Here is a 71,929-nt window from a genome sequence, read left to right on the forward strand (position 1 = left end):
GTGCTCAGGTCAGTATATTGTTGTGATTCCTGTGGCCGGACCCGCTTGTTTGTCATCTGAGAAAACATGCTGAAACCGCAACTAAGTTTTGGTTCTGTGTGGACACGGGATGAGATATTTTTGCAAATGAGTTTTGTCATGACATAGGAATCATACCCCTTCAAAATAAGCATTTATTTCATGTGGAAAGCTCAATTTAAACTGTGCCTAAATATAGGAAATGCTCCTATCAGCAGAGGTAGATTCATAACACATTAATACACGGCTCAGGGACTGTGGTGACTCTGAAGCTTCACATTTGTGTAGATAAATACGGATGTGGATATAAGCCTGTTTGGATGTGTATATGTTATCTATCTCATTGAAGAGACAACAATTAGACAACAAATACACTCTCCTCTCCCTCACTCCAACAGACATTCTCCCCTCTTTCCTACTTCTACTGTAAAACAGCCCTTGGGATCATCCATGGATATGTTTTATAAAAACCCGCCAGCTCTCTCTGCAGAGGGAAAGCCAGCCCTACAACATGTTTATTGATTCAGGACGTTAAGTACCTGACCGACAAGGTTTTGCTTATAATAAAGACACTTTTTGTGCAAATTTTATGGAATGCAGCGTTCTGAAGTTTAAAGGAAAATGGGAGATTGTCATGGTAACAGCACATGGGGGCTGCAATTTGGAGAGGTCCCTCTGGGAACCACAACACCGGCAGAATTTTAAGCATTTGAATCCCTTATTATTTTTTAATTAATTCATAGCTGTGCCAAAAAAATAAAATAAAATCTTAGAGGAGGGAAAAAAAGAAAACAGGAAAATACCACAGTATTCTTCACTGGCTTGCAAATAAACATCTGTTCTTACCACTTAAAAACTGCAAGAGGGGAAAAATGTTAGAAGAAAATATTCCTTTCAAAATGCCACGTTTTAGGAGCAACTCTGTCAATACTGCAGGAGTCAAAACAGGTTAAAAAGATGCTCGGCGGATAGCTGCAGCTAGCTGAGGCCGTGAGTCTGGAAAGCATTAATGCTTACGCCAGTGCTTTACGCACGGCGAGCCTGATCCTGCAGCGAGCTATTCGTGTGCTCCCTTTTATCCACCCTGAGTAGCCCAGGGAAGGTCCCTGGGGCATGGGGACAGCAGCACGAACCCCAGAAAGGTTTCTGCCACCCCTAGGAATGCAGCTCACAGGGTGCTCGGTGCAGGATGAGGTGGGACCCCAAGGAAAGCAAGGCTCCAACACGTCTCCACCAAGTCAAAGATGAAGAAACAACCACTCAAGGGAGCAGAGCTGCTTGAAAAATACGGCTTCTGCGAGGGAAATGCCAGTCATGTTTCCCACTTTAATTGCTAGTGTAAGCCGATTCACTAAAATAAAGTAAAATAAAACAGAATCGAACGTACCTGCCAAATGCTGAATTTATAGCAAACCGAAAATGTTTAATGAAAATGGGCGTTACTTTAGTTTGTAACAGATGGCATTCTCTGATTCTGTGTTCCTAATTTTGGAGCCAAAATGGGTGAAACAAAACAAAACAAAGGAAAACAAAACAAAACACAACATACCTTTTCCCACAGAAAAACTCATTCTGTTAAAGAAAAAAATATACTTTTAAAAAATGATTAAAAACTGAACAACCACTTCTAACAGCAACTGGAGATGTTACAAAGTTTAATCATGCACTAACACAGGCTCTGGCTCTGCCTTTATCATTCCCTAAATTGCCTAGAGCAGTCAGAGACTGCAGAGCCCATCTGCTCTGGCAGACAGAAAGGTGACTTTACAACATCTGTCCAGAAGCAAAGTTCTACTGGAGGAAATTCCGTTTCACAGTCACGGCCATACATGCTGTGTATTTCTTCCATGTAAATGCTTAGTGTCAGGGGTGGAAGAAAACTTATGTCAAGCAATGAGATATTGCTAAGATCTGCTTTGAGAAGAAGAAATATTCTGTGCTGTTGTTGTTATTTTTTTATTTTTTTTTTTTAATTAAGAGATATATTGCATATTATAGGCTGATAACTTGAAATCAATTACAGATATCACTGTGCAATACAATAGATCCATTTATATACCTGACTTTGAAAATAGCTGCAGGTGTTTATGAGTTTGTTCCACCTTTCACATAGTTGTGCTTATTTCTGGTGATCTATTTATGTGCAACAGGTATCTAAACATGCCCCTTTACGAACATGTTACGGAGGCTCCCGGGGCGCTTTGAAAAGGAGGTAGCACCTCCAGGCTGCGAGCATCAGAGCTTCTCGACTCGCATCCATCCCCATGGTATGTGTCTCAGCACGGAGCCGGCGGCACCTTCACACACTGTGCTCCAAGCCAGATCCTTGCCTGGTGGAAATCCGAGCAGCTGTGCTGAAGGCGAGGAACATGCCATCCGCTCATCGGCTGTAAAGCAGGCGTGCAGTGCTGCTCCGCAGAGGCACAGCTGCAGAACGGACCCTTCCTGCTCACTTTTTTTTTTTCTTTTTTTTTTAAACACACCAGCACTTTTTTTTTTTTTTTTTTTTTTAAATAAAGGTAGGATTTTCTGGAGTGCTTGGTGTTGAGCCCAGTGATGTTAGCAAGATTTCAACCAGTGGTCTCAAAAGGAGAAGAAACAGCCCAGTGTAAAACATTTTAAAACTCCTGCTGTCCTAACACCTGCAAAATCCCAAGGTCTTACACAGAGTAGAACTGAAACCGGCAGGGACTTTCAAATATCATTAAAATAGGGGATGGGCAAAAGAATGAAAGCAACTCCTCGTTACACTAGATCCTTCTTTCAGCAAAGTCCTTTAATCTCAAGAGGAGACAGAAGCTGATAGCCCCTGTCCTGCAGCACTCTGAAGCACCCCCTTGAAAATTACCATTCCCTGTTGCCAAAAAATGTTGTTGCACTGGGAGCCGTGAGCTCTCCAAGATGTGACATGCATGACAATAAAGATGTGAGGAACAGCAGCAGAGCCAGAGATGGCTGGGATATATTTCAGCAGCGTTTTCAAGAGAAGAGCACGGTTAGTTCAGAAATTGGGACTACAGGGCTGCTGTCACCAGTTCATTATGGTGGGAGCCAAAACGGCCTTTGGTAAGCTCTGAAGCACCCGCACCACTCCTGCCTCTGATCTGTTCAGCAAGTAGCTGGAATCACGTGGAAGAATATGGCAGGTAAAAGTCATTTCTGAGCCTTGAAAATTCATGGAAACTATAATAAATTAAGCATCAGAGGAGATGGTATTGTCACGTCCTCCACATGCTCACAGGAGAACATCACAGGAACGTCACTGTGAAACACTGAATCGAATTCATCTGCATCAGGATCATGACTGTGAAAGCTCATGGATCAATTCCTGATAAGGTTTTGCTAGTCATTTCTAGCTTCAACCACTCCCCCCCCCCCCCCCCCCCCGCCCCCCAATTTCCTCCCCTTCTGGGAAGTGTTCACTTTCTGAAACATTTTTTTTTAATTGTTGGCAGTGCCCTTTGTTACTCACCTGGTTGATCACCATCATTTCTATATCAAAGCAGAAAACCAAAAGAGAAAGTGAAAACAAGAAATAAAAAGTGTTTAAATACAGAAAAAAAATAAAAAAGAGTTAATCAAATGTATTTGTGAAAATTCTGATTTTAAAAGCTGTCTTGTGAGAAAAGAAAATGTATAACTTATTTTGGTAGACTACAAGAGGAACTCAAACAGGAGCAAGAGCAAATCCTTCTGTGTTTTTCCTAGATGCTTCAGCAAAAGTTTTGGAAAGCCTTTATTTTGGGGGTTGGTGGTCGACACTCCCATTCCATCCCCTTCACCCTCTACCCCCTCCCCCCCAAAAAAAAAGAAAAAGAAAAATCCCATAAAGAATAAATATTGTTTGAGTTAACTCAAACATTTTTTTTTCTTTTATCCACTAAACCAGAAAACAGTAGGGAAAAAATGCTCAGATCAAACATGACATTTCATTGTATCTGAAACAAAATGTTTCAGTTTTGGCTTGGGGTGAACTTTGCACTATTTAAAAACACAACATTTAACCAAATTTAGTCTCATAATATCTTGTTGAAATCAAAACATTTCCCTTCTAAAATTTCAGTAAAAAAACAACTTTAATTAGGAGAAACCCACCCTTTTCAGTTAAATCGAACTTATATTCAACACCAACTCACAAATAGCTTTTGTCAACATAAAAAATGCACTATTTGGCACATCAGTTAAATGTCTGGTACTCTGGAGCCCTGATGTGCACTTGGGTACTTGATTGTTGCTACACTTTGAACATCTCTGGCACATCCATCCTGAAATTGAGAGCAATGCTGCTTTGTACTAGGTGCTCTAGGAAGACTGAGAAAAAAGTGCTTGAATCTACATTATTATTGTTATTAAAGCTTGGGTACCACTGGCTTGTACATGCCTCCACCAAAAAATGAAGGAAACAAAATGCACCTTCTCTTTTATTTTTGTCTTTGGATGAAGCTATCGTTTCTTCCTGGCATTTCTGTTCCTTGATGTCTTAGCAGCTCATGCTACACTTAAAAGGTTTAACTTTGCTCAGTGTTATCAATAGCTGAGAACAGCAGAAAGAGATGATCATCAACACAAGATTATAATATCTGCTCTGGCTCTTCAGTGGCTCTGAAAACGTGCAACTATGGTTGGGGAGATGGAAAATAATATGAAACACTCACTAACAGCATGTAGCGTAGAAACTTAGAAAACCACTGTAGTCATTGACTCACAGATGGTCAAATGAACAACATGTTTCTATTCCTGTATTTAATTAAATCTTAATTATGCCACCAACAGGGTTCAAAACAGCATTATGAAACAGCTTGCATGAATACCAAAATACGATTGGCTGACGAGACTTTGAACTCGTGTAATTATCTTCCCCCAAAAGTGTACACGTTGGGTCTATAAAGCCTCTTCGCCAAACAGCCCATTGCACCACAGTACATGATTAAAAATAAATCCATGTAAAATACACTCAGTTAAAGACAGTGAGATGATAAATTTAGAGGTGGATTGTGAATTATCGATCAACCCAGTTGAAAGATGCCGGGAGTTGGAGGGGGTCTTTCCAAACCTCCAGCATGCCCTGGATCAGGCCCTTCACGGAAGTTTTGCCTTTTACCTTTGCTGGTCTGTGGATAAAATGGACCCATAATAAAATCAGGCAACTCTAATTTAATTCTTCCACCAGCTGATCACGTGAGTTAATTAAAAACAGCCATTTGAAATATTCCTTTGAATTGTCTTTTTGTTGTTGAAAGAAGGCTCTTTATTGAAAAGAAATATTCTGGAGGATATTTTTTTTCTTTCATTTTTAATATGTCAGCTAAAACAACAACAACAACAACTTGTAGATGTGTTTTCCCAAGCAGCTTAGTTTTTGTGGTTCCCAGAGTAGGGGGCTGCGAAGGAGGTCAGGAGTTCCCTCCTAAATTCAGCTCCCAGACCCTTCTTCCACATTTTAAAGACATTTCAATCGGCTTTTCTAAACTGTCCATGACATTTCTCTTTGGTGTCAGCTCCTTTAACAGAAAACCTAGCCACACTGATGCCGCTTCACTTTCAAACTTGACATTCAGAGCAGGAGTCCTGTAGCTCTTTCCTACTTACAAGGACTGCATGGAAGGGCTGCATATCTGACAGCAAAAGAGCAGTGTCCAAGATGCCTCCACCCTACAAGCCACGTGTTCAAGAAAAAGAGATGTTAAAAAAAATAAAAGCAAAAAAAATTCTACATCTATGAAATGTTTTCTACATTGCCAGACTTTTTTTTTATTTTTGGTGAACACACACAACACCTGGCAAACAACCCTTCAATCTCCCACCCTTGATCTGAAAAGACACTTCTGTGCAGAACAGTTTAGGTAGAGAGAAAAAAAAAAAAAAAAAAAAAAAAAAAAAAAGGAAAAAGGTCATTGAATTTTTTTTTTTTTTCAATGAGAAACCAAAATTATGCCATTCTGTTATTATTCATTAGGAAAAACAATGTGATGCATTTTATGATTGAGTACATGAACTCTCTACTATGTTTTACAGAGATGATCAGAGCAAATAAGACAGAGAGCAAAGTTCTATATGGATTTGCAATGAAAAAGTAAAAGTAAAAAGCCACAACTGACTCAGTCAAAATTTTCAACTCAAGATCTATATTTTCTTTAACATTCGATTTTCAGTGAAAATTATGTTTGCAATTACTTTAATAATAATATTTAAAAAAAAAAAAAAAAAAAAAAAAAAAAAAAAAAAAAAAAGATCTCCCATCCAACCTTTTGTGATACTTTTAATGTTGAACTCAGGATTTTCTCAGGAAAACAAACCCTTTCCAGAAAATTTTTTGTTAGTGCAAAATGTCAGTTTGGTGGGGAAATGATTTCACTAGGAAGCTTTAATACATTTCAACCTTTTACTTGGATCTCCTGCATTCAAAGAAAAATCTTCCTTGAAAATACAAAGGGTCTTAAGGAACATGGAGCATAGAAAGCACTCGGGATGGAAGAAATCCTGGCCGGGGACACCTTGATGCCTGTCTCGGAGAGGCAACAGATCATCGGATGCCTGTGCCCCTTGGAACAAAGTCCCCCAAATGTCCCCGCTCACGGGCATTCCCTTTTGGATTGTGCACACCCGGGGATGGAAGCTACCTCTGCCGACACCTTACTAAGCTAACTAAAGTACTGGGAAGTGTGTATGGAAGATTTCACTCCCTTGAATTTTCATTTTGAAATGAAATATGACACAGACACACACTCAGTAGACAGCTGGCAGAGTTCCCATTTCCTATAAAAGCCCACCAGATCTGTGGATAGAGATTGTCTTTTCACACCCTTTACTAGCACATTTTGATTTTTGACCTAATTTGATTACTGATTCATCTTAAAGGAGAGCAGTGTTTTTCTCGGGCTTTCCTTTTTCCCCAGTGAGGCCTCACGCTCCCTGAAATACCCAAAATCGCTGACACAGTGTGCTCCTCCAGGAATCCAGAGTCTTTCCCACTGAGTTACAAGCTGCCAAGGAGGCTATATTATAACAAAAGAAGTTTTTATATCCTCCTGTAGGCAGAGTACTGAAAACTACCATGAAATGTGCATTATCTGAATGGTATTTGTTGATGGTTAGAGTCAACTTATTTAGGAAATTTCCAGCTGATATGTAAACACGCAATGGAGAAGGACGGAGACAGCAACTGTGAGGCAGGCAGTGTCTGAACTCTCTTGGCCCCGCTCCTGGGACTTAATATCTTAAAAACTTGTCCTTATGAGTCACTGCAGCAAAGGAGCCAGAATTGCTTTTGTCACATTTGGTAAGTGGACTGAAATACAGCCATGGACCGTGCAGTGACTCAAAATGGGGCTGGATGAAACATCTCCATCACAGCAGAAATGCCATCGTTTGCAAGAGAACTTGCAGGGACGTTGAAATGTGACCGAACCATCACTGGCGACAGATTTATCAACCCAAAACTACTTCATGAACCAAAGAAGCATTGATGAATGATCTCCAGACTGAAATAGCATCACATTAACATCCTAGCTGTCCTCTCTGCCTTCACCACCACAGTGACAAGTGATTCCCAAAACCCCACTGCTCTTGGACAGCCAAGAGTCCTGTACCAGTAGCTTTACAGGGTGAAAGCACCCCATAGACATCCCATCTGTGAAATGAGAATAAAATGTGCTCTTCTAAGGGTAACCAGACCGCTAGAAGAAATAGCAGACTTGGCAATTCTCAAAATCTCCGAACCAAGATCGGTTGCCTCACTCCAGCACTTTTCCCTCTCTTCCTGCTGCAAAGGGCATAGGAAGAGATAAATTCAGGGATGGTGGTTTTGCTTTTTATTCTACTTTTTATCCTACTTTCTTTTTGCGGGAGGACAGTATTGTTTAAAGGGTTGAGCTAAAATAGCACAGGGAAATGTGTAAAGTTTAAAAGAGATAAAAGAAATAGGTAGGGACTAAAAAAATTTAGGCAAGCACATCAGTGGTCTCTAAACAGGTGTAAGCGGCTAAAGCACTCTAACCTACCATAAACAAGAGGCCGAAGTGATCAAACAAAGCATTTTGGCTTTAAGCTTTTGAACATGTGATTAAAGCAGTGAGGAGCATTAATGGCTCCCAGGAGGCCTGCCTGAATTTTCAACACATCACGGCGATTTGGTCCAGCCCGTGTTTTGAACCTCAGTTTTTCTCCAAAGGGCCTTATAAAATTTCTGCACCCACAATTTCTGCCTTTTGGTTGTTCCCACAGTAGACCCTAATGTGTAAAATGAAATGGAAGCAGCAAATACTGGCAGATAATTTTATTATTGAACAGTCCGATTGATCTGTCTGGAGCCTAAAAGTCGGGATGATTGATGCCTCTGAAAGTCTTTGACTTCAGTGACGAGCTAATTGATGGCACCAAGGAAGAGCAAATCTGGGAGTAAACAGCTGCTGGTTTAATTGCCAGCAAGCAGCTTTCTTCTGGGGAAAGGCAATGCTTTTTACGTACAGGTTTAGCAAGGTAAAGCCAAACTCTGACAGTGACTTTGTAGTCGGCAAAGTGCTTGTAAAAACAGCATCTTCTGAGTCATTGGCTCTGATCCTCATGCACATTCACAGCCAACTCCAGCAACAAAAGCAGCGTTAGTGCCCTTACTTGTGTAGGGGCTGCAGATTCGGGATAGCTCTGAGAGAGGGAGCTACATCTCCCTCTGGCTCCCGTCTTCCCAGGACACGTTAACCGAAATCCTCCCGCAGAGGCCGATTCCTGGCACAGATGTGGGAACAGGAAGGAGCCCTGCGAGATGTTCAGGTCTCAGCCCACATTCTGCAAAGAGAAACTAAGACTACCCAGACATGCAAGCAGATTTTCCCACCCCCCAAAATCCGTTGCGTGGTGTTTTCATTTGAAATTCCTCATGAGTTCAATTTCATTTCCAAGAGGTGGGGACGAGAGGTGGGGATCTGTCACGCATGAGTGGTCCCCACTGTTTATCTCACTGATTCCTCCTTGTTCTCAATGGGGAATAAAAAAAAAAAAAAAAAAAAAAAAAAAAAAAAGTGGAAAAGAAGAAAGAACTCCTTGAAGAAATGTTAATAATAAAAAAAATGACTCTCCACACCCTGATTTCCTCTGCTCTATTCTTCTTCTTCTGACAGGGAGACCCTTCCAAACAAAAAAGCAGGAGTGAAATAAAATAATTTGTCTGTAGAAATATTGCTCTTACTTTCTTCTAAACTTAGGAGGCTTTTATTTAAGCATTTCAAAATTGAGGGCAATGCTCCTTATCTAAAATGCTGAGGAATTGGGTGGGGTTCCTCTCTTTTCAAAATGTAAGAAATCATATAAGAAGGAAAAAATCTTTCACTTTTCAAATGTAATTGTTCCTCTTTTGGGGGGGAATCTGAAAGAACGTATAAGTTTTACATCAATTTCCAAATTAAAAATGTGGATAAATCAACATTTCATTACTTCCTCCTCATTTTGAGACACCAATGGGAAAATATTGAAAACTCTAACTTGCAAAAAATTACAACCAGAATTTTTGCCTGAGATGTATTTATCCAGCAAAAAGAAAACAAAGCAAAACAAATCTTATCGGTGACATGTTTTGATCCCCGCTATCCAACAGCCTCTTTATTTTTAACCCAAGAGATTTGTATCTGGGTCAAGCGTATGACCAATTGGCCTCCTCCCACAGCGCAAGATTCAGCCTATCATTTCTCAGGTTAGAAATGCATTTTGCAAACTCTCTTTGGGTCAGCGATTAGACAAAGTTTAAGGCCAATTCATATTCCATATGAATTGGTTGGGCCATTCCTAGTGACAACAGCCAGAATATCAAATATACAACAAAACTGGCCTACTTAATGATATTTAAAACATATGGCACAACAATATTCTGCACATTTCCATAGCTTCACGTGTGTGTGTTACTGATACGCCTTGCATTATAACAAAAATATTAGTACACGTTGGATTGCCATCTCCCTCCCCCTTCCCCTTCCCTCCACATGGAAGGATTTCGTCATATGTCTGCTCCAGTCTGATTTTGTTATTCATCTCTGCTGAGTGCCTGACAGATGTTTGCTTGCAAATTTCTAAATCAGTCTGCACTGGCCTCACTTTGCTCCCACTGCATGCACGAGGAGTTTTACCCCATGTGTGTTGGGAGCAATGCAGTCTGCCTATTCCTGTCTGCAGCTAAATAAATCAGCAAAACAGTGAAATCTTAATAGCGTGTTATGCTTCTCTGCCCCTTTTCCAAAGCAAAACTCACCTTGAAAAGTTTCATTTCAAAATCTCCTTGCATCCACATCCCCATTAGTATTTTTGTACAGAGAAGAAAGACTGTACTAAAATAGCAGTCACACTTTGGGGTTTTCAGAATTATTTTATCAATCTGTGAGGATTCATCTTTTGCAATACTAGCAGTAAGCACTGATGCCTGTGGCCTCCTGCTTTCCCCCAACAAAATTTCTCATGCTTCTGAAAACTTCCTTTAGGAAATCCTCAACTTCCTTGAAAACAAGTTGTTTATTTTCAACCAACTATTTTTTTTCCCCCATTTTGTTTTCCAAATCAGTTTTTCATCAAGACTAGCATATGCTACCATCAAAAAATCAGATCCCACTGAAAAACAGAAACAAAAACCATGGAGCAACTCTACTTACAAAATATCACTGAGCTCTGGTTGCACAACATGTAGTGAGACGCTGACTCTTTTAGCTTTTAATTTAGGCTTCGCCTCGTAAGCTAGAAGGTATGTGTCCCACCAACCCCGCCAAATGTTCAGAAAGTGCTGCTTGTGCTTTTGATGGAGTAGATCCACTTTCATTGTGGATCTGTGCTTTCCCCAGCACAGAAGGAAGATAGAAGACAAACAAGCAGGTTGGGAGGAGCAGAGTTGTGGAGCGACTGCCCAGAAGAATGAATCCTCAAAGAATCCTTACCAAATTCAGAGCCTCTCGAGCCATCTGGATGGGAGATTTCACCTGTGCCCAGTTGCCGGATGCCTAGGTGCAGTCTCCAGACATCACTCTTGAGCAGACATTCCTCACCATGCTGCTGATAAAGGATGGGAAGGGGACCTAGTAACCTGGGGATCCCCAAGGCCATTCAGCAGTTTATGGGCCAGTTGTCCTGCTTGGATGTGAGAGTGGTTCCTCCCCAAACAGGCTGCATTTCCCACTCTGTTCTCTACCATCCTCAAGAAAATGGCTTATCATACTGTTTCACCCTTCCCTTTCAATCAGCTGAGCAATTCTAGGAGCCTTCAATGGTATTCTTATCCCAGCCCTGAAATAACGATGTACTGATCACAATAAAACTGCAATAAATCCCATCAGACCCATCTCTTGTCAGAGCTTGTGGCAATTTGTACTGTGAGGCCCCTCTATTGATAATTCTTGCTAAATGAAAGGCTGCCTAGCAGCACTCAAAAAATTGAAGCTTTGATGCCAGCACACAGCTCCCCCACCTATTATTGCTTTTTCAGATATGCTCCACTACATCAAAATTATACAGATGGTTCTGTCACGAGTGTAAAAGCAATGGTTTCAGTGTCTTCCCCACATAAGAATCATAAGCCAGCTTATACAAAGGATCTTCCAGTTATATTTCCTCCATGTGTTATTTTTATGTATCTTCCAGGGATATGCAACTGGAGAATTTGAATTTAATAAGTGCGGGATATGGGGCACTATTAAGTCTTCAAAGCACAATCAGGCAACAGTGATGGATCAAAGGCCTACAAAAATATTGCAAGAAATTATTGGCCCTTTAGGAGATGGAGACACGACAAATGCCTACTGGATTCATACTTCAGCCCCCTTGGGAGAGCAGAATTATTAAAGGTCGCTGTAAAGCCTGCTGAGAGCAACATAAAGTTTTCTGCTGACTTTGCAAGTTGTGGATCACATTCTGGGTCACCTGATAGAGAATATAGTGGAACCGACAGTAAACTTTATCTTTGCCAAAAGTGCAAAATAGAAGGAAATGAAACATCACAGTAGTATTGATGCCAGGAAAAAAAAAAAAAAATAATCACAAAGCTCAATTGATAATGAAAAAGCTTCAGGAGGTTCAGGCTGAGGACAGGTATATTTTATAGCTCTCCTCCTTCAACAATTAAATGCAAGTTAAAAGAACTCTTGAGGAAAAATACAGAAAAATGTAATACTTTGCAATCCACTATAGGCTGTGGTGCTCTTCCTCATAGCAAAGACGTCTACTATTCAGTGTTATTGTTTTAATTCGGGGATTGGATACCATGGAGGCTAGATGACATCCTGAGACTGCAATGCTGCCCATGTCTCCTGAACAGGGGCTGCTCCTGGGGAGGATTTGAGTACATGTATTACCCCCTTAACTTCAATATATATATATATATATACACACATAAATATTAACTTCATATAATGCCTTATATACTTGAAGTTGACCACATACCACAGAGACTGAAATGTGACTCACCATGAAGACTGTACTGGTGCATCCAGCCCTGTAATGTGTCTTATAGCCTCACCAAAAGGAGTATTTCCCAAAGCCACTTCTCATCTGCGATGCTGAAGGTAGAACACAAGGTGCAATATAATATCCAGTGAGTCACCCTTGCCCAGCAAAGAACACCAGGGATGCAATGGAGATAGCCATTGATGGGAGCGAGGGAGTGGGAAGGATACTCTGACTCCTGAATGCAGCAGGCCTGGGGTTTAAAATATCTGCTACCTCACCCAAACATGCATCCTCCCTGACACCACACATGCAATTCACAGATGCTTTGCAGGAATGCTCTTCCTGTACCTTTCAGGGTGCAGCTGTTTCCTTGATAATTTCATTTCCAGTGCTTCAGCTACTACATGTTCCTCAGACCAGCTTTGATGTCTGTTCAGTGGTGTATTTGCAGCCAGATCTAGGTCAAGAAGACTGGGGCAATTGTTCACAATACCTCAACAGACAATACGGTCCACACAAATAGAGGTCATTACTCTTGAGAAAACAGCCAGTACATTTCATATTTCTGTAACAACACTCCAAAAATAATGCTAGTAATTTATGTTTTGTTATGATTGCTTCTTTTAAATTCTACAAACCTTAACTTTTGAGAATTTGTTTGTTTGGGTTGGGGCTTTTCACCTAATTGTTTCTGAAAGAAATGATTGGGTTTTCCTGCTTTTTCTCCACAGATCTCAATAGGAATGTCAAGCCTGGCTTCCCCTGGATTTGCTGAGGGTCCCAGAAGTGGAACCTGATCTTCTGAGGTCCACTTGAGTCTTTAACAAAGTTATCTTTCCTCCTCAAAGTTTATTCAGGTGCTTGAGTCAAACAGGTGTTAGTAAAGACAAAGAAGAAGTTTTAATCAGGCTAAGAAAAATAATGTTCCCTCTCAGCTGAGCAGGTTTGGTTGAATGTCTCTTCTGATGTTCTAAGTGTAGCTACTCAGCGAGGCTTTTTTTTTTTTTTCTTTTTTTTCTTTTTCAATGTAAGATTTCAACCCTTCAGTAACGAGTTAAATACCAAAGAGAAGATAAATCAACTGATAACTAAGCAATTTCATCTGGAGGTACCAGCCCATTGCTGTAGCAAAACTAAAAGTAAAGCACTGTGGCTTTCTGTGCTCACTCCACTGGTGGCCAGGCAACCCTGGCCACAGCGAGCCTCCTCCTGCTGGCCTCCTGTTCGGCTGTTAAGACTGTCCAAAGGGGGAGCAGGGGAAGCAGACAGCTAAAGTACCAGCAGAAACAAGGACACTTAAACTGAAGCATGTTGAAGTAAGGGGGTCAGAGTTAGGTAGCTCTTTTCAAAATATATTTTCTTAGGAATGTTTCTTTAAATGTTCTATTTAAAAGAATCTATTTAATACATTTTTCTAAACAATTCATTAATGAATTCTGCCACGTTGTTATTTATTTAGTTGGTGAGAAATTCAGCAGTCATCCAGGGGGTTCTCCAAGGTGATAGCCCTTCCCTCTTGTCAACCATTTGAACACAAAAAAAAGCAAGGAAAGGAGGATCCTGTCCAATTCCCTTTATCTCAATGCTGATTATTGAAGGTCTCCTCACCAGATCTCACCCTCTGCTGAGACACTAAGCTGTAGAAGATGTTAAACAAGACCACCAAACCCCACAGAGCATGAGCCACAGCTCTTCTGAGGCTATGGGTTAGGCCCACGTTCTTCAGACAAAAAGCAATAAACAGGCTGGGGGCTGGGATGATGTATTTTGTTCTCCTGCTGTGGGAATGTCTCTAATACCTAAAGCTGCACAGAGAGCGTAAAGAAACACTGTTGGGAAAGAACTTAATAAAAAGTTAAAATGTGGCTAAAAAGATGAATAGGAAAGGAAGAGTGGATGTGATTTTTGAGCAGAGTTTCCAAGAAAGGGAAGATATTAGGCATTTGTTTTTTCCATCAAAGTATGGGAGAACAGCTGTGTTTTGGCTCAAAACTAGCTCTATAGACTTTCAGGCAGAAGGCTTAGGTATCTTTTTAAAGTGAATGAATATTAGGGGAGGTTCGGCCCAGTTTCTTGAGTTGGCCCAGCAGTGGCAATGACCCAACAAGTAGAGCTCTTCTTTTCTGGTGCAGGAAACCAAGATCCCATCTCTACAATCCCACTACCAGGCTGATGTGGAGTGGGAACCATTTGAAGGCAAGACCTTTCACCACTGGGAACTGTGATGAATGACCTGTCACTCAGCAGTGACCCATCCAGCCCATCAACAAGTGCTGCTAATGAGCTGTCCAGTCTCCCTTAGCCAGAAGACACATGCAACATGATACATGACCTCAACTATGCCTTAGACCCTGGAAGAAATGATTGGACAACTACAGTGCAGGGGGGTGAGAAGTGAGGACAGATGTTGCCTGTTTTTATCTGGGCAGAGGAAGGCTTGGGTGTCTGCAAGCTTACATATTAGCCAAAGCCAAGTTAAAGTTCAGAGTTGGCCAAAAAGACTACAAAAGATTTAACTGACCCATCCTATTCTCCTCAAAAATTCAGCTTTCCCCACTTCAGAAACCCTAAAAAGTTTCCTTTTGTTTTGCCCTGACATTCAAAATTGGAATTTTCTAAATTCTGAAAATTCCCCAAATCCTGGTGGGCTCCAGCACAGATGTTCTTGAGGCTGAGGAGCTGGGGCCACCAGCAGATGCATCCAGCACCCTGGGAGGGCTTCACCTCCTCCACGCAGAGCTATCTAGTAACTATCTGTGTCCGAGTCCATTGTTTTGGATTCCCCAATACCCAAAAACTGAACCTCCAAATGATGTACCTTGATGGTTAAACTCTAGAGGTAGTCTCAACAGTTAAAATTTCTTTGGCTGAAGTTCAGGGTGATGAATCCCTCCACACTGTGTGCATGTCTATGGAGCGATACACCCAGGCAAACAAAGCTGCTTCTCAATCTGCCTTCCTGCATGTCATGCAATTTTTCAGGGTGAATTTGTGCAGTTAGGAGGCATTTTTCGATCTCCTCTGGCCAGCAACATGGAGGCATGTCACTAGTGCCACACATCCCCTTGACATGGCCTTAAAACTGCTTTAATTTGAGGGTAAGTGAGGAAAAGTGATTTGAATGTCAAACCGGTGGACTCACGAGGAAAACCATTTATTTCAAAGACATTATAATTACACCAGGGCTTTGCTTTCCAGTACCATGTTGCTACCTTTTCAACTCACAAAACGGTTAACTAGAAGTCTGACTTAATTCTCTGGGGTCCTGGCCTATCCTCAAAAATACTGAAATGTAAGAATACCAGCAATAATATTTTGGACTTTTTCTCGGTGGGCTTTCCAGCCATGTGAATTCAAGTAACTCTGGGTTTCAGAATGTGTCAAAAGAGTAATTCCACCACAGGCTGTTGTGCTTGAAATACCACCATGCAGACTGCCTGGACCCAAAGCAGGAGGTGTACAAAGAGGTAGGGTGTTTGCAGATGCTGTCTGTGCCCAGCAGAAATGGTTTTCACCCTGAGAGCCTGCTGATCCTTTCAGAGAGGATTTCAGGATTTCAGCCTGGTCAAACTCTTCCCAGATAATAGTCTGCAGCTTGCACTGCTAAAATCAACCAAAGTTTCACCTCTGCCACAGATCCTGACTCCTCAGTGGAAGCAGTTTTCCACCTCCTGCAGATGGAGAAGCTGTCAAGCAACACTGAAAAACTGGGGGCCAAACTTGATGTTTTTATCAATACATGTATACCTGCCTTGAAGCCAGATCAGTTTTGGGTTCTCCTCGATATTGGTAGGAATCCCTTCCTCCCCCATTTCATGAGGCTGGAGACCGGGGAAGAAAAGGCAAGGAGAATAAAATACTTCACATGCTTTGATTTTCCAGTTCATGAAAAAAATATTTTCATTTTTCCTAGCCCAGGTTTTAAGCTACAGTTACTACTGCTGCAGCCGCAATTAATATTTCACCTTCCAAAAAGAGGAAAAAAACTGTCTTCCCTGTGGATTCCCAGGGAGACGTTCCGCTCTGATCTGCAATTAGTGGTGGCCTTGGGTAAATGATCTAAAATAGAAATGTTATTTTTGGAATCACGATAGCTACTACTTTTTTATTCCCCCTAATGCTGGTTCTTCTTTTTTTTTTTTTTTTTTTTTTTTTTTTTTTTTTTTTTTTGCTTTACACTGTCATTAAAAATAGAATCCATAATTGCAATGCCAGTGCATTTTGGTTTCTTCCTGCAGAAGGACACACACTATCTTTCCAACTATATTGACACAAGAAATTGGACAGATTTCTAATCTTGCCAGCAATCAACAATCAGGCTCGAAACACTGCACCAGGCATTCAAGGCAGAACTGGATCTGGTCTAAATTATCCTTCTCCCGCTGACAATGGAGCTTGGACTACCAGGAGCTGTGATATGGCCCACTGATGCGTCAGACCCCAATTCAAAGCATGCTGAATCCACTGAAGTTCCTTTTATATATATATACACATGTATATATATATATCTTTCAGGGGTTGTTCAGATCAGAAACTCGGTCTTTAATTGGCATATATATGTAGCTTTACACACCTACCTGTGTTCCACAGGAGCTGACACGTCTCAGATGCAGTGCTGTTTTCCAAGTCATGCTCGAGTGCTTTGCAGAGGCTGGGCCTTGGGTAGGAAAGCTGCGAATTACTGCACAGTTTAACAATCTGACGTGCTGTGATATTCCCTGAAAGTTATTTCTGATTGGCATCCATCTTACACTGTAGACAGTCTGCCCTGGCATTGTACACAGCAGATAAAGCAAGATTTATAATCTGAGAGAAAGAAACAGAAAAAGCAAGTGTTTGGGCAATGTAGGGTCTGGATACCCATATAACGAGTACACACACCTTTCCCAACATTTGGCTGTGGTCATTCTTGTGAGTATTGTGGGAGGAATGTGAGGGACAAATTATGCTTTTGAAAGCATTGCTCTTGAGGAAATCTGATGAGGGGAAATGGCCCTTGTGATTCACACGCGTGGTCAAAACTTGGTGGTAGCTGCCAGCCTCATAAAGGGATGGGGTCAGGGAGATGGACAAAGGGCCTGCAGGGCTTTTTCAGGAAGTTCTTCCCCATGTTATTTTCTGTCACTCTCCTGAACAGGTCCGTATTTCCAGCTCCTCAAGCACAAAGTTGAGGAAGCCACCTAAGCTGCCCCAGCACCATCCTTGCCCACCAGAACCGTTCCTTTACCTCGGCTGCATTTACTGGCAGGGTCAGCAAGCAACCAGACTGCTGTCCCCTGCTCAGCTTCTCCTTCACTCTCGTATGCCTGCTGCTCTCAGGGTTTGCAGCCGAGAAAGCAGAAAGGAAGAGCGGGCACATCAGCTGGTAACAGTTCAGAAACAGATGTACATTCCTGCGCAAAACTCCGACGTTAGCATATCCAATTACTTTGAAACTGCGCTCTGCTCCCACTGTCTTATCCCTAAAGCCTTGCTCTCCTTCCCTTCTGCCTCTTATCTCTGTTGTTCACTCACTGGTCCTTTGCTTTTGATTATAAAGTTGTCACTGCTGGGTCTGTGCTTCAGGAAACATCCATCCTTGCAGCACACAGCCGAAGGAAACAAAAAACATGAAGGGGAATTGCAACGCCAGGCACGGCTGTCCTTGCAAAGACAGCACAGGGAAGATGCATGCCCCAGGTCACATTTAGCACCCACCGCCCACGCACCAAGGAATTATCGCCTTTCTATGCCACACCAGAAGCAAGGGAAAGAATCAGCTTAAGAAGACCTGGCTGCAATAGAGGCCATTCAATTTGCAATTGGGGCATTTCTGAAGGGAGAAGAACCACTTGTCCCTAGCAGTGGTAGTGAGGAGGAGGAAGGCAGTGAGCACGACAGCATCTTTCTTCTTTCAGTTTGCTCCAAAAACTTGTGTCCTTGGCAGCCCCCCAACAGTGAAGAGCTGAAAAAGCATGCTGAAATGCTATCCCCCCGGCCCCCAGGGCATCCAACCTTTCCTGGCTTCCCACTGGAAGCAGAGGGGAAGGACAGCAGGAGACAGAGATCCAGATCCTCTGCAGCACGAAAAGGGTGATTTGCTGGCCAGGCCCTGCTGGTGGTACAAAGGACCACAGCTTTTGTACGGAGAATAAGCAGTGCCCCTCCAGCCTATATCTTTATCTATAGTCTGGTCTATATTCCCTGTTCTCCTCTAACAATTAACTTTAGAAGCCCGAAACAGCAGCAGCAGCACAGTGGGTGTCACTCCTTTAAAACAGAACATCAAACTCCCACCAAAACTTGTCTATTTTTGACATTGCAGTTTCCATTTTGTCCCCTTTTTGCCGTGCCGTCCACCATCCTCCTGTACCAGAGGTACCTTTGTGCCACAGGGCCCACCACAAACCTCTCAAACTCCTTCTTCCTTCAGGAGAACCAGCTCACATTTCACCTGGCTCTGCACACACGTAGACCGTGCCTTTGGTCTGCTTCAAGGGAGTATATTTGCAGTATTGTCAACACCACACATAGCTCAAGTGCTGCTATGGGAATCGGTAGCCGTAAAGGGTACAGGCATACCCAGTAGCTCAGGAACAATGCTGGTTGGAGCTGGGCTTATAGGCTTTATAATTATGGCACAGCCTAGTTTCACCATTAATTTCCCATAATGAAGCCTGCTTGATACTAAAAAGCTTTGCGCATTTAGAGGTTGTGCACAGCAAGATCCCCCTTAGGGAGAAATCCTGCCTTGTTTTGTCATGCAAACAGTCCTTTGGGCTTGCTCACAGAAGCCAGGCAGGGGGCCGGGGCTGCTCACGCAGTTATTTAATGCAGCCATGGTGCACGCAGGATGTGGAGGAACATTGGGAGCCCGGTGCCTGCTCCGTGCTGCGCAGCCTGGACAAGATTTGAGCTGGACTGGGGCTAAGCCACGTGGAGCTAAGCCCATGATGCCCAGGAGCTGCATGTACCCTGCTCTGCCTTCCCATGGCCGTGCTTACACGGGATGAGCTCAGTGGCTACCACAAAGACAAAATGGTTGCGTCAGATGAGAGGAGTGTGTTTTGGGATACAAGCCCCCAAAACCCTTCTGTCCCCTCCCTGGAAGGACTGAGTCTCACCCCATGGGAGCACCTCAAGCCCCAGAACATCAAGCCCTGCCTCGGTGGTCACTGTGGGGCAAAAAAAAGACACAAACTACGCATTGCACACACCTCAGCAGGGCAGCGGAGAGGAGAGGCAGCCACGGGTGGCTCTGCTTGCTCTCAGAGCTTGGCTCTGCTCCCCGTGCTCCTGGCACGCTCACACTCAGCCCTGAGCAGCCCTGTGCCCTCCCCAGGAAGCCTTTGCAGTCTCCGACAGTGCCTCTGGGCAGCACACACCGTGCACAGCCCCGCTGCCCTCCTGCTCACCACGCGGCTCCGCGGCGTTGCACTGGGAAGGGAAGGGAAACCTGCTTGCTTAGGAAGCCCTGCTTTTTGTGGCTGGAGGGAGGAGATGTCCCTCTGGTCTTCGGTGCAGGTTTCCCCAGCTTGTGCTGTGATATTTTCACTTACAAGGGGGGCTTTGCCCTCTGAGGTGCAGTTTGACCTCGGTGCCTCTGCACTGACAGCGCTTTGTCTCACTTACGGGACAGGCGAAGGGCTGTAGCTCGGGTTTAGATGTCTCTCGCCCTAACTCAGCTAAGGGCAGCATCTGATCACGGATCTCCAGGTCGCAGACACAGAGCAGTGACCAACCCTTGGCCCCGGTTGCATGCCCTAAACCCTTCTGGAAACCTGGCTTTGGGGTGCAAGCGGGAGGCACCCGTCCCATCCACCTCAGCAGGGTCTTAAATTGGATTAAAAATCTATTTGCAGAACTGCCTCGCTTTCCGACTTCTGTGCTGCACCTGAAAACCTTTCCTTTTGAAAGCAAACACAGGCTCTCCCCGGGGGCTGCCTGGGGAAGTCTTTCCACTATAAACATTACCTACCAGTAGTGGAGTCAGCCCCAGGCAAGCCAAAATTCCTTCTCCTACCAAAGAACACTTTCCAATCAAACCAGACATTATTTTTTCCATTAATGAGTGTTGATACCTACTGGAAAACTTTGCAAAGAAATGTACTCCAAACTAATTCTTCTGATACAACATCTACATTTTACGAGTTTCTTTTGTCTTTCACTTTTTTTAAAAATGTATTTTATTTTCCTGCTCCGTATTGAAAACATGATATTCGCTGCTCAGGAATGTGTCTGTTCCTGCAATCTGGGCTTTTGCTGAAATCAGAGGTTCAAATCCGAATTTTCTCTGCACGAGCTCCCCGGAAGCAAGCAGAGTTTTCCCAAATTTTCTCCGGTGTGATGAAGAGAATAAAAGAGATCTGCTGACTTCTGTCTGATGTGTCAGAAACCTGAGGGCCCCTGCCACAGTTTCATATGCCTGGGGATCCCACGGTTTCAGCTGCTGGATAGACTGGAGGAAAAGACATCCTCTGATCCACATTGTCTCTCACTTCCCAAAAAGGGCTCCAAGGAGAGAAGTGGGGAGAAAAATGGGAGGCAGATGAGCTCTGGGGCACACTCTGTAGGGCTTTCCACAAGCTATCGCCCGCTTTGGGATGACCCCTGCTCTGTCTGGGAGGGTCTCTCTATGCCCCCCACCAGCAGTACCCTGCCAGCTGTCCCCAAACCTCCACTCAGTGCATCCCAGGGAGCTTCTGCCACACTGACATCACCCATGGGGTGGCCCTGGGGTGGCAGTGGGGGCATGCAGCGGGCTGCAAGGTCCCTGAAAAAGAGGGGCAGCAACCCCAGCTGGGGTGAGAGCGACACGCTCACTCTCTGCCTCACTGCATGCGGGAAGGGGGCACCCCAAAATCCCATGTGGGGACACAGGGGGGGCTCCGCCGGGGTCCCCATCCCAGCGTCACACTGTGCATCTCCTGGGGTGGGGGGTGGTGGTCGCGAGCTATCTTTTATTCGAGGTGCATTCCCAAGATTTTAGTTAAGTGTAACATAAAACTGTGAAAGTTTAGCAGGGGAAAAGCTTTCCTCCCACCGACCTGGCCGGCCAATCAGAAGGGAGCCCCGCACCTCCCTCACTTCTGACAACTATTTAGCAACTGAGCTCAGCTAAAGTTTCCAAAAAGTTAGAATAACTTCCTCTCTCCGAGACCTCAATTTTTTTGCACAACCCCGTCCTTGAAATAAGAGCCCTTCAAGCAACCTGGAAAACGTTTGGTCAGCAAAAAAAAAAAAAACCCTCCTGTTTTTCCAAAGGATCTGTCTCAGGAATTTAAAGCACATTTAAGACACACACACTCACATAACATAAGGAGGGGGGGAAAGGCTCTTCCCCTCCCCTTCTTGCAGAAAGCATGGAAGAAAGCTCCAGTTCTCCTGTTTCCCCTGTGGATAGCTTGGGGACCAGTGAAGAGGAGCTGGAAAGGCAGCCAAAGAGATTTGGCAGGAAGAGAAGATACAGTAAGAAGTCCAGCGAAGATGGCAGCCCCAACCCAGGGAAGAGGGGGAAAAAGTCTAGTCCCAGCTCCCAATCCTATGAAGAACTGCAGAGCCAGAGGATCCTGGCCAATGTCAGAGAGAGGCAGAGGACTCAGTCGCTCAATGAAGCTTTTGCCGCCCTGAGGAAAATCATCCCCACGTTGCCCTCTGACAAACTCAGTAAAATCCAGACCCTCAAGCTCGCGGCGCGGTATATAGACTTCCTCTACCAGGTGCTACAGAGCGACGAGATGGACAGTAAGATGACGAGCTGCAGTTACGTGGCTCACGAGAGGCTGAGTTATGCCTTCTCAGTGTGGAGGATGGAGGGAGCGTGGTCCATGTCGGCCTCACACTAGCCACCGCCCGGCCGAGGCGAGCGCGGCTGCCGAAGGGGTAGGTACCGCTTTTCTTCTCGGGGCGCGGGACGGGGTGCACGCAGCAGAGGAAATGTAGAAAAAGAGAAAAAAATGAAAATAATTATTTAGATGTGTAGCATCTTTTATATTTTTGGAAAAAATAAATTGGCGTTGTGTTGCTCTGCAAGGACTGGGGAGCAGAAAGGGGATTGCAGGGACAAGGGAAGGGGGAACCGCCACAGGGTGAGATTTGCCAGAAAGCGCCTGCTTTGGGGAAGGGTTTTAAGAGGGGAAAAGGCGATCCGTAAAACAGGCTGACAAGGGGATCCGAAACAGCTGCCGCGCCACGCCGAGGGTGGCTGTGCCCAAAAAAAAAACAGGGCCAGGCGTGCAGCCCCCGGGGTGGCCGCATCCTCTCGGCGGAGAGGGAGCGGGGGGCCTGGGGGACCCCGGCAGGGTTCGGCTCACCCCGCTGCACCCCGCATTGGGTTTCTGCAAAAAGAAACGAGCAGCAGATGTCGGCTGCCCCCCGGGCCGTGGCCCCTTCCCCCTCCCTCAATAAAGGCAAACAAAGATAGAGGAGGCTTGGGTAAATTTTCGTCTGGTTTGGTTTCCCTTCCTCAAAGCGCCAGCAAAGCGAAGGTTGGTGTTAGGCTTTTATCGTAGTTTCTGATTTACTCTCAGCACTAAACCCTTCCTCATCATTTTCCATTGCCAGAAAGCTGCTTCCTCTTTACATTGCCTTTGTAATGTTTGGGGTGGGAGGGAGGAATAAACAGAAAGAAGGAAAAAAAAAAAAAAAAAAAAGAGCAGCTCTTAATAACACCCTCATCTCAAGCTAATTAAGCAGAGCAGCTCTGCGTTGTATCAGCCAGAGTTTGCGCAGGGCCAGTGGCTCCCCGGGGCTCGGTACATAAAGCAGAGCCCACTAACCCTGCTCGCTGCTGCAGGACACAGTCGGCTCAAAAAGGGAATTTGCCCCCCGTAACGTGGTGCATGAAATAATTCCATCACTCAGAGAACCAGCTCCTTAAAGACGGGGAGACAGTTTGTCCCAGCCCATTGGCCAGGCTTGTTTGCGGAGGCAATTCCATCCTTGTTGTAGCAGTAATCAACGGCCTGTTTAAAAACCTTGATAGAGCCACGACATGTTATTTGAAAAAGCCAAGCAGCGCTCAGGCAGGGCTTACTGGTGGTGTAAAACGCAGACTTGAAACCATTTTAGAAACCACTTCAAATAAATGCTTCCTTCGCGTCTTGAAGCTGCCTGCGTTTCGGTGCTGCAATTAAAGTTTGTCCACGCTCTCCTGGGGACCCCCCAAAATGCCAAGCTGCTTGAAAATCAGTTGCTCTACCCATTGCACGCTCTCAGGAAATAAAGGCTGTCTGCTGTTCAGTTTTGCTTAAATAGGTAACGCTGCTGTCGGGGGTTTTATGGCTATTACTAGCGTTGCTATTTTTTGCATTGCTGTGCCCTAATTTCAACTGTGAAAAGCCAAAGTCGAGTCACTTTCTAAAAGGGTAAACTCCCCGTTTGTAAGACTGAGTGCCTTTTCCCATGCTAATCTGGCTGAAAGAGCTACAGCAAATAGATTAACAAAACACACGCAAAACCCAGGCTTCTTGTCAAAAACAGATGTAAAATGTCCCAAACACATATTTCTTCAGCAGTTTAGATTGGCTGAATACTGAAGCGCTGGGATGGAACAATGCATTTATTCTGTTGTTTCCTAAGTGATGTGCTGCCATTAGCCAATGGTTTTTTAAAATCTGTTATCTAATATATACCCATTCTCCTCTATCGCACAGTGCATTAGTGGCAAACCCTGCATATTTTTGCCCCCTTTTGAAATTCCTTGTCAGTGGAAATATTACTAACATCGCTCTGACAAGGCGGGCTTTGTGTGCGGATGCTCAGAGCTTATCCCTACATAAAAGAAATTGAGAGAGACATTTCGGGCTGCGTGAAAACCGATGACGTAGACCCAAATCCTGGCGTATTTTTGGTCTCCTTCGGAGCCAGTCGGCATTCAGCGCCTTCTCCGTAGCCAGCTCCCAGCCTGGCAGCGAGAGATAGCTCCTTTCTCAGTATTTGGGCACTCTGCAGAGGGATGTCCCCCTTCCTTCCCCGTGCAGCCCCGAGCCCCCCGGCTGTCCCGCTCGCCTCTGCTCTCAGCGTCCGGGTGTGCATGCACACGCGTGCGGTTGAACTGTTGAAAAAGTTGTTGACAAATGGCCTGGTGTGGTGTGGTGCGGTGTCAGATTCTATCATTTATGGCGACAAAAATTATGTCTGCCAGCAAAATAAAATAAAATATATCACAAGATCCTCCAGAAAACGCTCCAAAATGGGCAAATGTAGCCAGGTGGCATGGCGTGGGCTTCCACATGTGCCTGTCCCAGACAGAGGTGTTTTTATGCACAACAGGGGAGCTGGATGTGCAGCTTGTATGGCAATAAAATAAGTCGTAGGGAATGACTATGCGAATTTGGGATGCGCTCCTGCCTTTTCTAGGGAGCAGCGAGCGCGGCACCCGCCGGGTGAGCCCTCTCGGCCGGGACTGCCACAGCCGTCCTCCTGTCTGCATGGGTTTTGGGGAAAGTAGGCAAGGAAGGGTTTCCTCAGAGGGGTGGTGGTTCCTGCTCGGCCGGGAAAATCCAAGGAGTGCTTTGATTAGAAAATCAGAGCCTTGGGAACTGGTGAAATGCCACCTGGCCTTTGCGAATGGCAGCAGGTCACTGTGGCTTGCTCCTCTGGCCATGAGAGGTTTCCCTGTTCTGCTCACCATAATTACAGGCAGCTTACTCTGGTAGTTTTGAGAGAAACAGGCGCAGTTTTGCACCTCAATTAGTGCACCAGGCAATCGGATGTTTCAGCAGGCATGCAAAGCTCGGGTCTTGCCGAGTCTTCATCCCCCTGACCCTCCGTCCTCACCATCAGCACCTGTGCCCCTTCCCCTTTGCAGCCACCTTTTCCTTTTTCCTTCAGAGAGCTCAAAGTGCTCTAAACCTCAAAAAAAAAAAAAAAAAAAAAAAGTGGGAAATAAAACATATTTCCCCCTTATTCTGCCCGGTGGAAACAAGCCTGTCTGTGCAGGATGGCAGGGGTGGGATGGCAGGAGCATCAGCGGGGTGCGGAGCACACCCCCTCCCAAGCCCCTGTGTTGGCAGAGGGGCTCTGCCAGCAGCCTCCCTCTGCCCATTCTCACTCATGGGCTTGCCACGAGCCCGTCGCTGTCCCCGGGCTGCCACTTGCAGCAGCAGCACCTCTGCCAGTGGGTCTGCATTCGGGAACCCACGCGCGTTGTGCGTGTGCGATACGCAGCCCTCTCACCGCTGCTTCCTTAAGATTTCCAGGGCCGCTTCCAGGACAAAATGCTAGCAGCCTATTTCATTTCATCCTTAAAGAAGCAAACAGATGTTATCTCTGCTGGCCCTGGGAACAAGCTAATTCTATAGTTTATGAGAGCAGGACAGTTAACTGGGGGTGCTGTGACACTGGAACTAAGCCCTTTTTGTCCCCAAAGCCCTGCTTTTTTATACGCATCCTTAGAAAATGTAAATATATTTCCTTGACAGGAAGGATTGTAAAGTTTGGTATTTACATTATTAGGTTTATAGCATTTTTTTTTTTTTATCTTAGTGCATTTAAAAGCCCAGCAAAATGCATTTTGGATCTTCTGTTTACGTTCGTGTCTTTTCTTGGGAAAGAATAAATCTGTTAGACAGCGTACACCAAATGCATAGCAGTCAGCCAGAAAATGCTCAAATTCAGAGACCTTCGTAAAGAGAAGGGCAAGAAAAATTCTCCAGCGAGGCAGACAGACAAAGGCAAATCATGGACTATAAGCACATAAACTAATTAATGATTATCAAGAGTTAGAGACAGGCATGGTGGAGAGATGTGTAGGACTGAAACGGAAGGGGTGCTTCGAAGGGCAGTAAAAGCATGGTTTTTGCTTAATCCACTGGAGCCGGTGCTGTGGTAAAAGTCCTGTCGGGAGAGATGTGCATTGAAGGGTCATTAAGGGAACAGTAAAGGCATACATTTCAGCTAAGTAGACCTAATTTGTCTCCAAATTAGTCGTCCTCACACTAGTCATCGGTGCGGAGTAGCTCCAATTTTAAGAGCACGCAGGGCTTCAGCATTAAAACAAAGAGGCAGATTGCAGCGCTTTCTGAATACCTCCCTTCGCATTCCTGCCTTCAGCTCTCCTTGGGCATATTTCACAGAGTTATAGGTAGTGGTAATAAATTAGCCCTGAAGATCACTGCAGCTTCTTACAGAGCCGGGACAGATCCTGTAACCGCAGCTGAAATCTCTTTTGGGGACATTTCTTGTCACTCTTTCCCCCTAGCAATATAATTATTTTTATAGCTGCAGCTCTGAGAATCATTTCCATGTGGTTCAGCACGGCTTTGAAATCTCCAAGCCTGAAATCTCCAGAATTTATGTCTTGCTGCAAAACCGTAGGAATAGCCTGATGAGGCCATGAAACTTGTAAGGCAACGCCACCACAACCCAGAGCACAAAGCAAGCCCTACATGTAATCGGGGAATTACAGCTGCCGGGCGGGGGAAGCATGCATTTGGGGTAGCTTTTTCCCCCCCTCTCCATGCTTTACAGAAGATTAGGGAGAAAAAAGGCTGATCAATCATCATGAAAACACTCCGGGCCAGGTTCTCTGCTGGCTCCGAGCATCCTTGCTGCTTTTTGTAGCGGGCCATCCCATCAGACATCTCAGTGGGTTGCTGTAAGTGACTTGGAGAGTGCTATACACCAGCCATGATTTACTTCTTAGGCAAATTTGGAAGCGAAGAAAAACAACAAATCCTCCAGCTGGATACTAGCAGCATCGTGCTAATTAACGATTAGTTCTCGAGAATTAAAACAGTAGAAATATTTGCTGGGGAGAAAGAAAAAAAAAAAAAAAAAGCACTAGGCACCCCAGCATTTAATTAGATTTGTAGCTGTAGAAGATGACCACTCAGCAGCAACAACTAATCATACACAAATAACAAATGAACTCAGCCAGCCAATAAATCAAGGCGCAGCAGCCCTTACCCTCATACCCAGCTCTGTAATCGTTTCCACACCAGCCCTGCGGCCGGACCCCGGGCACGGTGGTGGCTTCTCCTGGCACCAGAGGAACCCTAATTACGGTGCTTCATCACCAGCATGGCCCCGGCACTGCCCCACAGCAGGATCCCCGGTGCACGGAGAACTCTTTGCATGGGCAAAACTGTGCCACTGGGGCCAGCTTCTGCAATGCCCGTGTCTATCTCCCAGCGAAGGGAGCCAGCCCTGCCTTCCTAGCCCTGCTTCGGAGGGATTTCTGCACCAGGAGGACTATTGGGCTGAGTTAAGCAGTGAAAAAGCCCTTCTCCAGCAAGCTTCTCCTCGGCTGGGCTCTGCCCACATTCTCTCTGTGTGCAAGGCAGCATTAAAGCAGGGTCTCATCATGGGATAGCTGATGAAATAGAGCACCTCCACTGATTTTTATTTTTTTTCCCCCACAATCCGTCACCCCAAGAGTCCAAGGCTTTCAGCATTTAGCAGTAAGGAGGGTTTCCCTCCGGCAAGGCAAACCTCCGCCCTGATAAGATGTCGCACCACGGGATGACACCAGGTGAATGCAGACCTGCAGACACGAGGGCTGGCCCCGCTGCAGGAGGGTGCGGATGAGACTCCTTCCAACAGGAAGGCTGCTGGCAACGGCTCCCATACAAACATTAACCAAGCAACAACAACTGTTAAGTCCTGCTGCTTAAAAAAGGTTTCAAAGGGGTTTAGGGCTAATATATCCCATAATTTTGGATTTTTTTTTTTTAAATTTATTTTTTTGCTACTGCACTTCGGCAAACAACGACAGAAGCGGCACCTCGAAATTTGCAGACCATGTCCTGCGTGGCTTGCAAAAATGATCAGGCATCAAAATGAAAATAACCCCTCTGCAGTGCGCTATATGGTGAACTGGAAATGAGCAATCATCCTTCCTCTCCCTCCCTTTTCCTTCTCCTCCTGTCTTCTTCTCCTCTCCATCTTTTAACCACAGCTTGGAAAACAGAAAAAGAGGGGGGAAAAAAGAGACAGATGTCTACTGGTTCAGCTTGATATATATTCGCTGGAAGAGGTCCAGTAAGCCTGCGCTAGCTTTAATTGAATTCCTAATAAGATAGTTTTGCCTTGTTAACTGCCACCACCAAGAAGCAGCTTTACCATTTCCTTAAGAGACACCAGACCTGCCAAACACGTGCTTTCAAATGTATGAATTAGGTTTCAGATGAATTCAGCCATCAAAAACCCTCATGCGGTAATTTATGTGATTACGCCTTTGTTTTAAGCTGTTCGGGCCTCCCTTAAAAATCATGAATTCTTGCTCAAGTGTAAATACACCTAGTTGCTCAGAATTTGGGGGGTGGGAGGGAGGTAGGGAGTGGGTTTTGTGCGGGTCAGGGCTCCACCACCTTTCCTGCGCGGCGCAGGCAGCCCCGAACCTGAGGGAATTTCTGTGCCTGGTAAAGCGACTGAAATGCAGCCGAGACCCATGCCCAGATTAGCTCCTTACTAAAATTAATTTAGCAGAGGGCTCTCACACAACCACAAACACACGCATTTGAGACTGACTCCTGTGGCATGCTTTCTGCGTGTCGTGCAGAAGTCTACCCGCATAATATGGCTCATGAGGAGAAATTCCTGGCCAGGAGGGGCAGCTCAGAAAGTCGTGGGCATGTTAAGAAGAAAACAAAGGGCAGGCTCAAGAGAGAGGTGAGCAGGCGTACGCTTCCCAGCACATGATTTGCCATTAGAAGCAGCGTGGTTTGTCTTTAGTTATGCCTAGGGAGCGTGGTGGCACCCCGACGTCCCATGCTGTCCCCTTGTGGGGACCATGTGGGTGCCTGCCTGCCCCACAGTACCCAATTCCCATCCCGAGGGCACCCAGGACAGAGAAGAGAAAATATGGCTTTTGGTTGCTGATCCTTTCTGTATTTCATGGCTTTCCTGCATGGCCCCATCCCGCATCGCACTCGGGCGCCTGGGGCTGCTGCCTGCCCAGCGTGGAGCAGAGCAGGCTCGTGTCCTCCGCAAGGGCTGACCCTGTATGCAAACAGCACACCCTCCTACCAGCATCACTGTGGGCTCTTGGAGAAAAGCATTTGGGGCACAAATAGCCTGTTTGTTGAGTTTGAACGGGGAGAAAGAGCTTTGCAGAGTGTCTAAATGGAGTGCCTGTCCACTTGTCTCTATTGCATGCCAGCGCCGCGCGTGCTGAGCCCCGCTGACACCAACTCACATTCCTCAGGTGCGAGCTCCTATGAACCTGTAAGGCTTTCTTCACCCTACAATACAAGGGAAACACCACAGCCCACACTCCCCAGGAAGGCACTGGGATGTAAAACTACGTGACAGGTTTACGCAGGCCCGATAACAGCATCCTTAAAAAAAAAAATAAAATAAAATAAAATACATATATATGTATATAATAGATTCATGTATACTTTTACACATTAGATAACATTGCTATTCTGCTAAGGAAATTTATTATTTCATCTGATGCGCTCAGGAAATTTCTGATCTAGCCGAGTCCATGTTGTTGTCTGTAACTGGGAGCACGATGCTGCAGGCACGACCCTGCAATCTCAAAGCTCTCTTCCAGCTCATTGGGGTTTTATGCCCTGAACAAGCAGATATTTTACAAGAGGTTTTTTCATCCTTTGCCACGAGAAGGGCTGTTTAATAGGTTCCTGTTACTACCAGCATTAAATAGTCTTTTTTTTTAATGCCATATATGTCTGAAACGTTCATTGTTGGAGCACAGCTGAGCATCTGCTTTCTAGCCACCTTCCCCATAGAGAAGAAATCGTCCTTAGGTTTTGGTGCAGAGAGGTGGTTCAGGTTTGGAACTGCAGTTTATAAGGATCTTTTCTCTCGGGGGCATTGTACCTTTCCAGTGATCCCCTTGGAAATGTTAACCACACAACCTAGAACTTCTTGTGATAACTTAATGTGCATGAAGTAGGAACTCTCCACGGGTTTATAAGTTTATCCAAGGGAAACCTGAAGCTGCGGGCACCACGGAAAGACCTCGTTGCCCTAGAACATAATTACAAGTGGCTCCTTCTCAGCCAATAAATGTCACTTCACTGCGGCGTGCCCAGAGAGCTGGAGATGCGGGGTAGCATTTTCAGCGGTGAATTTTCAATGGGACTTAGTTAATTTCAAAATTTTACTCTTAAGCCCCGTTATTTTTTAAAGCAGGCAATACTTTCACTTGTGGTGGGTGGCGAAAAGTAAATATTTTAAAGTGTCTCAGGAGCCTAAGGGAAGCTCTCCGAAATACTGACGTGGGTTTGAAAATTGTAGCCTCTTCTTAGCTGTGAATTCTGTCAGAATTAAAGAGAAACACCTGGCTGACAAATGACAATATTTTATTTTTCTGAAACCATTATTGTCCTGTTTTCTCCCAAAATTAGGAAGGCTTTTCACGCACACCACAAAATGCCTGAGCAGATCCTGACTACGTTTGTAAGATCTGCCCATTCATCCTTGCTCCTCCGAAAAATAAACCTCTCGTTCACAGCCCGTTCTGTGCTATTTCCTAACACCACAACTCCACCAGCCGTGCTAATCGGCGGCGGTGTATCTTTGCTCCCCAGTGCAATTTTTCCTTAATCCGTCATTTAAATGTTACTACACAAGTTTTCACATGTAGCTTTAGCAGCATTTGGCTGGCTGTATTATTATTATTAGGAATGCAAAACCTCTTTTTAGGTAGAAAACCCATAGGCTGCCCCTGGAATAACTCTTGCACCGCACTGATCCGTCTGCCTTGCAGCTCTTTATTTATTTCAGGCACATCCTTAAAATCTCACACACAGCCAAAATATTTCAAAATGAGGGGTTTCTTGGTTGTTTCAGCAGCTTCAACCTGACAAACGAGCACGGGGACCTTTGGAGGAGCACCTCAGCACAAGCTTGCCTGCTGCACATTGTCAAAGGCCCCCTTTCCCCTGTCCCCCCAGCATGTGGCAGCAGGACAGAAGCCACCCCAAATCGGTCTCTTTCCCCCAGGCAGGGATGTGGCACCACCAGGGTGCAGGAGCCGTCAGAGAGGGCTGAGAGGCAGATGAGGCTGCTCCGCCGATTTCCATTTTCTTAGGAAACTAAGATTATTATTTTTTTTAATTTAAAAAAATAAAAAAAAAAAAAAGGAAGAAAAATGGTATTTGGCAGCAAGCGAAGGGTGGGGATCCCTGCCAAGGCCTGGACAGCTGTACCTTCTTCCCTAGCAAGTTGTGCGATCAGCGAGGGCTGTGCTGGAAGCCAAGAGGAGTTACCATAGCTGCCACATTGCATTTTGCTGATCCTCCCTCTGGGAGACACCTTAAAGAAACAAACCCACCCTAACAGCTACGCGAGCGCTCGCGCCTCACCATGCATCAGAGGAAAACTATGGGTGACCTCTCAGACGTGCTGCTTTGTTTTTTTCTTTTCTATTTTATTTTTTTTCCTTCCCCCAATATCCAGCGATCCAGGGCAGGTTTCTGATCCAAGGAAGAGGGGACAGGGGAGGAGGAGAGTAGTTTATACAAAAAGTTTTTCCGTTTTCTGCAGCTTCGCTCACGCTCGGCTCGCACACAAAAACACAACGTGCCTTCCTGCAACTTCCCGACGGCTCAAAATAACCCGGGAGATTGTGCAAAAGCCCCGGAGCGCAGCTCTGCAGTGAGGGCCAGTCTGCCCGTAGCAGGCAGCTGCTTGCTTCCACTGCAAGTCTCATTTTCCTCAAACACCTCTCCAGCAGAAACTTCCAAGAGGCTTTGCCCTCGGGAAGGGGTGATGGGACACCAGGTGCCCGATTTGTTGCACAAACACAACGATGTCCAAACATATCGAGATGCTCTCCATACCCTGCCAGCCCCCCGACAGCAGCTTCCCATGCTCAGGGGGGTCTGTTTGATCAAAATTTGGTGAGGAGCACAGCTGTGTGCTCCTGGTCCCTTGCTGACTCAGCATCTGCTGGCACTAGAGGGCAGGATGGGTTAGAGGCTGCATGCAGGGCACGCATCTCACCTCTCTCCCCCTGCCAGCAGCGTGCACAGGGCAGGAGCTACCTCCCTGCACTAAGCAAGGAGAACACGAATTTTGCAGCCAGCACGTGCTGCAGCAGGACAAGTCTCCTGGCTTCTCCAGCTTTTTTGAGTCAGGACATGGAATGGCAGAAGATGCACACCTACCACGCTGCAATCACAGCTGTTTGCTGCTTTCCCAGCCGTGCAATTCAAGGTGAAACATTTTGTCTTGCAAGGGGATGCTCTGAGCAGTATCGGCTGGCGCTGTGTGGCAGCTTCTGGGCAAAAGCACTTGGCGGATCAGTGCAGCAGGCGCAGACAAGCTATACTGCAAATACTGTAGCTCAGACTCTTGTAAGTGGCATTTTTCTTTATTTTCCGTAGCACTGGTGTGTTTTTCTATGTATACAATTAAACCTGTCCTGTCCTCTCATCTTAATAGGAGGTTTAAGACCAGCTCCAGACAAAACAAGTACCCTTTTTTTTTTTTTTCCAGACACTTCAGTAAATAACCAATATTTTGAAAGATCACTATGGGGTGGCCCTTTCATTAGCGAAAGCCTCGCAGCATTTGGCAGGCTTCAAGAGAAATGTAATTTGGGGTCTGAACACCAGGAAAACACCTCCCGACCCTACAGCCACAGCATGGCTGATGGGGATACCCTATACGTGAACTCAGGAGATGTCACAGGCCCCAGGTCACACACAGAATAAGCAGTACTGTTTGTCAACATCACAACTTGTCATAGATGCCAGCACCTCAACAGGTCGGGTTGTAGTGGTGTGGCAAACCCCTGCCTGGAGCCAGCCCTTTCCAACCAGTGGCTCAAACACAGTCTGTGTATTGCGTGTCCCCTCCTGGCTGCTAGGAGGGTGCCAGAGGGTCTGCCAGACAGCATCATCCTCTAAAATGTAAGGAAAGGGGTGAGAGATAGTAAATTGAGCCCAGTGAGGTACTTAGTCCAGGAGAGACGCTCTGCCCTGAAACCCCTGCTCAGAGCCTGAATTTTAAGCTGAGACACCCAAAGATGGTGGGGGGAATCTTTCGGGATGATAATTGAGATACTGGGTCATGGAGATGAGAGGGACAAAACCAAAATATGTTATTATTATACAATAATATTCTTTCTCACCAAGAGCTTCTAAACAGAAGAAAATTGTGGTAGGTTATTTTTTTTTTGGTTGTTTGGTTGTTTTTTGGCTGAAGTTTGAGAGTGGGAATGCCTTACCCTGCTTACCCTCAGTTTCCCCCTCTGAGAAGCAACACTAATGCTCTTCGTAGGAGTGCCTATGCTGCCTGCCAACCTTGCAGCCTCTCCATGAGACAGGACCCTCCACACACAGCCTGGAAGCAGGGAAGGGACCTGCATGTAGAAGGGCCCTGGTTTTGTCAGAGCACCCCACACCTCTGCCCACCCCACACTTCCCCGTCCCCCTGTGGTGCGGATTGTCCACCCGCTCCATCGTATTTTTAGGTGCTTTTTGCATCCCAGTGGGATCCGATTGCTGCCAAATGGAAAACGGCTATGCACTGGGGCCGGTCTGAGAAGCCTATCTACAGCAATTTATATGCATTTCACAGCTCCTCGTCTCAGAGATCTAAATTGCAGATGTGCGCTTCGGATTTGGAGAGGGACAAAACGGAAGTAAAAAGGTTAAACAGCTCTGTGAGTCATTCCAATACACGACCTACTGTTGATTTAGAAACCTACCTCGGCAGTAAATACAGAATAAAGTTCTCCAAACTGTTTAACCTTTTGTATTCTGGCCAGCAAAACAAATAAATGAGAACAACAACACAAAAATAAAAGAAAAAAACAGACACCCTCCAGAGTCAGAAGAGCAACAATCTGGAACAACTCTGCAGTCGAGTTTGTACCAACAAGAAAGTGACCCGAAACGGGTGACCCTAAAGATGAAGGGAAAGAAAAAAGAAAAGGAAAAAAGAAGGAACAGCAGACATGAAAGGCAGAGAGATGGGCACACGCATTAGCAGAGTGGATAACGAAAAAGAGGCAGAGTAGAGGCTGTGCTGCTCTCTGGGAACGGCTCCAGGCAGCACAATGCAGCAGAGATGAGCAACCGCTTCCCAAACAAGCACAGGATTGTTGCTCAGCCAAGTACTTGTAGTTTAGGGCACAACGAGAAAAAAATAATAAAGGAAAATACTCCCCGAACCCCACTCCTGCTGAGTTCAGCTGTCTGACCTTGGTTTGAGAAGCAGTGGCACCCTCTCTGCGAAGGACAGCAGTTTGCACCCAGTCTCTCCCTACAGCTGCACAGGCTCAAAGAGGAACAGCCATTACAGTCTTAAATTATTTACCCACAGGCACTTTGGTTGCAGTATTTAGGGGGCTAGAGGCACCAGGTTGAGTGCAAAACGCATCTCAGGTCTGTAAGGGGGGGGGAAACTGGCTGTGTAATTGCAAACAGGCACAGCATATGGGATCCCTGACGTGAGAATTAGCCTCATGGCAGACACAGCCGCAGGTCTTACCATGCACGCAGCGTGTGTGCGTACTGGTGTTGAGGGCTGGAGCAGAAGGCACATTGCAGGCTGTGCATGGAGGTGCCCTTATCTCGGCTTTGGGAAGCCCTGCAAAAGCATCGAAGGCAGCTGAACCATGCAAACCCCCCAGATCTTGTTGAATGTCTCTATTTCTGCCTTCAAAGCACAGGGTGTAGCAGCGGAAGGAGAGCTTTCCCTGGGATTTGAGGCACTGAGTGGGAGTTAGAGAAAGGCCAGCATCTGCTGATCTCAGGGTACCACCAGGAGAATACTGCACAGGGATCTTGAGGAGTTCACTTGGGCCAGAGCCATCCCGAGGACTGCAGTTAAAGCAGAATCGCTGCAAAGCCGCGCAAAGTGACCAGGGGAGCCAAGGGGGCTTCAGAGTCCCAGCAGTTGCAATGATGAAAAGGAAAACTGATGAGCAAGCTTTTGCAGCATAAATCAGACTTTTCCTTAAATGTTTAGGCATGCTTTAAGTCAGCAGGCTCTGTGCCGTGGTTTGCACACCACCCAAGATTGCACTGAAATGGGGATGCATTTAAAAATGACCATTACGGTCAGCACACAGATGCAAAGCTCAGGGCAGAGACAGAGCTGTGCGGTGCCGCTGGATAATTCAGGCTCTCCCTCATCCCCTAGATCAGGGATGCAGCCCCCTGTACAACAGTGACAAAGTGACAACTGCTGTGGAATTCAGGACTGTTGAAAGCCGTGCTGATACCTCGAACATTTCTCTCTACCTTGCTGTGAAAGCCCTCTTGTTCTTCTGCAACTTCTAACAGCCTGCACCCCTGATTCCTCCAGATTCCCCTGCAGCCCCCAAAATCTCTGATCAAAAAAGAACTGAGCCAGGATTTCAGAGAACATACTTCAAGATTTTTGCTAGTTTTGAACTTGTACAAACTCAGGTATTCATGTTTTTCCACTTGAAGTCTGAAGATCAGACTTAAAGTATATATATATTAAAAATACTGCATTGAGTAAATAAGACATTACATGCTCAGTTAATAACATTTTTAAAATTACATGGGACTTTAAGAAAACATCAATAAAGTAGAGATAAAGCTAGGCATGGTGACAGCAAGAGAGGTTTCTGGAGCAGTAAGGAAAGCAGGAAACATCAAGATTTTTTACATTGCAGACATTATTGAGCCAGGGGTGTTCCCTAATTATGGACATTCTCAGATATGTGTTTCTGTACCTTCCCCACCCTGTTCAGTTTGTTCCTTTTCTTCCCTTTGTTTTAGATCCTAATACACTGGCATTCGCTTGCTACAAACAGACACAAAACTGCAGGACCGGCCTCTGTGCTGCAGCCCCTCTTGTGAAGTGCTCTGGGATCTTGGGGAAGACGCACCTTTTGGCAGCATAACCCTAATAAATGCTGGTGGTGGTGGGAAGGAGCCATCCCTGGGGCTTTAGGTGCCAGGGAACCACTGGGAAGCAGAGGGAAATTAGGCATCAGCTTCCTCTGAAGCCTCACTGGTCACACAGGAGGAGGATTTCGTGCTGTTTTGCAAGGCTTGTGCAAGGAGGAGCCTTAGGGAACGTGGTCGGTGAGATTACAGAGGGCTGCTGGAGCATGTGTGCTCACGCACACCTCCCCGTCTGTTGCTGGTATCGAGCCTGACGGCCAGCAGAAAGCTCAAAACTGAGAGAAGGCACAACACAAAGCAAAGGGGAATCTGAACCGAGCGCTGGGCTCGTCTCCCGTGAGAGATGGAGCAGAGGGAGCTGAGGGGGAGCAAAGAGCAGGCCAGGAGGAGCCTGGGAGACCAACAGCAGAGGAAGCAAAGGGCCTTGGAGGCCCGAGAAGAGCCGCCAGGCAGAAAGAGCAGCTTGGGCTGGGATGTGTCACAGAGGGAGACTGAGACTAACCAGGCGCCACGCTAACATGAGGAGCGTGTTCCCAGTGGGGATCTCCGCCTGGCTGCGCGGGCCTCAGTGGCCCAGGGCTCTTCACAGAGCACTGCCTCACACGGGTGTTGTGGGCATGGTGTCTGGGATGGCGTGGGGAGCAGCCAGACCTGCCACGAGTGTCAGGGTTGGGGCAAAAATAAGACAGGTTGGGTACCAGCAGCACAGCAGGGATGGGGACAAGGCCAAGGGTGCCTCCTTCACACCTACACATGTTCCAGGGGTAGAAGAGGCAGGTGTCTGTTCTAACTGAAACCAGGACAGCAGGGGAGGAGGGGAAATGTAAAATGGATTCCCAGAGATAGGCTGTAGGGTAGTGGGAAGGTTTCCCCATTTGCTGTCCCACCATTCATCCAAATCTTAACCCAAAACTGAGCTGAAGCCTCCTCCACCTCCTCCACCCAAGCGGTAGGTGCCCAGCTCCCCTCCTGCAGCCTCTGGGCTGCTGCAAACCTGGGGGAGCTCAGCCTTCACCCCGATGGTTTTGCTGCTCCCCAGCCAGCAGGCAGCCAGGTTATTTTGGAGACCCACAAAGGAAAGAACCAACACAACCAAACACGACTGAATTGAGGCATGAAACAATTATTTCATCCTCACTGCCTGCAAGTGCACAGTCTCTGCCAGAGCATCACACTGAACTTGGCCTCCCAATAGCCAAGACCACCTTCCTCTGACCTGTTATTAGGGAAGTGACAGGGTCTGACAGGCAGACTGGAACTGGGAGATGATGTCAAAGAAATGTAGGACCCCTCTAGAGCTGAAGGGCACCAAATTTCCTCAGCCCTTTTGGAAATACCAACCTACGTTCATGCCTGAGGTTCTTTACCATTTAGTTGCTGTTTGAATCCCTTGGGAAAGCTTCTTTAAGCCATAACATGCCAGACCAATATGAGAGGGGTTAAGCAAGTACTGTTGGAAGTCCAGGAGAAGGCACAAGATGGTTCAGAGCAGCCCCTATGTATGTCCTATTACTGCAACAGCCCAGGCCGTCTCCACAGACATCAGCCACCACTGGCCTGCACCTGCAACGAAACTTTCCACCAGACATACCAGTATAGCTCCCAGTAATACTGGAATGCTTTGTTGTCTGTGCACAAATCCTTGCTCCACGTGGGCATTATTATCCCTGCCCGAGAGAGAGCATGGGAAGATCTTTGCAGACTTGGAAAAGGGGAACGGGTTCCCCCAGGACAGCTACAAAACCCTGACTTCTGCAGCCAGAGGCTAGCTTATGCAACCAGGCCTAGCTCCAACAAAAGCAATAAACTCAGCTCCTCCTTTGGTTAATGGAGCATAGATGGAAATGGCTTGGGTGGTTTATACAGGAGAAACTTGACAGCCCTTCGCCTGGATTTAAGAGCATCCAACTGCCAGAGATGAAACAGGCAAGTGAAGTGACTGGAGCCGAGAGGGATGTCTCTGGGAGGAAAAGCAATGCCAGCAATTCTGGTTAGTGTCTGGAGTTGCTGTGATATTGCACACTTCATCTAGTTTCCTTATCCCAGCCCTACCCAGCTTTGGGGCAATGTGCAAACACTTGGAGATGGGCGTAGACCCTTCATACACATCAGGATGCTTTTCCAGCATGCCCTGCTCTGGAAGGCAAAGCACTCTGGTGGAATGACCCAGGAGTGTTTGCCAAAGAGGGACTGAGGGGAGGGAAGGAAAGGAAGAAGAAAGTATTTAATAACTCCCAAATCATTTTTAAAAAATCATTAGCTATTATTTCAGCTGTGTGACCTCCAGAAGGGACTTTCTAGAGGGCCAGATTATGCAGTCAACTGAAAATATAAATAAGTATGGAAAGGGCAGAGATCACTTTATTCAGCCAACTTGTGTGGGATGTCAGGTTAAGTTTCCTGTAGGGTGCGTGCATGCTCTTCCAGGACACGAGTGTGGCCCAACAGCTCCCCTAATCTGAGGACACCTCCCCAGTCACCAGGCATGGCATTAACCAACAAGTTACCATCTTCATTTGTGGAGTGCAGATTTCCAAGGGCTTCTCGCCAGTCCCACAGGAACAGGAGCACATTGCACTGCTGCAAGATTTCCAGCTGCAGTTCAAGTGGGCTGCAGCCTCAGACACATTGTAGAGACTAGTTCTCAGCAAGCATGCTGTGGATAGGGGTCTTCATAATTCCTGGCTGAAGCATTCACATTTGGGAATGGAAAACTTGTGAACTCCTTTCCATTAGCACCTCTCCTTTCTTCCACATTCAAGGGAAAAGACTGTACCCCAAGAAGCATCTAGCATCCCTGAGCCCATCCATTTCATTTATTCGTTTGTTGCTATAAGGTACTGCTGTCTCTAGGGGTCCTTTAAGCTGAAGAACAACCGATCCCTAGGAATCTATTTACTTTTCAAGGGAGGATGTAATAAGAAATACTGCTAATTGCATTTGCTAAGATCTGAGAATGAGGTGGAAACCAGAATCTCTTTGGTTGTCAAAAACAGCTTTACTTTTCTTGAGAAGAGTTTTGCAGGACCTTGGTAAAAGAAGTGGTTGGGAAAACAAAAACAAAAAAAAAAAAACATTTCAGCAGAGAACTTACTGAGGCAGTGAGTGAAGAGCTCCAAAACCTCCCTAAACTCCAGAAGCTTGCAGCGTTCTGAGCCCATGGCATACATAAGGCTCAAATCCCTAATCTGGGCCAAAATTTCAGTGTGTGTGTCCCTTGCTCACTCGCTATCTCTCATGGAGAGAAGATAGGCATTTGTCAGAAGAGCAAAGCAAAACTCATAGTGCATATATTGCTTCTAGCTAAACAGAGAATTAAATTAGGATTGAAAAGTAGGGGTTACACCAGGAGCCCTACTGAATGCTGACCTCAATGGTATCCCTATGGCTGCACTCCACAATAGCTGGAAAAAACAACTTTAATGGTGAAAAGTGCAAAGGAATGAAGTTACTACAGACATCTTATGCTCTTCCATACCTGTAGTGTATGTAAGTATAAATATCACAGATGATCTGTGCACCTGCATTCAGTATGAGTTCTCACTGAACCTGTAGGGCTTCCATTTCAGTCACTAGACTCGTCCAGCCTCCCTCACTGTTCACAAACATGCCTGTGCAGTTTTAACTTGGGGGTAAGAAAAGTAAGGAAACATTTTTTTGTACTGCAGACACAAGCTGCATGTAAAACTTGGTTGTGTGGAGCAGAAAAGCTATTCAGCACCAGTCACAGACACAAGCAGTCAGATGAGAAACACGTGAGCAGCAGTTTCAGGAAAGTCCCCGATTCACAGGAGCATAAGCTTAGCTCAGGTCTGCACATCCTAGGACAGTATGTGAAATACAGAGAGGAACAGCATTGCCAAATTCAAAGCATGAAGTCTTTGTTTTGAACAGATGCAGAGAGCTCCTCTCCCTCCCCCAGCAAGGAGATTGCATCGGTATCACAGTAATATAGGTTATTAGCTCAGTGGGAAACTAGCAGGGTTCAGATTCAAAGGCTCAAGCAAGTCCAGCTTGCAGCTGGCAAACCTAAACAAGACCAGCCAGCTGGTGTTGAGCTGAGTCATCTGTACAGTGATTTGGTTGAAAACGTTGACTTAACCCATTCATATAATCACCCAAATCCAAAAAACCCGACAAGCGGAGTCAAAAAAAAAAAGTACATCTGCATTTTGCAGGATGACAGACTGGAAAAGACCATGTAAACCAATTTTCCAGGGCTTTTTATAGGCTTCTGTGTGCATGTTGCATACAATTCAAGTTCTTGGTAGTCATTTGTTAGTCTGTTCTGATTCAGCAAAGCACATGACACATCCTTAGTGCATGTGATAAATCCCACTGAAATCAGGGGGCTACAGGCACACATTTAGAAACTAGGCATGTGATTAAATAATTCACTAAACAGAGGCAATCTTAGGACATGCAGTTGTTTTTTTTTTTTTTTTTTTATTTTTATTTTTATTTTTACTCAGATTGTTTCTTTAGCAGCATCTCTGCTTGTTTCTTCCTCCAGGAGTTTGAACTTACTGGAGTAAGAATGTTTACTCCCCTTTTAAAAATCATAGCAAGGGAATGACCAGCTTCATATTTTACCTCCCAAACCCATAAATTTTAGATGTGTGGTGAAAAACTGAAGCACCTGCAGGAGAACCTATTTTATTGAAACCTGAAGCAGCAACACAGAGAGCTGGTAGACAGCAACCAGAATAAACCAGCTTTGGTGTTCACTCCCAGTTCTCTGATGTGCAAGAAAAAATAATTAAGAACACTGGTTCCTCGTTGCAGAGGAAATTGCAGCCCACGGAGTGAGTACAGGAGGAGGATTAGCTTGAAGGAGAGCAGCCTCTTGGAGCAGAGCAGGTTGGGGTAGGACAGGCTAGCCTGACCCCGTGGAGCAGCACAAAGGCCAAGCCAGCTGACGAAGGTTTGTGGCACCATCCAGACTGGAACTGTGTTGCTAAAGAGGTTCTGAGTAAGATCTTTCCCTTTTCTCCTTCCCATTGCTTGCTTGTCCTGCATCACGCATGTAACAGCTTCAGGAAAGCCCGTAAAGCAGCTGGCCAACCTCAAGCTGAGTTATAAGCAATGATGCTAGTCTTATGAGTCTTGGAAAAAAGAGTGACTCACAGCAGGTCAGTGCATGGCCATGGGCTGATGGGTCACTGCTACCTCTTCAGGAGACCACGCTCCTGAATTAGGCATCAGAAACCACGACAATAAAAGATAAAATATTTCACCCACGGGCAGCCCTGAGGGAGATTTGCTGCCTCATTATTCCCTGCAGCATTACTGTCCTCCTCTCCAGAGAGCCCCATCACTACTTTAATGAGGAGCCCCTCCAGTGACCGCCACAGCCCTGGTACACAAGCACAGCTGAAGAATAACACAGACATTCAAACATTTGTGGGGTCAGAGCCAGCCAAGGCCAAAAGATTTGAAGCAAAGCAAACAAGACCATGCTGAAGCACGGCATACTCACACAAAAAGCCTTGAAGGCTGTGAATCCCCTCTAAGCTCTGCAAATAGCCTTACCTCCTGCCGCTTACCTTGGAGAAGTCCCTTGATACAAGACTGTCTTAGGCACCCCAGGCAGCAGAAAGCCTGTCTTGAGAAGAGGTTGGTAATAAAAACCGAGTAGAAGATCTAGAGGGCTGCTTTTAAGCATCAGCAGTGCCATCTGCATGTAAGACAAAAGCTGCAGAGTTTTGAGGAAGGATTGTATGACACAATGCTTGCAGCCAAGGATGGAAGAAATGACCTAGTAGTGATGCTGGACTGGTGAGGGCTCTTGCCAGTCTTATGTCCATGTTAACATAGCTCTGTGCATCTCCTGACAGCCTTCTCTGAAGCACAGCGTGGTTAGCATCACGGACACACACCGGTGTGCCTTACTTGATGCCAAGAACTTACCACGTCAGGCGTGTATGGCATATAAAAGTGCAACTCCCTCTGCATGAGGGCAACACCCTATAACCCCACGTATTTTAAAGAGTTGGACTATTCTTGCCATAAAAAAGATCAGAGTAGCTTTATTGACTGCAGTGGAGTTAAACCGGTTTATTCCAAGTGAGAATTTGGCCCCTTGACTTCAATGAAGCTGTGTTGATTAATCCCAGATGGAGACCTGGCCTGGTACAATCCCATCCAAAAGTCCTGGGAGATTAGTAACACACGCACTGAATCACTGCCGTTACTCAGAGCCTGGGTGGTTATCAAAAACCTGCACCTGCTTCGGTGGGAAACACTGCTGGGCTCGGGCCGAGCCATTGCGATCACCGACTTCAGGGACCAGGGTGTGGCGAGCGAGGGCACATTCTTCAAACGCTGCCTCATGCGAGGGGGGAGATGCCAAAGCAGCACTCTTTCCTCTGCAAATGTTTGGGAATGTGATCCGGGATGCAAGTCCCAGCTCTGACAAAACCCAGGTGTGGTGGCAGTGAGCATGGTGGGCAAGGAAATGAGTCAATCCTGCTGCTTCTCACTAAAGGCTTTTTGTGATTCTGTGTAGGATCCTTAGTGTGAAAAATTAGGACTAAATCCACAGAGCTTTGGGGAATCTGTCCTGGCATCTGTTTGAAGAAACAGTTTTGAAGGGTGAGCACAGTTTCGTTCAGCAAAGGGAAAGCTTTCTTCCCCACACCAAATGCAATAGTAAATAAATAAATATAAATATAGTGCTAATAATGATAATGATAATAACAACAATAATAGCAGCAATAATAACAATATTATTATTATTACTACTACTACTAATAATAATAATGATAATAATAGAGGCATCTTTTTTCTTTTTGTAGCAGTCACCTCCAAGTCTCTTTTAAGGCAGGCCAAGTTTTGCTTCCCAGTGTTACAGGAACAAGTGCCATCCTCCTAGTGGGGAACAAATCCAATGAAAATTAAAAGTACTTGACTTTCACAGCAGTTCCTGTACACGTGCATGTGCACGGAGCCACACACAGCCACACACGTGTGCCTGTGGGGAGACATTGAAGGTGTGCCTTGGGTTGCAGCGAGAAGAAACACAGGAACAAACCTCTTCACAGGCTGGTGTTGATGGCTTTTTGGTCTCAGGTGGTAGGAAAGCAGGGTAGACAGCATGTAGCCCACCTCCCCATTGCATTATCCATGCACAGATGTTACTCACGGCTAAAGGATGCTTTTGCTCTGAGGCAGCATCGCACAGGTCAAGGTGACAAAACAGGGCTCGGCATTGCGTGCAGAGGCAGAGCATCACCATCGGGAAGGAGAAATGCCTAAGCTTGCAGTTTGCTTGCTTCAGCTCTGCCTCCCAAGCGTTTCTGAAGTCAGGCATCTGGAACGTGATGTAATCTGAAGATTGATCAGCAGCAGCACACGTACAGCTGTGCACATCTGGCATACAGGTGTTTCAGCTGCTATTTGTCAGTAACTGTATCAAACATTAAAAAGCACCCTGCATTCATAAGGAAATCATACCTGTCCCGCAGATTGTTCACAGGAGCCTATGAAATGCCATTGAATTTATGCAAACTGTCTCTGCTTTTTAGTGGGTGGCCCCAAATTTTATTTATTTACTTATTTCAAATCAGGAGCTTGAACCAGGGGCATTTTCAAAGCAGGCTTTTTGTTGTTGTTAATACCACTGGCATGAATCCATCAGTGGAATTAGTTGAGTCAGTCATAACGGATGGCTGCTATAACCCACTTGCTGATTTACTCTTAGGAGGCAATGTTGTCACAGAGCCTTTGTGCTGCACTGATGTAAAAAAGCTGAGATCGGTCCTTTTTGTGATCAGCTGCCTATGGACAGAGCAAGGCTTGCTTCAGAGTACCTCATCCACACAGGACAGGGGCAGGTAAAGTGGGGGAATGAGTAAGAAAGGATTCATCCTTTGGATAGGACCTGCTGGTGCCCAGTCCTAATCCCTGAGCCAGAAAACACGATTTCTTCCTCCCCCCGGGGATGCTGCTGCTCAGGAAGTTTGCAGCTGAATACACGCTGCACACAGGAAAAATAAGGAGAGCAGGGAAGGTGCTGGCTGAGCAGGCCAGACCAAAAGAGTTCCCTTGGAAAAAGAATAAAGCTGCAGATGTATATATTTATTTTTAGAGAAGGTGTTGTTCCTAGAATTTGTATTATTTTGGCAGGCATGGAGAGGGGAGGAGAAAAGGTTTCCCTCTGTCCAATATTCTTTCCTTTTCCTGAAATGAGGTGGAGGCAGAGGGTTTTTTTTACAGCCCATTTCATACCTCTGTTGTGGTTATTCCTGTAGAGGCGAACAGGGAGCAGACATTTCACACTGGCTGCCAGCGCTGTCAGAGCAGGCTGCATACCATACAGTGTGCAGCACCAGCTGCCCAGAGGCACCAGTCTCATGTATTTCCGAGAGGAAAAAGAACCTCGCTCCTATTGATATCTTCCTCCCAGATATTCTCAACCAGCCTACAAGAACATGATATCCTTTACTTTCCAAACAGCTTAGCATGTGCGTGCATTCAGTCATCATAGCCGACAGGTCTATAAACTGTAACAACAGCTCATGCAACTTCATCCTGAAGGATACTCACCCTTAGCTTGTGAGCTGTATTCGTGCAGGGTAAGCACTGAACATGGCTTTTGCTGTGAGCATCTCAACAGAAATGTACAGCCCATGCATGACCACTTTACCTTTCTTATCTGATTTCTGTGCAATATATTTCCACTGCTTAGCACTAATCTGGCTGGCCCAAGCATGTAGTAAGTGTGTGTTTCAGGCAGGAAGAGCCAAATGCCTGCCCAGAATTGCTTACAGGCTGGCAGCTGAAACCCATATAGATCTGAGAGGCCCCGAGGTTGGAGGGTCAGGGGCTCAGGAGGCAGAGGGAGATGAGAGGGAGCGTATTTAACGCCGTTGGCACAAGCCTCATCAGCTTCAAAGCCGTTGTTCAGGGACATGTGTGCGTCTGTGCCACCTCCCTCCCCATCCCCCTTTATTTTACTGGAGCTGCCCAAGAAGAAAATCTCTTTCTCTGCCTTCTTCCCCTCCCTGCTCCTCTGTTCCACACCTTCCCTGTGCAAAGCCAGGCTCACTCCAGAGTGCCTCAGAGATGAGCCCAAGGAAGGGGTCTGGAGGTGGGTTTTCTCTGCTGTGGTGTTATCCAGGAGGGCTGGTGCTGTCTGGATCCTTCACGTCCCTCTTTGCCTTTGGCCACTGACTTTCCCTGGCCCCTTGCACCACAGGCCCTTTCGTGGGCCAGGAGATGCTGGTGGTGTCCCCGAGCGCTTGTTCTTCAGAGCCACCCACGAGGCAGCTGGGCAGAGCCGAGGACAGAGCTTAGACGGCCCTTTCAAATGTCGAAACAGCTCTGCTTTTTCCTGCTCCAACTGCTCATTAACAGCTTCCGGCTTTTGGCAATTTCTAGCCGCGCTTTCAGTGATGTACTGCCAAGATTTTAACAAGGGGCTCCCACAAACCTACCTCCTTCTCCAGCTGCGACGAACCCCACAGCCCCGGGGAGGCCAAGGCTTGGACTGTGGAGGAGTGCAGGGCTGGGGGAACTGTTCCTTTGGGGGGCTCTTTCCTGTTTAAAGATTTTTTTTTATTTTATTTTCTGGCAAGGGAGGGACGCAGCACCTTGGAGCAAGCATACTGACTGCCTGGAGGTTGCTGCAGAGAGGCAGGACATAACGCAGAAACCCTGAGAGTCCCAGCAGCAAAATACTTCATTGCAGAGCTCTCACTTGTCATCCATACTGGGAGGCCAGCCCCAGGCTACTAATTTTATCTGGGCCAGAATAATCAGCCACAAGCCAAAATGCTGAAGAAGTGGCTTTTTTTCTACATGTTTCGGGACCCCAAAGGGCAAGTTCTCCTGCTGGAAGTGGTTGAGCCTGTGAGTTTCTGGGTGCAGTGAAGGCCAGCTCAGCTTTCCTGTGTTTTGGGTCGGGCTGTGCTGAGTCACACCGGGAGCAGGGCTGGTGTCCCGGGGAGCTCTGAGCTCCCAGGCATCTTGCAGGCCTGAGGTCAGACTGTGCTGACCCTGCAGCTTCCCTCCCTCTTCAGCTTCTGTAATCTGTGGGTTGGTGTCAACTGGCTTGGTGGAGGCTCTCAAGCTGTTATGTTCCTGTCATTTTTTGCTTTTATAAGAGGTGTCTGGATGTTTTACTGGGCTGATGTTCCCCACCCCAAGAAAACAGCATGTTTTTTAAAATAACCATCTTTGAAATTTAACGTGGAATTACCACAACCTGTATTCCTTCCCAGGCATGAATTACACTCAGATAAATCAAAATTCAAATGATAGAGAGCTGGAGATGCAAGGGAAGTTTAACAGGAGCCAAGGAAACTTCGAGATCAGAGTTTGTAGAGGTGTTAAAATTGCTCATGAGAGTCACTGCCTTCTCTGGTACTGCAGAAACTTATTTTACTCCAGAGAGCTTATTTTATAGCCGTGCACCTGAGGCTGAGAGAATAGAAGAGTTCATTCACCTTTAAATAAGAACTGGGTGCGAGAAAGGCAGCTGTATGATGGATACCAAAATAATAAAGTTTGTGGCAGTCAAAAAACAGTCACTTAACTGCTGGTTAATATATCCATAGATAAACCTATAGATTACGCATTAATAAATCAATGTTAAATGCAGGCCTTTCTGGTAAATGCACCAGCATAAATTACACTGGACAAATGCAACAAGTAGTGTCTCATTAACTTTTAAAATGTTAGTCTTCTGTACTATGTTAAATTCCTTTTAAAAATAAAAATAAATTATTTTTAAATCATTTTTTTCTAATTAAAAAATAGTTTTTAAAAACTGAAAAAACGGAAAGACAAACAGTGACAAATAATTTGTAAATTTAAGTCCAGTATTGTAAAGCTGGACTTACAGGGCCAGCAGCTCTTCCAGGACAGCCAGACTTGACACAGGTGAAGTCTGTTTAGATAGGTGGCCATAGATACAAACGAGTCTTCCTGCAAGACAACGAGAAGAAAAAAAAAAAAAGGATTTAAAACATGATTAGTTCAATCAATATTGGCTGCTTGCTGTCATTAAATTTTTATATATATATACACATATATATAATCAATCTACTTCTCTTTTCTGTGGATAGTTATTTGTGACAGAAGCACTCAATATCCCCGGCTTTATTTCAGCTGTGGCAGCTGGTCCCCAGCCTTGCAGGCATGCTCTGTCCTGTTCAGCTGGCCAAGGCCAAGACACAGGTCCAGGGTCACGGGTTCTCCTGTTGGCTTCCTTTTTGGCGTTGTCTCTTTTGGATTTTTCATCCCAAACAGGGAGGTGTGAGCAAGCCATTGGCTTTCCTCGGTGCTGGGCTGGCGAGACCGAAACAGGCTTGGAGGGAGGAGAATTGAAAGGATTAAACCTCCTTCCAGATGGGCTGTACGTTTTCTTTTCCTGCATCCCTGTCAAACAGTTAGTCACACTCCCGATAACAAACCGGGGAGCCGCGGGACGCGGGGAGGATGTTTTCTCTTGGACCAGCCATGGGCAGATAAATCCTCCAAGGTCTGAAAAGCCTGGGGTAAATTAGATTAGAGGCTTTCCTCTAGACAGCGAAAGGCGCTTGAGGCAGGGGTAGGTTTGGAGAGAGCAAGGGGAGGCCCTGCGGCTCGGGAATGAACAACGGCAAGGGATATGTTTTTAAATGGTTTCCCAGCTGTAAGATGCACATAATTGTGGCTTTCCTTCATCTGGGAGACTTCAAGAGCGGATGGTTGATAAGAGTTCATACCAGCAAAGGCAGAAAAACACAAGCCAAGGTATCTGGTTTCAGTCTGTCCGTACCCGTAGCATTAGATCTGATTTTGGCCCTCTCCCCCCTCTGCATGTACACAATTATCTGAATTCCTTTCTCCGCTGCTTCCTCCCCTCTGAAGTCTTGCAGACCGGCCCTTGTGCCTTTTCTGCAAGGGCAGCAGTCACACACTGTGTTAGGGATGGTTGTGCAACTGGGCTCTCTCCTTTCCCGGTCACCTTGTATTAGTGTAGGTGCCTGTGCTGCACTCACAAGGACTCCCCAGGGGACACAGAGCAATCACAGGGATGGGAACTTATACCCCCAACCCCTTCTTTTTAGCTTTTTCTGATGGGAAACAACCTAGAAAACAGGAGAGTTCCACTATTCTAACCACCTAACCACTCACAGGTGCCTCTGTGCCTCAGTTTCCCCCTTTTGCCTTATCTCTGCTGTTTGCCTCTGGCTGTGTTCCCCAACCCCTTGCATTGCAGGTGGGGCATCCCCAGGACCATTATGCACGCCAGTGTGGGCTGCTTTCCTGCACAGTTGTGTGGGCAGCAAGGTAGATGTGCTCAAGGACACAGCCAAAACATTGTTTTTCCACCTCACCACTGTTGTCTCATTCTCCTCACCCAGCTGTCCTGTGGTCAAACAGGAGGGGGACCCTTTCTGGCATGCTGGTATGGGGAAATTGGCTTTCCAAAATATGACTCTTGGTCCTTCTCTGGGGTTGCCTCATGCTGGCTTTTCCCATGTAAGACAGCACACAGTTGCCTGCTTGCAAAGGCCTTGCTGCTGCTAAGCAATACGGTATTTTTCCCTCAAAGTTGCATCTTTGTGCCATCCAAATGTCAAAAATATCTTAAATAGAGACTACTGTCTACCCTGGCTCTGGGAACAGCTGACAAATCTGTAAGATGATTTGAGAATATCCCTTTGGTACAGACACAGCCAATGCCTGTAGCAGGGCATAGATCCTTTCTTCCTTTCACTTTGCTACAAAAACATTAGTTCATATATAAACTATGCATAAATATGAACACAACATGTACAGATACAGGTTTCCCATTCCTACACAGACCAAGGACTTACTTTCATAAACACACCTAAAGACCCGATGAATTCAGTTAAATTTTTCTGTTTGCTTTGATTTGGTTTTAGCCTACTTGCTACAAGCTATACTATATAGAAATTTCAGCATGGAATTGTAAAAATGGAAAGCCTTTGAAAATTCTTCTGATCTCACCCTAACTTTCCCTTTCTGACAGCCAGTTTTGACTGACAGAGCAGAAGTTTCTTTAGAAAAACTGCTGATGGGGCCTGGTTACACGTCTAAAAGCGGGTCAGGTCTGAACCAAGCTGCTTGGTGGTGCGGACAGGTTCTGGAGCACCAAGCTGGTCTTTGCTGCAGCCAGAGATTATCAAAGCCATGGTGACTGTGAAACCCATCACCTGAGCTGGGACAGTCCTTGTTTTCAAGGCTCTTAAGGAAATCAGTGAGGTGCCATTTACCCAGGTAGGGAACAAAAGCAAAACCCCAGCACTCTCCTTTTCCAGTCAAGGTGACACAGGCCTGTTGCAGGTCCCTCTGCATGGTCTTTAGTAGGCAGCAGTGGATAAAACTGCTCGTAGGAATCCACCATTTTACTCAAGAGTGGCTGTGATGGTCAGGGTGCACGGGAAAAGGGCTCAGTTCTAGGGTGCTTTGGCAAAGGCAAAGGGCAACCATCCCACCTCCCAGGATGGGGCCCGGCTTTGAAAATGAGCCTTGCTTTGGGAGATTTGGCTGGTGATAAACAAGTCTCTTTTCTGCTTTGCTTTTACCCTACACAGCAGGAAGTCAGAGCAAAGTTTTCCTCCACAAACCTCTACTGCAGCCCACTTCGGTTCTTTCTGGTTTTCGTAATCTGCAGGAGCAATAGCAACCAGGAGCTCCATGTTTTGCCTAATCCTCCAGGATGGAAGGTTGCAAATACCTGTTTGCCTGTGTACGTCCCTATGTGCTGGTCACGGCTCCAGGCCAGGTCCTGGCTGCCAGCACCTCGCCTCCACCCTAGCACCTCTCTTCTGTAAGTTTAATGGCGCTATGATAAAATCCAAGCCAAAATAACGCCCCATTCTTCCTGACTTAGGTCTGTTTCATATGGCTCACAGAAACTCACCCCATGCATAGTTGGAAGGCGATTCGGGGAGGCTCAGAACTAGGTCAAAACAAACTTAATTTCCTCCTGGTCCAGGTGGAGTGCTGCTTTGTGAACCGGGCTATCTGCACGCCGCCTTTCAGCTTTCCACCCGCGGCCATCACAGCCTCCGACACACAGTCACAGGAAAGCTTGTAGCGTTTTGGAGCATGGCTGGTTTCCACTCTCCCTGTGCTCCAAAACAGCTGGACCATTTTTGCCTAGTCTCCAGAAAACAAAAGCAACAACAAGGAAGAGGAATCACCTTCGGGCATGGAATATTTTCAGCACAAGTTTCAGAAGGTTATGAACAGATTAAAAAAAAAAAAAAAAAAGAGTCTGGATAGCAAAGCTTACAGACCTGACCATGGATATCATGATCAATACTTGCAACATGGTTATTTAAGCTGAAAGCAATGGTCCTCAGTTCGCAAAGGTCAGGAATGAGCAAGGTTAAGGGCAAGGTTGGGGTGTTTGACAGTAAGCACGTAAGCCTTAAGCACCACAGGTAGGTACCCTGCTCAAGAAGATGACAACCCCCAATAAGTTTGGTGATTTCTGAGTCCCCAGCAAGATCCTCCTGGGTACCTCAGACCTCTGCACTTCAAACTGCCAGGTAGGCTTTAAAGGCAGTCCTCTTGGACGGCAAACCTGGGGTTGAGTAGGGTGACAGGCACTAGGGAGAAAGGAGCACAAGTTGCTCTCAGGACTCCAGCTAGCCTGCCATGGGCCACATCCAGTCCTCTGCCTCAGTAACCAGGTGAGATGGGGCTCCCGTGGCCAGAAGCAAACCAGATTCAGGCTTTCTGGCCTGAGAATCAAGACCCTGAGATCTGTCTTCCCCTCTAGCTTGACATTTCCTAATCTAAAGAACAGCGCGATTTCTGGAGCAGCCTGCTTTGGCATTTCAAAAATTCACATCAGCCCATGCTGACCTTTTCTCTCCAAAGGCACGGGCGCGGACACGTGCGTCCCATGTCACGTTTTGCATTGTTCGCTCTTGTTTTCCCCATCCCCAACCACGGCGTGCCTACGGGGCAGTACGCACGCAGCGCTGGTGTGGCGGCTGGGCGTACCGGGGCTGTGACATCATGCAGTAACCAAACTAGCCACATTTATTTGTTTTGAAAAATATTAAGGGCAGCTGCTACTTAGCGCCGACAGAAACATTTTATTGATTTTCTAGAGCAGGAGTGTCCCCTGTTGTGTTGTAACCCAGCAGTGCTTGAACCCAGCGGTGGGACATTTCCAGAATAAATCAGCTACAGGACATTTTCCCTTCTCTTTTTAAATATTCAGAGCATATCCAGCCTTGAAAATACATGCCTGGGTAACAACTAGAGAGGTCACTGCCTCATGTTCTTGCTCTGCCCTGTCTCAATCAAATGTAATCTCCAAGCAGGTCCAACACAGAAGGGGACTACTCCTTCCCCATCCACCCCATAACGTCCCATCACTAGCAGAGGAGATGGAGATGGGACCATTTCTGACATGATGACGGGGGCCCTGCAGCTTTTCCTTGGGCAGGAGAATTTGTTCCTCTGCTGCTGTTCTCGAAGGGGAAAACGCTCTTACCAGCTCTCGTGCAACACCTAGCACGGGAACAACCTGATCATCAGTGTGGGCCAGGGCTAGTGACAGCCTGAGTGGGCTTTAACTGTAGGTTTCCTCGCATTTTTCCCTTCTGGTTATTCTCATGTTGGGAGGATGAGTTTTGAGACAACGGGGAACTCCAGCTGAGTTTGTCTGGTGCTTTCTCGTGGGCTGGTTTAATATTTGCTTCCTCAGCGCGTGTTTGCTTGTGTCCTACCTAATCACCCCAGGCAGCCCCGCTGCTCGCCAGCCCGCCTCGCAGAAATGCCGCTCCCTGCTCCAAACCTCCAGAGTCTGTAAAAAAGCAGCCTTTGAAGTTAACATCCCATTAAAAATGAATGTTCTGGGGACGCTTAAAGAACAGGCACAGTCTGGGCAGGGAGACTTCAAAGGAGGCAAAAATGCAGTGGTGGGGACTGTGCCGAATGCGGCAGAGCGGCTGGGGCACCGCGGGCTGGTGGGAAGAGCAGCCTCTCCATCCCACTGAGCCAGGAACGGGGCAGCCACACACGGGGGCAGAGAGGAGCACACTCACAGGTGTCACTTATTACTTATTCACATCAGTTACTGCAATTCAGCAGTGAAGGATGCTCAGTCAGAAACCGTGTCCCCTCCGGAGGCAGCCGAAAGCAGCATCACCAGCCCAGGGGCACAGGCAGCGTGCCCTGCACTGACCCACTGAGCGGGGCTGGGGTCTCGGCTTTGACCCACGCTCCTTTTCACTTCCCCAGGATGAAGGGGAAGGGGGGAGGAAACAGTCTATAAACTTCTCAGCGACTGCCGAAATCAGTACCAGGTGTCACGGGGCGAGCAGCTGGCGTGTGCTGCACCGTGCTGCTGTTTGTGCCCCTCATCTCCCCCCTTGCTGCCTGACCCCAGCTCGGTTAGGAGCACAAGGCAACAGGACCGGGCACCTGTGACCCCTTAGTTGGGCTGGGACCTTTCTGGTAGGAAAGTGGCCAGACCCTGGGTACAGAACCATTTCTGACTTTGCAACCTATACAACAAGCTCAAATACCATTTTTTTCTTACAAATAATAATAATTTTATTATTTATTTTATTATTTATTATTGAGTATTTAACAGTTTAAATACTCAAAGGGTTTTCCTGTGATTTCTATTGCTTTTGCATTCTTGGCTGTGTTATGGAAATGATTTCAATCCCTTTGTAACCAAACCCAACCCTAATCCTATATAAGCAAGGACCTCAGGGACCTGTTGCAAAATTTCCTCCGACCGGGGCCCTGCTCTTGCTGCCACCTTACATCAAGCCTGCAGCTCTCAGCTGCCGCGGTTTCCCTGCTGTGCTCTGGGGCTGGGGAATGCTCTAAAGCAAATAAAAATGAGCAGCAGCTTGTGCCACCACAGAAAATGCACTGGATCTGTAATGTTATAGGGTCCAGAGTGCGTAACAGCTATATTCTGTGTTTTAAACTGCAGGATAAAAGAAATGTTTAGAAATTATGTTCAGCAGAGAGCTTCACTGTGTATCATCACACACTCCAGACTCTAATCATGCACTGTTATTGTGTAGCTTTATGCCCTTCAACCATGCACTGGAGAATCACAAGGTGCTTTATGGGCACGAGCTAATTAAAACCCATGTGCACTGTGAGAGAGGAAGGGATGTACGGCAACTTCCCAGCCAGGGAAGCTGAGGCACATGCAGAGAGAGCACTTACACAGGGAACCTGTGCATGAGCCAGGATTAAAACTGAGCTCTGCAAGGTCCTGCTGTCCTACCCCTCCAGCTCAGTGCTGAACTTAGAGCAGAAACTCTGTCCCCTCCCTGTGAAATCCGCTATGGGCTTTGCTGTGTCCTTTAAGAAGCCCCATAAATCCGTACCTCACCATCCAGCTGCCACAGGAGACATGCAGTGAGGCCACGAGTGAGCCAGGTTTGCAGGACTTCTCCAGGAAACCTCGGTGGGCCCTGCTCACAGGAGTAGCCACCAGCTGGATACGTTGGCAGGCTTTGATGAACGCCTTGTTGAGCCCCTCTGGAATTAAAGGATCATAAACATGAAGCATGACCTTGGGAGGGTCCATTAAAGCACAGAATTGCTGTGGAAAAGCTCTCTGTAACTTAACAGGTGACAGGAGCCTGCTGGCTCATTTTTAACGCTCCTGAAGGCAATGGGGCAGTGCTTCCCCCGCTGGTGTATGTTGAGCTGGGATCAGAGCTGGACATTCTGGGTGCACTGGTTTTACTGGGACCCTTCGAGCTGGGCTTTCCAGAAACACTGGGGGAAATAAACCTTTCATGGCCAGGTGTACCAGCTGCCTTTGGGTGACCTTTGTATCTGGGCATAATATTGCCTCATCAGCTAAGAGGCTGCCTTAATGTGCAGTGGATAACTGGAGAAAATAGGAGGGAAAATCATTTAGCAGCTCATCTGGTGCTGTGGTTCCCATCCTGTGGTCCACAAATCGTTAGTGAGATGTAAGACCTCAGAAAGTGATTCACACACACAGGCCCAAATCCAAATCATAGACTCACACACGAGCTGAGGGACAGCAAAATCAACAAAGGAACACAACACTTGACCTACTGTTACTTGCTTGTGAATGTGTCCCACTGTGGCACTGCTGCACGAGATGGCATTTTTTTCAGGAAGGACTAACTAGTCCTTGGATGCTCCTGTCCTTCAGCTGGATCCACTGCAACAAAACCAGATGGTACTTGACTTGCTTAACCCACTCCGAAAAACCTCGAGTAATGGAGATCATGCCGTACAGCAGAAGATAACAGGTCTCCTGCTGCTTGGTCTGATCTGCTAACTTTACATCACACATATTAAACAAACAAACAAACCAAAACCAGCACAGGAGGGTCCTTCCCAAGAGACATGTGGGCTGAGGGTTCTTTTGGCATCATGGGGACAGCAATTACTCCAATTACTTATGGAGAAATGCCTCTTTATTATTACCACAAGGCTCAAACCTGCAGTGCCGTGGCAGCAAAGCATGGACCCACAGATGAGCAGCAGTGCCCTGGGTGACTCCTGCAGCCCCTCACGGGGAAACCAGGGCTGGTAATGAGGCATCAGCCCAGTGGTAGGCCATCTAATCTGCCCACCACAACCCCAGTGCTGGTGCCCTGTGAAGGATGGGGAGGGATGGGGTAAGGGTGTTCCTTACCCTGCAAAGCCAAGCCAGAGCCCTGGGGCACAGCACTGCTGCCATTTGCTGAGCAGATCCTGTGCTCGTTTGCCTCACTGTAACAGGGAAGTCAAAACACCCTGTTAGCACTGAGCTGCTGTGAAATTCCCATTTTTTCCAGTTGGCCGGAGCCAAAAGAGCTGCTGGAAACCTGAAGGAACTGGTGAAAATGAGATCCTGCACTGCAGCAGCAGTCGGAGCGGCACCGGGGGTGAAGACATTGACTTCCAAATCACCACTTTTGCTCCGAGAGCAGCTTTGTGCTGACCTGTCCCATCTTGGATGGGGTTTTAAAAATAAGTGGGAGTAGGCCAGCTCAGTGTTGCTTTCTGCCCATTTTTACCTTCCTTTACATGGCAGCCAGGCTGAACAAGGAGCGGGGTACAGCGTTTTGTCATGTGGCTGGAAGCAAACAGCACCCACCCCTTCCTCTGCTTGCTGGAGAAAATCGTGGAAAAAAAGATCACTGAGCTTAAAGGTTGCCCCAGACCCCAGCAGAAACTCACTCTGTGGTGTCTTCCTCCTTCCTTTATTGTATTTTTCTTTCCCGAGTCCCCGCCGTGCTCCCCTCGCTGGGGTTGTGGCAATGTGAGCATGAAGAAAGGGCCAGTCTGTCATCTGTCAGACGTGCTCATACACAAACCACGGCCGCTCGCACACACCAAGCAGTTAGGCTTTCCTAAGTGGTCCTGGGCAGCTTGTCAAGTCCTGAGCTTGTCTGCAGAATGTGGTTGTAATTAGATAATTAATAACTTTGAGAAGGAAAGGAAAGGAAATAAGCTAAATGGAAGCTTTCCTTAGTGGGAGGAAATAATTATATCTGCTTTTTGATATATGAGCTGAGATGGCTTTCTGGAGGCAGAAACAGCATCTTGCATGAAAAATCATCCCTCCCCCAAGTTGGTTGGGATCTCCCTTGGGCACTGCTGGGGCACAGCTTGTCCCAGCAGCCCGCAGACGAGCAGCAGCAGGTTGCTGCAGACCAGGGCAAAGCCCGCAGGTAACAGGGCTCCCCGCCGTGCTGCTGCATCCTGTCACATCCCAGAAAGCGGAGTGGATACGCGGGGCTGGGTCACTGGGAACCGCGGGGAAAACAGGGCTCTAGCATCACATCCCTCGGGGCTGGAGAGGTGCTGTAAGCAAATGGACTTTTAAATAGCTGCGTTGCTGCTGCCTATGGATTTAACCATTTCACATCACAATGAAAAAAAAGGCTATGGCATTACTAAACTCTGAAGTTACACGCCCAAAAGGAATCGTTAGATTTATGCTGATTTCTTTTATTTTGGATGTGCTTGGCTGTTACTTAAATGTGCTAGCCAAGAATAGGAAGAAAACATTAATTTTCAGCAGGGTTTGCCTGATGTTGCAGGAAGAGCCGAGAGTCACTTTGGGTGGGATTACATTTTGTACAAGCACATTTGGGGCACCTAGCTCTGCTCCCTGGGCGTCGCTGGGAGCCCTGTGCTAAATACAGCAACAAATTGGCAGCAACACTAGCGCTGAGCATCCAATCTCCCCGTTTCCCTCGGTTAAGAGGCCACGAGGGCTATTCCTGGTGCACTGGATCTTGCCCAGCTGCTGGATTAACCAAGTGTCTCCATGCTACCGGCACCAGGGATGGATTTTAACATGTGGTTATGGGTTTTCACAAACACTGCCTTGGTTTGCAGGGGAAAAGAGCTTATGAGATAATATATATCACACAAAGATGTGCTGTATTCAGTGTATTTATTTTTCTTTTTTTTCTCCCCCTTTCTCTAGACTGTCCAGTGTCTGAGACTGAAGTGGAATTGGGATGTATCCAAGTTTGTAGCTTCTGAAACCTTAACAACCTCAAGTAAACTGGTCCAAAAGACACCTCTTGACCTCCCTCGCTCTGAACTCTTGCAGAGCACTTAGACTGAGCAGAAACCAGCACCAAAGCTAACGGTCTGAAACTTTGCAACATCTCTCCCCAAGTGACTGACCAAAGAGAAAAGAGAAGCAACATTCCTGATTGTTCATTGTTGTTGGGTTTTATGTCCGTGTGTCTGTCTGTGCGTTTGGTTTGATTTCTTTTTTTTTTTTTTTTTTTTTTTCTTTCTGATAAATCTTAATTCAGGAATACCTTTATGAGAAATCTTTGGGTTTGGATTTTATTTCTCCTTAGCTGTATGCTTTTTTTTCCTTTTTTTTTTTTTTTTTTTCCAAAACATGATTTCTTGTACAGTAATGTCAAAACTGGACCAAGGCTCTCAGAAAAAAAAAAAAAAAAGAAAAAAAAAAAGGAAGAAAAAAGGCCTCAGTGTCCCCAGCTCCCTGCATGATTTGTTTCAAGTACAGCCTGGACTACAGACTGCCCTCCACACTCTGCTGCCTCTCCCTTATTGCTCCATGATCTGCTACAGCTCCCAGCCCCTTCCCTCCCCTCCTTTTTATTTTCATTTTCTGTTCCAGTGTATATGTTGCTTATTTGTTTTATTTATTGAGATATTTTTAACGAGCTAAGAGACTGCAATGTCGCTGTGTATACTGCTTCTCTTGCCAATAAAAATAAAGATGTCATGCAGCTACTGGGGGTATTTGATTTACACTCTGAGTGCACAGCCCCGAGCAGAAGCTGAGGAGCTGAGCCACCCCACCAATGCCTCAGTGCTCACCGACTTTGCTAAAACCCATTCCCCAGGTAGCAGGTGATAAATGCAGAAGATGTTAGCTCAGCATCACTTACGCATGGTGATGTCTGCCCACGTGTGCCAGGAGCAGTGGGTTGCTCGCTCGCAGCCCTGCTCAGGAGGCTTACTCAGGCTGCAAGCACTGTGGAAGGGGCTCGGGCATCCGTAGGGCCATGGCCTCCAACGCACTGCTTGTTGCAGACTCTGCCTTTCCAAAGAAAACTTTCAGCCTTTCCACAGAACAATTTGTAATCATTTCAAAATGAATTTCATGTAGATGGGCTGGAGTTGGACTGCTCAGCCTTGGAATTACTATTCATTTCTGGGCTGCATATTGCATCCAGAAAAGAAGCATGACCCATAAAAGCTGGGCAAAAAGCATTAGCTGCGCTATAGAAGTGGTCACCCGGGGTTGCTGGTGTGCTCCTGCTTCCTCCTTCCCTTCCACCTCTTCCAGCTCTGCTGGTACTCACCAGCCTTCCTCCACCGTCTCCTAGAGCCCCGTCAGGCTCTTGGTCACACACATGCTGAAGCCAGGTTTCAATTTCCAAGTCATAAATAACACGTTTAAAAAGAATTTGCTCTGAAAGAAAAAAAAAAAAAAAAAAAAGGAAAAAAAAAAAATCCTTTAAAGAACAATCACTGTGGATCTGGAAACATGGGGCTAAATTATCCCAAATGACCTTTTGTTCTCACACCCTTTCCCTGCTGGATTAACAACGATGCCAGTTAACTTGAGAGCATCTGGACTGCAACACCGAGGTGACAGACAGAGATTGATTAAACGGCAGGTCTCTGGCAAAGGCAGCTTGGGAGCCTCAGTGCTCCTTGCAGGAATTATCAATTCACTTTGCAAAGCAAGAGACAAAACAGATCTCTGTAAGAAAGATCAGCTCAGAAATTGGCAGAGAGTGGTGTAGTGGGGGGAAAGGAAAAGATGGTGAAGGATAATTGGCTATGGAAAAAAAAGCAATGCTGTGGTGTCTAGAGCCATTAAAAAATAAATCATGTCATTCCATCTAAACCAGCTTCAGAGAAAAACTTTTTAGCATGCCAAATCCGGAACATACATGTGTGTATCATCAGATGTATTAATTGCCTGATAGGCTTCAGAACTTAAATGTCAAATGTTTATTTTAAAACAAGCAGAGTTGCATGGAGTAAAATACATCAAGTCCATTAGACGCTCTTATTTTCTTAAAAGTAGATGACATCTCAGTCTCGGCGTTTGGTAGCAGCAGAGCCAAAAATGCCATTTAAGAAGGTGAACATAACACGTGTCATGTGATGCAGCACGCCACGCAGCAAGCAGGTTTTTTTTCCTAGGGGTGCACATTAGCTTCTGCATTTTTTGTGAAGCTTTAATGATGCTCCACATCACACCAGGCTGATGTCACCACAAAGAGTGACATTTTCCAAGCATGGGCCTGTAAATCCAACTTCAGCCCCATTAATTATTTGTTAGAAGAGCCTGATGTGCTGCTTTGCTTTCCCAGGACATGACCAGATCCAGAAGGAGAGACCTGGCAGGTCAGATCAGATGTCTGCAACCGTAGGTGCCATGTGCTTTCCTTAATGCTGCAAAGCATCAGGGCTGCTAACCTTCCCTGACAATTCCAGGCATTTAAGGACATCTCATGGTAGATCAAAGCTTTTGCTCTCTCCCTCTCGCTGCAAAGTGCACTAGCAGCCACTATCAGGTGAACGGTGACAATAAATGGTTGCAAGCACTAGCTGAGCCCCTTTTCAATCAATTCTGGGGGTTAGCAGAGGCTCCTGTAGGTGAATGGCCATGGAAAAGTAAAGTTGGAGACCAGAAATAAATCCAGAGCACTAGGATACTTTTTTTCTTTTTTCTTTTCCAGGCAGAAACTACTGAAGTTGGTCAGGTCAGTCAGTGAACAGCAATGCCATGGGGCTCAGATGAGTGGTTTCAGGTCACAAGGTGAGAATGGGGGATATCAAACACTCCACGACATCCTGATAATCTGAGACCTGTAAATTGTCTGGATAACACATTTTAGCAGACAACGCACTTGAATTGACAGATAAAGAGATGTGCGTTCAATAAATCGCTGAAAAGCTTTTTCATCTTGTGTGAGTTCATCTTGCAGAAGTTACAGCCCAACGTTAGGAGGAAACCAAAGACAAGGTAAAATGCAGATCCTAAAACTGAAGCTATGTTGTCCTGTACAGCACGACAGACATATTTACTATTCTTTTTCATATGTAGGAGTTTTTTAGTGCTAATCAGTACTTATCATTTAGTGCTCACCCTAATTCCCACTGTGACTGAATTTGTCCTTTTTCCATCTGTGCATGAAACCCCAAGGTTTCTCAAGAGACTGGCATTTCCTAGGGCAGAGACATACTCTCCTGTGCAAAGAGAATAAAACCAAAATCCTGTAATGCACCAGGTCCATCCAAACCTGACAGATCCTCACAACAGGGGTTTCTCCGCATGTGCAGGACCTGGCTAAATATTGGTCCTGAATTGTTTGCTCTCTGCATACGTGAAAGGCTGCAGAAAACACCCAGCACATGCTATTTGTGCAGGGGTCCAGCTAATAGCAAAGTAAAGTGTTCACTGGAAAGAAGCCAAGTCCTGAGGTTGTGATATAAAGTGTGCTTTTTATATATATATATATATATATAATTTTTTTTTTTTTTTACTCAATACCAGCTCAGCAAAGCACTGCCAAACCCCCCACTTCCAAAAGGGAAAAAGTTTTCAGCTAGAGTTCTTGATGTAGGTCAAATGAAAATAAAATAATATATATATATATATAAAAAAGCCAACAACAATCCCAAAACAAATCCAAGCCCCACATCCCACCCCTTGGAATCTCTTTTCTCCCTGACCTCCCCCAGGGCCACCCCGTTTTCACCCAGCCGCCGACAGTGAGAAGGGGAGGAGGGACCAGGGAGGGGGAACACTGACAATTTTTCCCAGAGATGCTTGTAAACTTGGAGTCCTCGCTTGGCTGGGACCACCCAGGCACCATCGCTGGGATGGGGATTTCAACCCCCCCTTAAAGGGTGACTGCAAAGAGAGGTAGTCAGTCTGTGGTGCTTAGCATCATCTCTGCACGGAGACCTCAGCTAGGGCAACATACATCCCACCCAACACTGGGAGAGGAGGGAGCCCATGGGACTTCAAGTGGCACCTAGATGGAGTCAGCTATATGATCAGGGTAAAGATAAGTCTCCTATTGACTTCTCCAAGAGAAAGGAATGGCTGTTCTGAAGCACAGTGACAGTGGCCTTTATTGGGGTTAAAGATAAAGGCCAAAAGTGTACCCAGAAATCACAAGAAATGTGAAGTGCTGTTGCCTGAATATCTCTCATACATATCTCTTACTGAAACAAATGCCACATGTCACCAGGGAGAAACCTGCTAACTTCCCACTGGGCCTTAGCAATGCCTTCTGCAGGCACTGTAACTCACTTTCAAATCTCTGAGCCGCCATACTGCAGCTCTTATTAAGAGAAAAACTGGAGTCGTTTTCAAGATCCTAAATTCTCTCTGTGTGCACACATTGCAGTCAGATATTTACTTCGCAGGGACTTGCCCAGCTCATCTCCAGCATCCAAACATCTGAACTTCAGTTGAGATCCTTCAGTCAGACAAACCCCCTTCCAGCAGCTGCTTCAGCATCAGATGGACTGTGGAAACCATGAAAGGCAGAAGGAGAGATCAAGCACAGCAGAAGATCTTCTTGCACAACCCATTCATCCATCACTCAGGCCTGCTGTCTTCACAATGCATTAAATATCATGACTTTATGCCTCATCTTTAACACTTCCTCCCACTTCTAGCACCAAATCAGTAACCATAAGCTGGTCCCCTAAACCCTGATGAGAAGCAAACACCATACATCGCCAACATTTCAGCCATGTTTTATTGCAATAATTCAAGCTGATGTAGGGTTTTCAGCTGTATTTTGATGCTTTTTGTGGTTTTGATGCCATTCCACTGGCCTTTGTAGTCTCAGAATTTGTTTTGAGTATGGTAAAGTGCACTCAGCCCTTTTATGATTTCCTGTCTTGTTTCAGAGTCTTGCACTGAAAGACTTTAGTTGCCTCCTAAATCTTTTTCCAGAACTCTCCTGTCACTTTAAATATTGGCCAGCATTTTGTTAGCTTCAAGACTTTGAAATAATATCAAAGTAAACCTCAAAGGAAAATAACCCAGTAAAGGGTAAGGTTGGAGCTTAATTCATATTTAAATAAAGATCTTTCACTTCAGCTTGGGTTACTGTGTAAAATGACTGGGAGCAAATGGAGCTTTTAAAGGCCTTATTCCCCTGGGGGTCTATTTTAAAATGATCGGAGAGCCTACCAGGCAGGGGAATGAAATTGCCTTCCCATGAAAAATTCTCTGCCAATGGGAAGAAAAAATTTGAAGTTCTCCAGAATCAAGATGGACTTTTTCCTCCCTCCCTTCCTCAACCGTGGCCCCAGACGACATTTGTAAATGGTGCTTTCTCCCTGCAGGCAGAGAGGAACAGTTCCAAAGCCTTTGCAGAAGGAAACAAGGGGCTAGCAATTGATTTGCAAATAAAAATATAGCCTTTTCTTTAACAAATTGTTCTTCCTTTTTTTTTTTTTGGGGGGGGGGTGAGGAGGTGGGAGATATCAGGGGGAACAAACTGCATTTTATTAAATGAGAACAGGAGATTTGCCCTGTCACCCCTACCAAAATTCCATCTTTCAGGAAAGAAAGAAGGAATTGGGGTCTGATTTCCTACAAACTTCATCACCTGACAGGAATTTCCACAAAGCCATAAGGGCAGATTTGCAAGCTTAATGCCCAGCACAGGTAAGTTTGCAAGAGTAGCCAAGCACACAGCTCTCCTTGACTTTATCTGGGGAGCTTCTTTGAAATTTGCCTTTAAGCAGCACATCCTGCTGCAGCATGGAGCAGAAGTGGTGATGGATTTAGCCTTCCACATACCCTCTGCCTTTATTCCTTATTTCCTATTCAAGCCCAAGGAACAGTGGGTGGGAGGGACTGCTTTTGCTAACGCCAGCAGCTCCAGATCTGCCAAAACCCGAAACAAAGGCTGTGAGAAAAATATTTCTGCAGGAAGCATTTGCTGAAACATGATTCATTTCTTTAAGATAAGTAATATTTCCTACGGCCAACACTTACAAAACAGTTAGCCTCCCTCATCCGTACTTCAGCCTGGATGATGAATACGGCTGAAGCATGTGCTTCCAGTTGAGCCTCTACGGTGCTGGCGTGCTTGCTCAAAGTTCGAAGGTATGGCACACCACTGCAAATTTGCTCTCATCTGAAGGCACTTTGAGGCTGGGGACTTCATGGTTTGCTCTATGTCTTTCCTTATTGCCAGCCCCCCAGGACCCCCTCAGTTTGGCTGCACAGGCTGCTCAGGAGGTGAAGGGGACTCTCCTCTCCCCCTGCTGCATGCCACCACCTCAAGCAGCATTGTTTTCAGACACAGCCTAACACCCCTGCCTCAGTCGCTGTGCCTTTTTCACCAGCTACTACAAACAATGGGCTCTGTGGGTCATTTGCAGTTCATCACGTCTTTTGAGTTGTCCGCGTAGTTATTTGAAAAACCATTCCTGCTTAGCACATGGCCACAAGATACATAATGAAATTTCCTAACATCCCTTATTTCAGAAACCTCTTTTAAAAGCGGCCTGCCAGACTGCAGCTTTCTTTCCCAAATTAGTGATCTGGTGGAAACTCAGCAGGAACTGGGCCACGACCCAGCTGGCACGGCCCTGAAGATGTGCGAGACAGCGGCTCGCAGCACGCCGTGGGAGGTGGGGACTCGCGCCATGGTCCCCCGGCCCGCCTGGGTCTCAAGCCAGGACACAGCTTCAGCACCTGCACTGCTGGTTTTGGACCTTGACCCTCCTCTTCCGAGAGCCCTCGCTTTCTCACATATGGGTCTAACCAACATGAGGGGCTGGCTGAGCTCCTTCCTCTTCCTCGCCCCTCTGGATGCTCAGCAGAGGCTGAGGGCTGTGTGGGGCTCTCTGTCCCAATGGTGCCTGCCAGGACAGCAAGTCCTGGTGGGGTGATGGACCCAAAAAGCTGGGCAGGGAGCTCCATGGGCACAGCCCTTCTTGCTGCATTGGTGTGGCTCACACCAGAGCTGATGGAGCCCATCCATGGGGCTGGCACACTTCTGCCCCATCCAGACACCAGCCTGAGACATGGCCCACCACAGATGTTCTTTAGCCACCACATTAAGGACATAAAACTATGAGAGCACATCCAAAGGAGGGCTACAAAGATAGTGAAGGGTCTAGAGGGCAAGATGTACAAGGAGTGCCTGAGGTACTTTGGTGTGCTCAGCCCCGAGCAGAGCAGGCTGAGGGGAGGCCTCATGGCGGCCTGCAGCTCCCTCACGAGGGGAGTGGAGGGGCAGGCGCTGAGCTCTGCTCTCTGGGGACAGCGACAGGACCTGAGGGGATGGCATGGAGTTGGGACAGGGGAGGGTCAGGCTGGGGGTTAGGGACAGGTTCTGCACCCAGAGGGTGGTTGGGCACTGGGACAGGCTCCCCAGGGCAGTGGTCATAGCACTGAGTCTCCTGGAGTTCAAGAAGCGTTTGGACAATGCCCTCAGACACGTTGGTGTGATTTTGGGTGGTAGTGTGTGGAGTCATGGTCTTGTGACACCTCAGGCCATGTTCACTGTGGCTTGCCAAGCAGCCCCTCTCTCACCAGCCTCCTCTGATCACCCATGCTAATGCAACCCCATGTCCACGGGCCATCCATCACCTCCCGGGTGCAGCAGCCCCAGGTATTGCTGCACCCCAGGTCCAGGGGGGCTGAGACTTTCCTGTGGTGCACCTCTGATTAGGTGCTGGCTGAGCACTGCCTTCTCCAGCCATAAGAAAAGGAATGGTGTGCATATAGGAAAGAGAAGTGCAGAGGAAGAAAAGGATTAACACGCAGTGCAGAAAGGAAAGTAAGCAAAGACGTGCCTGTTCTTATGGACCGCACATGAATACATCAGTTAGGAGATGGATGGGTCTTTCAGACGTTTCCTCAGACCCCTTTTCCATATATCATGTATTGCTTTCAGGTTAGAGTTTCATTCATACTAAACTCACTGTTCCTCTACATTGAGACTTCAGCACTGCCTTTACAAAGCCATACTTTTTAACGCCACATTAAAACAGGATTGAATATTGGTTACTCAGAGGGGGAAAAAAAATCCTAATGTCAGCATTTTTGTTGCAAACACAGCACGTTCAATACTTTTCAATAGTTTCTTTCTAAAGGGGTGAGAAGATAATTTACATTATTAAAAAATACTCTTTCATGCCAGTCACATGCTTCCTCAAGATGTTGACCAGAGCTGCAGAGCTCCCACTCTGCACACCTCTGAAACCACCTGTGATGACTGGGACTGACACCCCCAGCAGATTTGTCCCTGCCCTGCCCTCCAGATTGCGGTGGGGGAGCTCCCATCCTGCATAAGGTGGTGCACGGGGTCTCCTCTGCTCATGGCAGGACTGGGGGAATCCAGCCCCAGCACAACAGCACAGCCCGGGCTGGGAGCAGCTACTTCTGCTACAGCTCTGCTGAGCTGTAACCAGATCTTACCCTAGTGAACCTCATGCTGTGACATGTTTATACGACCAGGCCCTTTCCCCTTCATTAGTATTGGGGTCAGGAGGAGCCAAAGGTCAGGCTCGGAGCCGATGATTTCTCTTCTAAACAAAACCATTGCCTCCCTCTACCTTCCTCCTCAAAGAGCTTGGATCATAAATTTTCATTTAGTACCCCTGAACTGACTTTTTTTCCCCTTCACGTTCTCTTTAACAAGAGAGATATTTCATTCCCCCAAACCAGAGGGCAGCTCCTTATTTCTCTGAGTCCCGAGCTATTTAGGAAGCTTTTGTCAACATCCTGCCCCATGCTTCAACTTACAAAGTGCCAGTCAGGGTTGCTGGAGAAATAAAGGTGGCAGAGATGTGACACATGGCCCCAGGCCAGCCTTATAACCTCTCAGCCAACTCTTGCCAGATCAGCAGTCCCGCTGCCGGGTTTTAATGGCTCTGCCACCGATATTCCCCCAGCATCAGCCCCCTGCTTGACACCCTCAGGGCTGGAACGTGCAAAACCAAACCCCAGCAAAACCTACCACTGTCAGAAATGATCGTGCTTGCTTCACTTTGAAGAGAGAACAGGGGAAAAGCAGAAAATGCAGCTGGTTTTCAGGTTTGCTACTTGCACTCATACATACCCTAAAGCCCAGCTAAAGCTTAATGTCAAAGAGCAACCAAAACCCCGTGAGCCAAAGTGCAAATCATTTGTGCTTCTCCTTGGGAAACTGCACATCCAGAAGTGAATTTTTTATTTATTTTTTTTAATTCCACTCCCCTCTGATGCCATGGACACCTCTGAGTCTCCCAAAAGGTTCAGCTTTTCTATTGCTTTACAGATCCTGACCTCTCCCATTGCACTTTTTCAAACTTCCCAGCAGTGATGGTTCTTGGTACTTGCTTGCCTTAACAACACATCAGCTGACATGGGAAAATAAATTGGCTGCTGCCATACAAGGAGGAGGTGATTTAGACAGCCAGTTTCAAGAAGGGTTAAGGGATCTGGGTGCTCAAATCCTGCTGAAAGGGAAATCCCCTCAGGTGGTTGTGAAAAGCCCACCATGATGGCCTGACCCTTTCTGGAGTTGAATGCAATTTCTGCCCCAGTGCTGCAGGTTCACATTCCACAGGGCTTCGTGGATGAAACACGCTTGGTGGTTTCAGCTGGGTCTGGTGTTTAAATCCACCATTGCACAGATCTTGCTAGGACATGGAGACGCACTGTTCCTAGCAGTGTCAGGAGAGCCAAGGAGATATACTTTGCACCAAGGCAACCATGCTTCCCAGACAGCTTCACACCCCAGCTCCCAACACCCATACTGAAACACAGCAACAAAGTGTGATTTCTGAGACGTGGGGTCAGACTCCTCTGAAGTCTCATGAGAGCTTCAAGCTGAGGGTACACAACTTTCTACATCAACCCAGCCAGGGAGCAAATTGTGGATGACTGCTCAGCTGTTTCTGCATAGCCTAACATGTCTAATTATGCCCTGGTAAGACATAAGCAATGTGAATTGCTGCCCACCACAACCAAGGATGAATTTGATAATGGCATAACTCACCCCCAGCCAGGAATAAATGTGTGCAGCTCCCACGTGATGTGAACGGTGGGGGTCATATCCAGCTCAGCCAGCTCTGCTTTTCCATCCCACTTGGCCTTCATTCTGCTCAGGGCTGTTAAGGAGACTTTCCCCTGGTTGGGGGGAAACTTTATCTCCATCTCCCCAGCCTCACTCAGTGCCTGAGGGTTAGTGCCATCGTGTGGATGCAGCTGCAATGAAGAGGAGGGGGAGAGGTGAGAGGAAGAACCCTAGGAAAAGGACAAGTCTGGCAGAGCCCACGTCAGGTTTTAAGTCTAGTTCTCCCCTTGTGGTAGTAATGGGCTTAAGTGGGACCATGCTGCTTCCTCCAACAGGTTGAATAAATATAACAGCAAATGCACACATCACCTGCACCTTATCTACTCCACAACATCTCCAGGTGCTGACAGCAGATCTTCAGAGGGAGTTTTCCCATATGATGCTCTAATGAAAGCAACAGCAGTTGAGATTAAGATCTCTGCTGTGCTCAAATGGCTAAGGAGCTAAAACAGAACTGTGTGTGCATGTGTTATACTCACTCTACCTTACTCAAGCCCTTGTGTTTAGAAACAGGGCTGGAATACACACATGAATGTGTCAGCCCCTCCTGGGCTATCTGGTCTAATGGCACAAGCCTACTCTCAAACCTGAAGGAAAATAAAGCTGTGGATTTTGGCTAATGGCACAGGGTGGGTTCTTTGCTCTGAGCTTGCATCCTGTCCTGGAAGTCACACAGTCCCCAACCTCCAACTCTCTTGCAAAACTGAAAAGCAATCTGAGCCCAGGATAAAAATAAAGGGTCCATGGGGCCCTGCCACTCTGGGGTCAACTGATGCAGTGGACGTGCAATCAAGCTCCTTCATGTAATCTCTCCACTGCCTTTTACAGGCTGAATCTGAAACAGAGCCAAGTGACGAGCAGGGGGATAACGAATCGTGAGGCTGGGGTTTCCTTTGTACAGTTAAAATCCCAAGCCAAGTCCTGCTGGCTAGGACATTCCTGTTATCTTTCAGAACAGAGGGCTGAACTCCAATGGGCTCCTTCCAAAACCCCATCCACTGTGATGAAGAGCAACCTGCCCCAACTCAGCATTTGAGGAGCGGGACGAGCTCGGTTCTCACAAGAAGGGGAGGATGCCTGTGAAGACCCTGCCCAGGCCCTTCTCAGCCTCCCTCCTTTCAGAGGAGGCAGTCGTGTCTCCGTGCCGACCTCTGCGCCTCCCACACACACGCTACGCCTGTCCACCCTTGTCATGTTTTTGGCTTCCCCCAAGTTCACGCTGCCAAGGTCTTTGCAGAACACTTGTAGCACTGGAGCAGAGTGACTCCCCAATCACAGGCCCTCCGTCTCTGCCAGGATGGCTCTGGAGGAGCTCTAGATCTTGGCTCAGGAAGAGCTGGCCACTGGGGACCTCCTTGGATGAGGTGCGAGGGACACGCAGGTGGCCGGCACTCAGCCCTGAGCACCCGGACGACCCACCTCGGCACTGTGCTGGTTGTCACGAGTTGGACCACCAGCCTGTAGGTGCAAGTGGGGGCACAAGCGGTGGTCCAAGCCCACCACACATCGGGGCACATCCGTCCTTATCTGGGCGCCCCGTTCGGGCCGGGTTTCACAGCGTATGGATGACTGCATCCAAGATTCATTAATGACCCAACCCCACGTTGCTGTTTCAGATTAAATTGTTCCCAATGCTATGCATTGTTATTTGGGAAATGTATGAATTTTTCCCATATGTCTTTGACCTATAAAATGAACATCCCTCAAAACTCAAAGGTTATTGCCAACTACGACGTGTTTTCATTTCTCGTCTTTAAGCACATTTCATGGTTTGCCAAAACTTTTTAGGAGGTTGAAATTGAAGGCCTTGACTCAGGAAAGCACTTCAAACATGTGCCAAGTAGGACTTACGCGCACACTTGCATCTAAGTACATGCTACAGGCCTGTGCTGAGCTGAGATGTTTTCCCAAACTGGTGCCAAAAACATCTTCCTCTTCATTAACTCCTAGACTCTCAAGTTCAGTCCTCAGCTTTATTGACAATCACCTACAGGTGAAATTTGGCTTGCAGATGTGGGGCTCCTAGATTGCAGATAGAAGCTAATTATTCAGGGATTGCTGGCTGGAGCTTTGGGAAGCCATAAAAAGCCAGATTAAGTAGAGCTGGGTGATAGTTTTCAAATGGATATTTAAAAGAAAAACAATTTGCAGCGGTTTCACTGAGTGCTTGGTTTTAGCAACAAAATCTGGCAAAAAAAAAATAAAATCAGAACAGCATATTTCAAGCCTTTCTAAATTAAAGCTCTGAAAGGACTTTGATTTTTTTTATTATTATTTTTTTTAAATAATTTTACAGTATAAAACATTCAGTGTCCAAGTCAGGTATTTCATTTCAGGCTGACTGAAATATCTTACTTGACCAGAAAATATACCTTTTTCTTTTTGGTTGGCCAGAAATTCACATTTCATGTTTCAGTTCTTCCCAAATCAGTATTTCAACTTTTTGAAATTTCACTGACCAGAAAGTTGGCTGCTCATATATTTTTATGTATTTATCTGGAGAACTGAAAACAGAGGTGGGTAAATGAAGAGGGAATGCAATAGTCCCACTCTCCAGGCAAAGGAGAGTTTCAAGTTTGTCTTTAAGAACTTGCAGGTCATCTGGGAGGAATTCAAGTGATGACAGACACCGTGTGTATCAAAAGACAAGGGAATCTGTTCTCCACTTCCAGGGGAAAAAAAAATAAATCATAATTTCAAGGGAAAACGCTGGATGGAGACCAGCCCACTCTGAGCTCTCAGCTCTCCTACCTGTACTTCTAAGGTACAGGATGCCTTTTATCTCAGCAGCACTACTCTCGGCATGACAGAAAGCCCATATTCTGTTTCAACACACTTCTAACAGAGCTACTCCGTTATCCTACAGAGTGCAGCTCTCGCAGGAGATGTCAGATGGAGCTTCCCTCTGGTGAGCAGCTCTCCGCGCTCTCAAGGTGAGATCTGCACTCCGAAACAATAGAGGGCCATAGCAAGACTTTGTCTGAACTTTGCCTCCTGAGCTCTTGGCTTGTGTTTAACCACTAATTCACCTGACTAAGCCAAAACTCTCATTGCAGAGCCCCCAGGGTTTGCCAACTTACCCCTCTGGTGTTTATTGACAGAGAGGGCTGGTGACAGCGCACAGAACAAGAACCACTCATCTGCAAATGCAATCCCATCTCTCCAATTATTGTCCTCAGATGGAGCAAAGATGGTGCAGGACTTTGTGTGAAATAAACCCCAAAACTTGTGTCTCATCAACAGCTGAGCGGCTCACCCCAGCCCAGCATGGGGAGAAGGGTCAGGTAAATTCATACAGTGAGCACCAACATCTCCACCACCAAAACCAGTCTGAGAACACAGCTTCAAGACTATCCTGAAGGATGGGGACCAGTGGGAAACCCACCTCTGGCTGGTACGTGCAGGTTGGAGTGCGGGCATCTCCACCAACACCAGCACCAGGCAGCACTTTGGAGAAGGTCTTGACCATGCACACGGCTTACATCAGCAAAGCAACTGGAGCTCTTCTACCCATATGGCTATTATACAACAAGATGGCCAGAAAGGGAGAAAAGCCCAAATCACAACGTTTTCTGATCCTTTAAAAGCTTGGTCACTCCTGAAATCAATTACAAATGAAGAGGTTTTAATGGGGAGTTGAAAGACGCAGTAGGGTGGGTCACTTGTTTTTATTCCTATTGTCAAATGGTAATATTGTTCTCATATTTAAGATGTCAAAAGACTGTGAAGTAAACAAACAAAGCCCAAAGTGCCAACTTCCCAACACCCAGCCACAATGAGACATTCATGGACACAAGGAAATGGGCTGAAAAACTTGCACAAAAAATAAACCGCCGTGAGAAGGGCTTTGCCAAAGTTAAGGGAAAGGGAGGTTACAAGCATTTGTGGGAAACAGTGCTAAAAGGGAAGGATAAAAGAGAAAAGGAAAAAAAAAAAAAAAAAAAAAAAAAGAAGAGGAAAGAGCAGAGGGAGAGAGGACTGGGGCTAGGGCTGTGCCAGTCAGGAGGGATTTGGCCGGATGATGGTTTTACTGCATTTAAATGTGTAAGATACACTTTGATTAATTCTAGTAGACTACACCAAAGTCATACTTGCAACTCCCAGCACGCTAATTACGGAGAAGAGGCGGACAGTGACTCATGTTGGAAACCACCCAACTTCCATAGGGGGAAAAAAAAGAAAAAAGAGAGAGAGAGAGGGAGAAAGGAATCTCAGTGCTCAGGCAACCCAGACCATCCCCAGATCTGTGCACAGCGCTGGGAGAAAGGTCAGGGCGTGCGCGGACGCGGGGCGGGAGCGATGGCTGGGCCGTTCCCAAGGAGGGATGGCATAGCAGAAGGACAGGGAGACGTCCTGGGGGTGGTGGGGAAAGGTTGGGGCTCTCAGGGCACTGTTTGCTCGCCCTTTGTAGGTGACTCTGCTCTCACACACAAGAAATGAGCTGCAGGAGGTCTGGGCTTTGTGGGGTGCACAGAGGGGGTTTATATGAGGATGCAGTGCTCCAGCAAGGTGGGGCCAACAGCCAGGCATGGTCATTCCAGTTGTGAGGCCCCGGGTAGGACATTTCTCCTCCCTGACACCCAAAAAGCTTTCTGCCAAGGTGACGGGTGAGGAAACACAATGGGCAGGTGCCAGGGGATCTCTGTGTGCCTGTACCTCCAGCAGCACCTTGCCACCAAGCCACTGTCCTGCTTGTCCTTCAAAGCCAAAACCAGCTGAAGCACGGAACCCCTAGTAGGGAGGAGGGTCTCTGAAAAGAAGAAAATCTGGCAAAGCCTGAAGGCTGCAGGGAGTGCAACAGCATGCACCAGTTGCTTGCTGCAGCCCTCTCATCTCCCTGCCTACGCACAGGGCCGAGAACTTGTGTCAGCGGCTGAAACATTGCAGGGACCCGTGGGGAGCGCAGATGGGGCTGCTTCAGCCCAACCCCATCGCTGCCACGCTATGAGCTCCTTGCTCATGTGTCCCATTCCCATGGGCACAGAAACCAGTGTCTGAAGACAGGACAGGCAACGGCAAAGCCTTCAGCCTCACTTCGTGCTCCCTCCTCTCTCACAGAGCCCACCAGCTCCACGGGCTTAAGAGCCTGAAAGCTCCCACTAGGGGCTAGGTGAGCAGGAGAAGTTGCGCTAAGGCCAGGTGTGAAGGGTTGTCAATGCAAAAATACAG

General features: G+C 46.6%; 1 protein-coding gene across 1 annotated transcript; it reads left to right on the plus strand.

Annotated features, from left to right (window-relative positions):
* Positions 1 to 21,554: 21,554 nt before the first annotated feature.
* On the plus strand, positions 21,555 to 57,395 carry TWIST2 (twist family bHLH transcription factor 2). Its single transcript, XM_082762965.1, has 2 exons — positions 21,555 to 22,293; positions 56,635 to 57,395. Exon 1 carries the CDS (start codon positions 21,774 to 21,776, stop codon positions 22,254 to 22,256), a length of 483 nt encoding a protein of 160 aa, XP_082619091.1. The 5' UTR covers positions 21,555 to 21,773; the 3' UTR covers positions 22,257 to 22,293; positions 56,635 to 57,395.
* The last annotated feature ends 14,534 nt before the right edge of the window (positions 57,396 to 71,929 follow it).

Source organism: Aythya marila (assembly GCF_965140915.1).
Source record: "Aythya marila genome assembly, chromosome: 6".
Classification (NCBI taxonomy): domain Eukaryota; kingdom Metazoa; phylum Chordata; class Aves; order Anseriformes; family Anatidae; genus Aythya; species Aythya marila.

Coding starts and splice junctions, on each gene's coding strand:
- TWIST2 (XM_082762965.1), top strand. CDS start 21,774: ATGGAAGAAAGCTCCAGTTCTCCTGTTTCCCCTGTGGATAGCTTGGGG.